Source organism: Quercus lobata, chromosome 9 (assembly GCF_001633185.2).
Source record: "Quercus lobata isolate SW786 chromosome 9, ValleyOak3.0 Primary Assembly, whole genome shotgun sequence".
NCBI lineage: Eukaryota > Viridiplantae > Streptophyta > Magnoliopsida > Fagales > Fagaceae > Quercus > Quercus lobata.
The window spans coordinates 28,089,951-28,162,039 of record NC_044912.1 but is presented as its reverse complement, the minus strand read 5'-3'; the positions used below and the strand labels follow the sequence as shown (position 1 = coordinate 28,162,039).

The window sequence follows — 72,089 nt, the reverse complement described above, 5'->3', positions numbered from 1 at the left end:
ATTTATGCTTGTACCTATCTGGAAATATCTGTCAGTATCTGGAAGAATTCTAACCTTCAATACCTCCTCGGCCACGTCCGCCCCTGTTTCCCCTCGGGGTTTCTGTAATTGCTATGAAGTTTCTTTCTCGGCCTGCTCGGCTTGTCCGAACTGTTCATTTTTCCATCTGACCGCGGTGACAAGGCACTGCCTCGCCACTTGTTGGTTCCCCCTCACCTCGGTAACTCCATACTCAGTAGGAAATTTTACTTTCACGTGGAGGGTGGACGGAACAGCCTTCATGGCGTGAATCCACGGCCTCCCCAGGATTGCGGTGTACGGTGAGAATGATCGGACTACTATGAAGGTAACTATAACTCCCTTGCCTTCCAAGTCCACCGGGAGAGAGATTTGTCCCTCGGGAATTACAACTCTCCCATCAAATGAGACCAGCGGTGTGTCATACTTCGCCAAATCCTAGGTCTTTAATCCGAGCCCTTCGAAGAGGTCCAGGTACATGACGTCAACCCCGCTCCCTTGATCAATCATCACCCTCTTCACCAGGAACCCACCTATCCGGGCCGTCACCACCAAAGCATCGTCGTGAGGTTGGACCGTTCCTTCCAAATCGTCTTCTCCGAACGAGATGGTCAGCCGTCCACCTTTCTTCTTCTTCTCGGCCGATTCTCCTCCCGTGCAAGCCACTGTCAATACCCTTTTTGCTGCTGCTGTTCCTCTTGGTGCAGCATGGATGACTTCGATTACCCCCAGTGGAGGCGGGAGGGGGTTCCTTTTCTGTTGGATGCCCTATCCGGCTTCTCGGTCAGTGGAGTCTACTACAAACTCTTTCAGGTACCCTGCCTTTACTAGCTGCCCGAGATGATCTTTTAATACCCGACACTGCTCGGTGGTGTGTCTTTTGTCTCTGTGATAGGTGCAGTATAGGTTTTGGTTCCTCCGAGACGGGTCCCCCCCCCATTTTGTTTGGCCACCTGAAGAATGACTCGTTCTTGATCCGTTCCAAGATCTTGTGCACAGGATCTTTAAACGCCACATTAACCCCTTCGATTTGCACATCTGGTTCCTGCATTCTGAAGTCTTTTTTTGGTTTTGTCGGCAAAACGCCTTGCCGAGATCTCCCAATTAATGGAGCTTTCCCCCTGCTCTGCAGCCAGTCGTCCTCCAGGCATTTGTACTCCTCTATGCGTCTCATCAGTTGCCTCATATCCTCGGGGGGTCTTTTCGTCAACGACTCCCGTAATTCAGAGTCTTCGGGGAGTCCCATCCTGAAGGTGCTTGCCGCAATTTTCTCGTTGCCTCCACCAATCTTGTTGTAGAATTCCCAGTATCGGCTGGCATAACTTCGAAGGGTTTCCCCGACCCTCATCTTCATGGAAAGTAACGCGTCAACCGACTGTTGCACTCGACTGCATGTTACGAATCTACTGCCGAACTCTTGAATCAGCTCGGCAAAGCTATGTATGGAGCCTTTCCGTAACCCATTGAACTATCTCAGGGCCGTTGAGCTGAGACTAGAGGGGAATACTTTACACATCAATGCATCATTGTGTGCATGCAAAGACATCATATAGATGTAATGACTGACATACTCTACGGGGTCTGTCCTCCCCTCATAGGAATTGAATGGCGTTCACGTGAATCTGCTCGGCATAGGGGCCCGTTCAATCTCATCGGAGAATGGAGACCGGGCTGCCATCCGCAAGGCTCGGCTCATGGCGTCCATGGCGGCATTGTGGTGCTGCCATTCCTCCGGCGATTCTGATCCTCGGTCATCGTATCCATGCGACCGTGAACGGTCCCGTTGATGACGTGGTTCCCGGGAGTGTCGGTGCGACTCTTGAGAGCGTGATCGGTCTCGGAATCATTGCGTACCAGATCGGCTGGAGCCCTCCTCGCCCCTATTTCTCCTTTGCTGAGGGTTGCGATTCCTTTCTTGGTGCCGACCCCTTGCTTCCAGCTCCAAATCCATTACCAATCTGCGCAACCACTCTAGCTCTCGGTCTCTATCATCATACTGCTGATGCGCCGAGACGCCTGAAACCGTTCGGTGTGTCTGGGCCGACCCTTCTCCTAATCCGGACCTTTCCTCTCCTCTTAGGTGCTCCTTATCCTCCCGCCATTTCTGCCTTCTCTCCCTCAACGTCGATCCCCGAGAAGATCCTATGGAACTGCTCGGCGCACGCCCTCCTGAACGCTCCTCAGACATTTCCCTTGTTTGAGCCTCAGTCGAACCACAGTTTCGTAGGAGAGCCCCACGGTGGGCACCAATTGTAGGAACCAAGTATGACGCTGTTGGGCCTTAAATCACTTGGGCTCACAATTTATTTGTAGTGGGCTTGAGGATTTCCTACTCTGGGTCGTTCTCGGTAGAGAGACTTAAAGCAACACTCAGTTTATACTTTCTCACTTGATTGTTTTCTCTCCGTTTTTCTGAACCCCTTATTCCTTCCAAACTTCTGCTATTTATAGCCAAGGTTAGTGGTGAGATTACGTTTTCAGTCTCTGTTAGTGCTATTGAAGGTCCAGTATTATCTGATTTAAGTGGACTTTTAAGTGAGAGTGGAGTGCAACAATTATGGCCTTGGAACTTGGTTCCAGCTTAGTTGATAGTGCTCGGTAATGCAGTTTACCGAGCATCTTATGATTTACCTGGACACGGTTAATAAGCTTGCTCGGGAAAGCATATGCCGAGCATACCTCAGAATTCAAGGCCCAAAATTTGGTTTTTGCGCTAAGGCAGATCCAAGAAGGGCTTAAGGCAATAGGGCTGTTCCCGTTGGGCCTGGGCCCAAGGGCCTATATGGGTCTTGGGATCTCGGTGCCATACAACCTCTTATCTGCAAAAGTAACCGAGAAGAAAAACATGGTTAGAAAGTTAAAATCCATCATCAAAAGAAAGCAAGATGAAAGGAAAATAATGACATGGTCAAGGATAAAGAATCTAAATCTCTTGCTAAGGAACCTAACTCTAAGGTATCCCACCTCGCTCCCCCTCTCGGATGGGGTAGTGAAGGCCATCATGCCATGCTCCCGAAGCTATCAGATAGTCATCTTTCATACCCTTGTTAGATTTAGGTAGACATGATACTAGTCTGAGAACGTCAGATCGGGACTTGAGATAATATCCTGCACTTTTAAGGGAGTGGCAATCGTACATGTGGACCATATCATGCCAAGTGAGCCCCAAGCAGATGCTTGTTGAGAGCATCAACACTACCTAAGACCCTAAATAGGTTGGGCGCACATTTGTGGGGGCATATCCTATGGTTGATGAGGTAATCCCATGTTATCCTACCCATAGGGAGAGTCATTCCCCCTTCTATGAAAGCTATCATAGGGATGATGACTTCCCCCTCTTCTCTGTGTGTCACTATTTGTTCTAGGGAATAGTATCGCAGGACGACTCCTTGTGGTATGTGGTATTTATCCTTAAAGGTCTCTATTTTGGCACGGGAGTCTACTAGGTGCTTAAATCTACCCATCTAGACAAACTAAAGGGAAACAACTGAAATTGGTAAATGAAGAAATAAGAACTGGAAGGCCGAGGAGAAAAAGAAAAGTTTAAAGAAATAGAAACTGACAAGAACTAAGATGTGTATTAGTCCCTGAAACCTTTAGAAAGATTTTCAAGGATCTCTTAAAGAAAAGGTGTAGGAAGTTTAGTAACTTTGAGTGCTTGGGATCTCTGGAGAGCTTGAAGATTTTTGAAATAAGGGAAATGATTTCTCTGAATGCTTTATATAGAAGGCAAGATTGAGTGGGAGTTATCACGCTTAAAACCCAAGGAGAAATATCAGCCATTGGATTAGCGCCTCATTGTTGGATGTAGATAACATAATGCCGCTTGGAGCAATTAATGATGCCTCGAGAGCTTTAGTGGCAATTATGGGGCACATAAAACGGCACTCCCACGTGTAGGAATGGCAACGGGTCGGGTTCGGGCCAGGTTTCTTTATACTTGGGCCCGACCCGCAGGTCAGGACCCACAACTCAGACTCGGCCCGATTATTAATCGGATTTTTTTCGGAGACCTAGACCCGCCCCACCGGGCCCCACAGGCCCCATTGGGCCATGCCACTTTAGGGCCTATTCCGTTGCCCAATCAAAAAAAAAAAAAAATTTATTTGTTTGCTTGATACTAATTTTCTCAACAACCAAACAGTAGGGGAAACTCAAGAAAATCCAAATCTGTACAGATCCGAAACCCTTTGTCCAATCAAGAAAATCCCTAGGTCTAAACAGATTCCTTTGTTCAACTAAGAAAATCAAAAAAATCCAGATCTGAACAGATCCGTTGCCCAATCAAAAAAAAAAGAAAAAGAAAATTGTTTACCTGATATTGATTTTCTTAGCAACCAAACAGTAGGGGAAACTGATTTTCATTACAAATTTTTCCCACATCAAAAGTAAAAACAAGAATTAACATATAATCCCTAGGTCCTAACAAGAAGACCCTACAAAATCAAATCAAACAAGCCGATCCTATTCAACAAAAATAGCACTTAAACTAGAAAATACAAATTTGATTCTTTGAACGAAAAAAAAAAAAAAAAAAAAAAAAAAAAAAAAAAAAAAAAAAAAAAAAAAAACGATTTTCAGTGCAGCAGCTTGAGTTCACAACGAGGTGAGAAAGATGAGGGTCCGATGAGGTGAGGAGAGGTGCTTGATCGCTTGGGGTGCTTATCGGTGAGGTCGCTTGAGGGAGAGCGGTGACAGAGCATGGACCGGCAGTGAGATCTTGGGCCGGTGGTGAGATTGAGAGTGAGAGTGGGAGAGGAGAAAGGTGGCTGGTCAGTTGTTGTGAAATGAGAGAGGATTAGATTAGGGTTTATAAACATATATATATAGGAGGGTTTTTTTTGTAATTGTATTATCTTGTAATTGGGTCGGGTCGGGTCCGGGTCTGGGCCGAGTTTTACCAAAAACCTGGACCCGACCCTATTCTTTATCAGACCGAGTAAAATCCAACCCATTAGGGTCGGGCCGGGCTAGGTATCTGCGGGTCGGGCTATAATTGCCATCCCTACCCACGTGTGCAAATCAAAGGGCAAAATAATATTAGCACATGAAAAATCAAAACCCCACTTTTCTCCTCGGATAAGAGGGAAAAAATCGGAGTTTTGAGGGGCTATTGTAGGGTTAAGAGCCCAAATGGTATATTAGGCCTTGGGCCTTGATCGAGAGCATAGTAATTCGAGAACAAATGAATGGGGTTGGATGGGTCAAGCTTAGAATCTAACGAGCAAGATACGAATGGGAGGATGGTTCGGGGAGGAATATGTCCTCGGATAGGCTAAGCACGACTCAAATGTGTATCCTAAGGTTCAAGGTAACCTTCTAAGAAGTTCCAGTGATAGAGGTGTGTATCTCAAGTGTACCAGAAGGCTGGGAGCTCAGAAATATCTAAGGAAAAGCTGCTGCCACCGCATTGAATGCTCTGCAGCTAACTTTTTGGCCGCATTTGTATGGAGAAGACCCCTGAACAGTGTTGCCTTGGCCTTCCCAACTCATAAAGAGCCAGAGAGAGTGTCTGATGGGACAAACACTCAAGTAATAGCTTAGATGACCAACAAGTGTAGGACCAAGATCGTTTAAGGAGACTATATAATGTGAGAAACCCTCCATGAAGAAGGGATCAAAAAAAAGGAGGGAAGCACTGTAGCAATTAGGAATCAAACTTGTAATAGAACTTCAAGAGCAATTTATAGGAACCAATCTCCTCGAACGTTGCCGATGATATTTTTCCTTATTGTAAATTTGTTATCTTTCTTTCTTTGTCATCAAGATTTGTTTACTTGCCACTTAATTCATTGAAGCCCTGTTTTCCAATCCATTCTTTACAAATTTATTGTTTTGGACTTTTTGGGCTTAGGTCCATATACTTTTTGGGCTAAGAGTTCAAACCAGGTCCTTACATTTGGTATTTTTGGACTTCTTCAAACTTTGACAATAGTCTTTTTTAGAACTACACAACGTTGATAAATATAATGAAAAAGAAGAAAAGAAGATTAAAAAAAAATGACAAAGCATCCACTTAGGTGTAAGACAACTTTTATTATACAATATATCTTTTCTTTTTTTTTGGTTAGTTTAAAGGTTGGATTACTCCATCATGACAATAATCCTCTCTTGTAACCCTTCATCTAGGAGAAGACAGTATATGATATAAGAAATTGTATCGATTGAATTAGTTTGGTACTTTCTACAAAATGTTTCTAATCAGCGAAGAAAATTCCATTTAAATACTTGAAATTTTGTGTTGAAAAGATGGAGATGAAGAAGGAGAGATGTACACCCTTTTGGAAGTTTGAATAACCTTTTTCTATCTTCTGTCTTTTGCTTCTTTTTTTTGTATAAATTTTTTCTTTAAACTATTTTTTTATAGAAAATATTTACCTTACTGTACCATTTTGTTTCTACGGTCTATGTTTTAATATATACATTTTAATTTATGATTTTTTTAATTTAATGTATTCCTTCTTCCTTTTTTAACCCTAAAAAAAATTAAGGTTGGATATCTAACACATCCTAAATACATATAGGTGCAAAATATCCACTCGACCCAGCTGGCTCATGCTATTTTATCATGTGAGGAGTTGCGGATTGGGTACTTATGACCATCACATTTGTGGGTCAGTTTGAATTGCAAGTCGAGATATTTTTAATCTGCCAAGAGCCAATTTGCTTGACCATAAATTTATTTATTTAGGGATAAAAAAAATTTGTTCTTTTTTTTATTTTTAATATGAGAGAATGAATTTGTTTTTGAAATAATACCTATTAAAAGGAAAAAAAAAAGTTCTATTATATGGCCTAATTAGAAAATACCTAATATATAAATTTGACAACTTACACAATTGTTGAATTGAAATAACATAAATGTTCAATCGATTTGCTGATTTTTAAAGGTTGGTAGGTCGATGGTAGATCAAAAATTTCTAAACTCGCTAATGGTGATTTGGTTAAGAATATTGGCCTCAATCCACCCAACTTGACGTGTGCACAATCTTACTTAAGGTGTGGTATTATATGATTATTATTTGCCGAGACCTTTGTAAGTTAATTGACATCTTTCTCTATGCAAGAAGTGCTTGAAAGTTTAGAATAAAAATAGTTTAAACTATAGAGTTAGCAGTATATTGTAACTACTTAAAAAGAAAGAAAAAAAAAAATCATATAACGTGTGGATTTAATTTTAATATTAGCTCTTGAGTGTGTGTTTACATGGAAAAGTTCGCCATTTATACTTTTTTCTTTTATGTGTTGGGCGGCAATCTATTAATGGAGTTTTTGGAAAATATATGGTCAAAGAAATCTTTAGTCGCTCCTAGATAAGTGATTTTATAAAACCTACGTTTATTTTGTTAAAAGTTTTTAGTAAAATCAATTTTTGTGAAAGCATACAGAAAATAAGGGAATTGTTTTTCAGCATGCAGGAAATTTGTGACACAAATCTTGTTTAGTCATGATAAGGAAACAATTAAAGAGGCAGAATAAACGCTTTCGTATGGCACAAGAAGCTGACGATATATGGTCGGAAGAAAAAAAAGGATTAAGCAAATCCGATAATTTAAAGCAATAAAAAAGTAATTGTATTTGGAATAAATTAAATAACATATAATGGGTTCTTACATTTAGATATATTTTCGGCGAGACTTGTCAAGATATATCAATGGGAAATATAATAATATATACGAAGCACATGGACCAATGGATCATACAATCTAATTACATTCTGTCTCCAAATATTTTATGTAGACAATTAGGAATAATCCAAACACCTTTTGTTGGCTAATTGCTTTGTCTAAGATTATGTAATCATGTACGAGAAGCATATATCAAAGAATCGTATCACATGAGCTAGCCCACAAAAGAGGAAAAAAACAGGGACAAAGAAAGACTTAGTTATACCTTTTGTTTTGTTTTTTTGTTTTATGTTTTTGAGTGAAGGCTTAGTTATACTTTTGTTATTATATTTGAAGTACTCTTCGTCCTAAGTTTTAGTCATAATAGATCTCCAACACCTCGGTAATTTTTATTTATTTATTTATTTTTTTTGTTTTTCCCTTGTTTATTACCAAAAAAAAGAAAGAAAAAAAAATGTTTAATACCTTAAAATATCATACAAAGGAACAAAAGCAAGAAGAATGCGAATCCTATAGCTTATTATACCACCTTAACACCATTAGTGTCACTCTAATTTTTAACACCCTTTAAAGAAAATGTTGTTTAGAATCCTAACTTTTTCTATGGTCCCAAGGTAAGAAGCTAAAAGAAAAGCTATTCTCAACCATATCAAAGTAGATAAGAAGCAAAAGAAAAAGTTATTCTTAACTAATTATCAAAAGGAAAAAAAGAAAAAAGAAAATTCTCAACTTATATCCAGTCAAGTTTATACAGCATTTGTATCACTAGGAAACCTTTAGTAGTTGAAAATGACTCTTCAAGAATGAAAGCAATAAGTCACTCTATTTTGTTCCGGTTCACGAACAAGTTAGGTTGTGCAGATAATAGTAACACAACCCATCAGACAAGTACTAAGACTTAGTGCAAAATAACCATGGTAGCACTAACATAGTGTGGTACTGTGGTAGTCTTTATATGAGATAGAAAACACAAGTGCTAAGGCTTCTAGTGCAGAATGACCATGGTAGCACTAGCATAGTGTGGCACTTTGGTCCCCTAGAAGAATTCCCAAAGGACTTGATTCTAAATGGTTTATTAAAACTACTAAAAATAGCAATGAGAGATGGGGTGCGAAAGAAAAGATAGCATAGGAGATGGAAAAAACTTCTATTCTGTCAACTGGTTCAGAGTGAACAAACTGTAACCATGAAATTTTTTTGCTATGTTTGTGGCCAGGAGTGAATCCAGAAAATATTTCCAAGGAGTATGGTTTTAAACGATTATTATTGAGAATGACAATATTTTTCTCTTTATCAAAAAGAAAAATAAGTTTTTTATTTATTTGTTTGTCACTTAGTTTCTTTATGAGAAAAGTCAAGTTGGCGTAGATAAAATAATTGTATGATTTTTCCATGTGCATCAGTACTTTGCTGTAGAAATAATTGTTAAGACAATATAATTGCACATCATTCCTTTTCTTCCTAGCAATGAGGAATCTATCATTTGATCTTTTGCACAAAGAAAACAGTGGAAAGAAGTTTACAATCACGTACTATGTGGTCCTGTTATTCCTTCCTGAAACCATACAATTTTGCTCTGATTGCGTGCCAAAGAGTGAATGTGTTTTGACTAAGAGACAGCAATTTCGACGTAGCTCTACTTTTACCCACATATACTCATAAAGAATGTTTCATAGTCCAACACTGTCGTCTGCTCCAGAAAAAAAATTGCTGGAAAATCTTAACAATAATCTTATTTGATTACGGAAAAGAAATGACCCGACCAATGTGTATTGAATAGTAAAAAAGATGTTTTTTCAGTATCTTATTTCTAATCCATATATTTCAGGAGCCAATAGTTCAAACTAAATCAGTTGCAATTCAAGCAATGTACATGGCTAACTGCATATTCAGTATGTGTGTGCATAGAAACAAGTTTGAAGCAATGATATACTATGAACTTAAATGGGGGTGCATAATGAAAAATCTCTGTATATTGTAAGATTGATTGGGGCATCATAAGTTAATCAGTACACTTGAATGCATGTAACAGTGAAAAGAATAAGATCCCCTTAATACAAATATACACTTTCTTTTTTTGAGAAAGAAAAAAAAAATACAGGAAGGTATATCATTCCCCATTAGGGAAGATAATACATGGGATTTGGAACCTTGAAAGAGCGTATGGATTGTGAGGAACCCAATAAATCACTCCACTGGTCCCCCGAGTTACCGAGAATCCTATATCCCTCATTTACCATTTCGTTCCTTTTCTCTGACTTGTATATAGTGGCTAATTTCCCATGGTCATCAGAGGTCCTGGACAATATGAGAAGCATGGGATTCAGTAAAACATTATGAAGCCAAAGAAAAACACTGTCATGAAATAGAAGTTTCAATGTATTTAATCATATGGCTTGGTCACAGGATAAAGGTAAAGTGAAATTAATAATAAGAAAATGTTAGATAGTTTTTTCCCATTTGCTATTTATCACTCAACCATGAATGCTATATGCAGACACCATCATTAGTTTGGGTCCCTAGCAGAATGCACTAATTAGGATCTTACATGGAAAACATAACTTATAAAGAGACAAATAAGAAGTCTACGAGAGAGAAGGCCAAAATTATTAAGAGAATACAATGACATTCTTATGAAAGGGTTCTGGGTCCTTCTATCCCAGCACTCAGGAGCTACATGATATTTATCTACAATATGCTCTATAACACATTCCATCTTCAAAATGAAAAGAAAGAAAAAAAGCTAGGATCTCTTTTATAGACCAAACTATGAACAATTGAACGCAATTTGATCAAATAGGAGATATGATGGATTTGGCAAACATCTGGCCTTCAAATCTAAGACCAATAACAACAACTGACTTACACGTTTGGATTCAGATTCTCATATATTGGGGCCCTGTTTGAAGACCAAGGGGGAGGTGGGCCCCTAGACTAGGTATGCATATCTGTGTATCAGCAGGGATGCACATGCATCACATACATAAATGACTACATATCAGATTAATGGTTTAAATATTACTTTGTTTCTGCAACAATGGGGGCAGTATCAGTATCGTCCCTGATATTTAATTGTATCAATTTAGTCACTCTTGACTCTAATTGGTTTCAATGCTACCGTACTACTAAAAATGGGAAAAAATTGCTGAAGTGACAAATGGAAAGTTCCCAACTCATATATTTTGCTGAAAAGGGCTTTCATGATTTAACTTTTGCTGAAGTGGCTAATTTTGCTGACTTTTTTTCTCCATTCTTTTCTCATCTTCTCTCTCATTCTCTAAGGTCTCTCAGGGAGAAATTTGAACAGAAATGGAAGGGGAAGAAAGCCCTTTAATCAAATTTTGGAAAAAAATTATTCAATTATTATTCAGATGCATGTTAAACTGAATCCCATTTTAAGGTCAGAAAATCTTTACATTCTTGGATTCCAACCACAACACCTCTTCACAAAATCACCACCCACAGCCACTCATTAGGGAAAGGGGAATTTCTATTTGAGTGCCACATGTACTAATTGGTGTACTAAGTCTTAATCCAAGTAGGCAACAAAATTGAATTGGGATCTTTCCGTTAGTGATGTCAGCAATTTCTGTACGATTTTTAACAGTAAGGATAACATTTGAAACAATCAGAAACAAGGGACTTATTAACAAAATTAAATGTACAGGAACTCCTCCAAAAGTAATATTTAAACCTAGATTCATTTAAGATTCTATGCAATTTTAATCATTAGTAACTAGATATTTCAGAATATATATATATATATATATATATACATACAATGTAGATAAAACCAAATGCAAAAAAAAAAGGGGGTAAAGGTAGTAACCATTGTCAAAATATTGATAATATTGGCAGAATGGGTCTAGATGATGATGATGTATCAAGACTTCTAAATTATCCATGTTTTACAGTAAAAATATTTAGCATAAACCCAAAATTGAGGTTCATATTATTAGTTTACATGCAAGATGAATGAGAGGGAAAACAGTTTTTTTTTTTTTTTTGGGGGGGGGGGGGGGGTGGGGATATAGTATTTGTATTTTGTCACAATAGGCCTTGGAAAACATATTTGTATTGGTTCAAATGCTCTGAGTTCAATTATTACCCCATCCGGGAACTAATAGGCTTAAAACATGCAGATGAAAGCAATGAATCACATAATGATGTTATGAACTGTGACACCATTTGACACTTATAGTCACTTATGCCCCTAAATTTCACAAACATAATATTGATAAAAGAAAAGAAAAGGAAAAGGCAATAAGAAAACAATAACCTTGCTATAAAACATTTAATAGGATGGTAACTTAATTTCCATAATAGCATCATCTTGCAGAAGGCATAAGAAGAAGAAAGCATATATGTTAAGTTGAAAGTGTTGCACTAAACTTTTGAATTCTAGGTTTGGCAACTAGGATCCTTGAACATAAGATTTACTTCAAGATCTTGCATAAAATACATTTAGGAACTAATAAGTATACTTGCACAGATGCACAGAAGGGACAGAAGAGGAAATAGGTCCCACCCCCGCTGTTCAAAATACAGTCTAATGGCTGAAGCACTGCCCAGTAGGATTCTGCACAAGTGAATGGAGACTCACACACAAACTAAGGGTATATTTGGTAGACTGTAATAGGCACTGTAATGTAATAGTTATTCCTATGGTTTAGATATAAAGTGTGTGTTTGTATTCAACTTATTCACGTCCACGTTTTCTACTCTGTGTTTTTGTTCTTTTTTTTTTTTTGGTTTTCACGCATTTTTGGAGTATTGCGGTTACTGTTCATTGAACAGTAACCGCAAATGTTGACTTTCTGCAGTGAACAGTGCACATGTGCACTGTTCACGGACCCCCAAATTTCATTTTTTATCAATTTTTTCATTAAAAATGGATCCCACAGCACTATTCACACATTTAAAAATTATTTTGCTACAGTGTTTTCAGTTTTCAGTTTTCAGTTTCAACAAAATAAGTTCTATCCAAACACACCCTAAGTAGTTTGGTTATATTTTTATTACAGGAAATAGTCATTCCTTATGAATAGCTATTCTTTATGATAAGGAATTACTATTTATCTCTAAAAGGGATGTAATTGTTATTCTTTAGTAGGTGTATTAATTTCTACAATTAATATATTTCTAAATAAACAAACTTTCCACATGCACATAACAATTATGAAAATAAAAAATCACAAAAAATAACTAATATCTCTTTCAAATTTTAATTTTTTTTTTTTTTTTTGAAATATAATTATATGAGTAAGATATTTCCTAAAATATATCTTAAGTTTGATTTAAAATACTTTCATTCTATTATCTTTTAAGGTTCTATTATTGTGTTGTCACCAAACAAATTAATAGTAATAAGCATTACATTACAGCATTTTGTATTTCTTGTAATATATATTCCTATTCCTATGTAATTACCGTTAAAGTCTACCGAATGTGCCCTAAATTTGAACTCTACAGTTTAACAGTGGAAATCTTGTGTGCAGGCTAGATTCCACTTCTGGTTCTTAGGGGGGGGGGGGGTGGGGGAAGAAATTTGAGAATCTATATCTCTTTTATAAACATCCAGCCTGAAAGAGGCCACTACACTACAAGAAAGATGGAGACAAGAGGAGGGCTCACTAGTTTGTATCAATTATATGTGTGTTTAGATACCGCTTATTTTGCCAAAAACTGAACTTATTACTGAAAATAATAAAAAAATAATTTCTGGATTACTGTTCACTGCTGAAAACACTGTTCAGCACTGTAGCTTTGCCTTAATGCACTGTTCATGGGACATGAACAGTGCAAGAGGCGCTGGTCAAAAAAAAAAAGGCCAAAACGCAGAAACGCGAACACCAAAACGTGATCCAAACGGAGCTTATATCAAAATAGGGAGAAAATAATAAATTTTTACCAACTCCAGAAACAGACTACCACTCTCTGCTATCAATTCATATCTCTTTTATAAACATCCAGCTTGAAACCTTAAAGAGAGCAGCAAAGCGACTATAATCTACAGACAACTGAGAGCAGAAAGAGGCCACTACACTACAAGAAAGATGGAGACAAGAGGAGGGCTTACTAGTTTGTATCAATTATATCAAAAGAGTTAGAAAATAATAACCTCAGCGTTAGCCTTGGTTTTCGGGTGACAAGTTTAATTCCTAAACTCAAGAGCATAGGGGAGAGAAGATTCTCATATATTCAATGAATTATGGACCTCATCAGGGAGAAGGTTCTGAGATATTCTATGTATAATAAACCCAGAAAATGCTACAGAAGATGTCAAGCATTTGCTTCCGATCAATTGCTAGCCTAGATTCCAGTTTAACAACATGTACATCCTTTTGAGCTTGGATCTCTGATCAAATCTATAGCTAGAAAATACGGAAAGGTTTTAAACAAATTAAAATATTAAATAGCACAGTTTCATAATCTTAACAGGCAAGAATAATACATAGATAGCAGTAGCTGTTGCAGTCAGAGCAGTTCTCAATACTCACCTCATTATGAGCTTGTCCCAATTCTTAAATCCTGCATCATTCAAATTCTTGACAGTAACCCCTTCGTGCTTCTCATAACGCCCGGTCATCAAGAAAACCTTGAATCCCAAATCCAAAACCTCTTTATAGAGTTTCAAACTGGCCTCTAGGGCAGGTGCCATTGCCTTCTCGATCCACTTATTATACTCCACAGAATCAAAAATCTCCAAGCTGTAAATTTCCCCATCAACCCAAATCAGATATAAAGTACTTCTCACAAAACCGCCATCAACAACAATTAAGAATAAAATTCATTTTTACACAAATCTATACCCCCGCCACAAAAAAAGATAAGAATCCAGATTGATATATATATTTTTTTTGGGAGGAAATCCAGCTTGATTTCTAATTATACAGTAAAAGCTCCACCTTTATAGGGTATAGTCTTCACAAAGTCCTCAAACAATCTCTTTTTTAAGTACTAAAATATTCACTTTGCTTATTCTTTTTGAATAGACGAATACATTCTCACCAATCAAACAAGTACAACATCAAACAAATTTCATTATATAATAACCAAAAGGCAGGGAAAAACTAAAAACCCATTTCATTCAGGTCCCAAATAAAGTAAAAAAAAAAAAAAGAAATCCAGATCCCTAAATTTTCGAGTTTTCTTTCCTATATTTTCAAAACAACCAAACAGTATTTTGAAAAAGTAAACAAAAAAACCAAGCTTTAAGAATTAGAATCATACCCATAACCATGCTCCACGTAATATGGAAGATTCGAAAGCAAGGTCTCGTCCACGTCGAAGACCCAAACGTCTTTTCCATCCCCACCCAATTCCACACTTTTCGCATAAATCCCAGCCTCCTTAGATACTCTCTCCACGTCGATCTTATAAGCTCGACCCATCATGTAATCCTTCACATAGTTCGCACATTCCACTGGAATAGTTTTCCAGGGGCTGAGATTGTTGCTCTCAACCGCGAATCTCCAACTCGTACAGTGTAATCTGACCTCCTCATCGAACTCCTTGAACTGGGTCTCAATGTTTTCCGGGTATTCGATTATCAAAGGCCTCGGGAATATGTGGGGATTGGAATTCTCGTGAGAAAAAGCAAAGGAAAGTAAAGTGAATAGAAAGAGTATTCTCAGGAAAGCCATACTGTGGGGACGAAAAACTAACGTTTGAGGGAATTGAAGTTCTGGGTATCAGAGAAATCGATGGAATTCAATGTGAAATGAGAAAACAAATTCAGGGAAAGTGAGAAATCCGATGGGATTTAGAAAGGAATTTAAAATGATTGTGGAATAAGGAAATACGTTTCCTTGTTTGGCAATCTTAATTGTTTGGATTGGAACAATGAATGAATAAACCTCTTCTCTTCTCTTCTCTTTCCTGGGTTTGGAAAGAGAAGAGGATTACTGTACTCGGTTGCGTACGAGCGAAGAAAATAAGGTGTTTTAAAAGGTTTTTGGCCATGGAGTTGACGTGTATATCGGTAATTATGGTTTTGAGATTAGTTTTTTCTTTAAAATAGAAAGACGAAGTTACTCTTAGGACAATTGATAAAATATTATTTTAAAATAGTTTTGATACCATTAATATAGAAAGTTAATAAAAAAAATTAATTATAATTTTTCTTTTTTAATAAAGAGTTTTTAAAAATATTTCATAAATTAATGAGACCCATTAACTTTTTGAAAAAAAGAAGATCCCATTTTTTAGAGAAATTAAAAAAAATAACAAGGCATTATAAATAAATTTTTTTTTAGCAAATCAGTAAATTCCAATTTCTTTTTTGAGTAAATCCAATTTCTTTTTTTTTTTTAATAATTTATCTTACACGACAATTACTCTTATGTGTTTTATATTCAATAATTTTAAATGAATTTCAATCCACTAATATTAGACAATTTTTTTTTAAAAGTATTAATTAAGGGTTTTAATTAATATTTTGAATTAAAATTTTGTTATGTATTGACAAATCTTATTATTTCCCTTATTATTGTATCATGTGCAATTGATAGTTGCTGCATTACACGCAATTCATGTTAGATGTTACATCATTAATCACAACTTGTATGAAACCTAATATGTATGCTAAATTTTGCTCTAATAAATCCTAAAAAATGTTAAAACCATAAACTATTTTCCAAACAGTTGATGTGATGGATGATTACTAGTAAGTAAAAAATGATATTTGCGGTGGATTCAGTTAAGAACTAGTTAACAGTTTGTAAAAATATTGTAAAATAATTTGTGGTTGTAAATTCTTAATCAATTAGACTATGCTAGTTCCTTGCCATTTGGAGGTAGGGTTGGTTTTGGATGACATCCAAAAAATTGTTGCTCATTTTAGATGCCTTTCATTCAATTTTATTCTTTAAAATACATACTTGTGTTGCTCTAGCTCTAGTTAGAGCTGCAAAAAAGATAGAGAAGGCATCCGGTTCAACTGAGGAATGCCCATTTTTTCTCTTTTCTATTGTACAAATAGAGTTTGAAGGAATAAACTTCTATCCTTTTTACTAAAAAAAAAAACAAAACTTGGTTAAGCAAGCTATTATAGAATGGAAAAATAACTCTTGCTTTCTCTTTCCCATTGTGGAAATGGATTTTGAAGGAATAAACTTCTATCCTTTTTACATTATAATATATATATTGTTTAAGCAAGTTACTATAGGATGGAAAAGACCTCATCTTTACTCTTTCCCATTGTAAAAATGGAGTTTGAAAGAATAAAACTTCTATTCTTTTTACTTAAAAAAAGAAAAAGAAAAAAAAGAAAACCTTGATTAAGCAAAGCTATTATAGGATGGACAATAAATCATCTTTTTTCTTTCCCATTGTAAAAATGGAATTTGAAGGAATAAACTTTTATCCCCCCAACCCCCCCCCCCTTTTTTTTTTTTAAAAAAAATCTTGGTTAAGCAAGCTATTATAGGATGGAAAATAAAATGCCAACCGCATCACAAAGTAAGTACTTTTTTGTGGCATACTCCATATGCAACTAAAAGGACTTGAAAATGCCAATCACATCTTTCTTTCTCTCCCTTTTTTTTTTCCTCCATAAACCATAATAATAATGAAAAATGTTTTAGCACTGGCGCATATGGATTAGCAGACATTTTAGAACACGAAATCCCTCGATGTCATAATGTATTTTAAACGTGGTTTACTTTTTACTTGGTAACACCAATTTTGAGTTTGATTAGGTTGGATGGCAAGAAGGAGTCGTATGACAAAGTCACAAATGTATCCGAATCGTTCAAACATAGCAGTTTTTGTTGGCAATAGTCCTTGTATACGCACGCAACAAAAGGAACAAATACACTTCGATAAATTATCTTTAACAGCCGTATTTGAACAAGAAAGCTAGTAAATTCACCATTACATAAACTAAAGACTATGCATTTACGTCAGAACATAGTTTCTAATATTCATTGAACATAAAAATTCAAACAGGGAAGCAAGAAAGAACATACCCTACAATATACTTGAAATTGATCATGATCATTGCACATAACACGCTATTAAATAGATAGGTTCGCTTGTTTCCTCACAAGACACTGGTTTTCACTAATGGACCAATAATCTTTAACATATTCAGAGTTCTGCCACACTGAACGCCAACATAAACAAGAAAAGCCCTTTTTCTTTTTTTACAGATTTAGACCAGCGCCAGCTTTCTTCCACTTCAACTTGGCGGCCATTCTCAAGCAATCCTTGATTAAGCTAGACCTTTTCCCAGATTTTTCAGATGTTATACGCTTATGCTTGTCTTTTATACGCTCCAATTTTGTAGTCATTTCCTTGACTTCTGCATCATACTTTGTGATATCTGTTTCAAGTTCCTGAAGGGTGTCATCTTCTAGTTTTCTAACCGGAGTCCAAAATAAGCTTTTCTAACTCCCCTCCACTGATCATGAACAAACTGAATTTTTAACCCAGCATATTCCAGGGCTCTCAAATACAGCCTCCAATTCAATAGTTTATCTTCTGTGATATCCAAAATTCTGGTGCAGCACACGCTATCTATAGTCCCACATAATATGACAATTAGATACATCTTTACCCTAGAAGATAAATAGGTCTCAGCACCCACATCCCCATTGTTAGAAATACTGAATTCAATAGTATTGTATTTCATAGTAAAAGAATATACATGAATGCTTTTATATAAGAGGCAGATGTGTGTAGTACAAATAAGAGTGTAGTGCAAGTATATGTGTTATACAAATAAACAAGGTGGGTCTAAAGCCCACAACACATTACACGTTAACTGCCCCTCTCAAACTTAAGGTGGATGTGAGACTAACTTGAGGTTGTCAATCAAAGCACGAAGGCGTCCCTTAGGATGTGACTTAGTGAAGATATTTACAAGTTGATCTTTGGAGGAGATTGAGAAAAAGTTGAGAGTACCATGGATAAGATGATAACAGATAAAATGACAATCAATTTCGATATGTTTAGTCCATTCATGGAATACATCATTGTGAGTAATATGAATAACACTTTGGTTATCACAATAAAAAGGAGTAACAGAGGATGTGGACACACCTAAGTCCTTAAGAAGCCATTGTAGCCAAAAGAGCTCAGATGTGGTATCAGCAAGGGCACGATATTCTGTTTCAGTACTGGAACAGGTCATAAGGGTTTGTTTCTTGCTTCGCCAAGAAATCAAAGAAGAACCAAGGAGAAAGCAATAACTAGTGGTAGACCTACGATTAATGGGATCTCCTGCCCAATTAGTATTAGAGAATGTAAGGAAAACAAGAAGAGACTGAGCTAAGTAGAAAAGGTCACGGAAAAGAGTGCCCTACAAGTATCGAAGAATGCACAGAACAACAGCATGGTGAGCTGATCGTGGAGCAAACAGATACTGCCTCACTTGATTAATAGCATAGGAAATGTTTGGATGAATAACAATGAGATAAACTAGGCTGTTAACCAATCATCTGTAAAGATAGGGATTAGACAATGGTTCCCCCCCCCCCCCCACCCTCGAGGGAGTTAGATGCGCATTAAGTTCTACTGGAGTGTCAACAGTCTTACTATCAATGAGTCCAACTTGAGACAAAAGTTCAGAAGCATACTTGGCTTGAGTAATATAAAGATCATCTATGGAATGAGTGATTGCAAGACCCAAGAAATAGTTGAGATGTCCAAGATCTTTCATCTCAAATTGCTGACTAAGAAAATCCTTGAATGCCACTAAGGTCATCACTAGTTATGATCATATTATCCACATATAGGAGAAGTAAAATGGTGCATTTGTCAGTACGGCGAAGAAATAAGACAAAATCATAAAGACTGGCAGTGTAACCCATGAGAAAGATGGTGGAACTGAACTTAGCAAACCAAGCTCATGGAGCTTGTTTAAGGCCATAAAATGCACGTCAAGGTGACAAACCTTATTTGATTCAACAGAGAGACCAGGAGGAGGTTGCATATAAATTTCTTCACTTAAATCCCCATTAATGAAGGCATTTTTAACATTCATCTAAAAAATGTCCCATTTACTAGCAGCAGTAATAGCTAAGAAGGCACGAACAAATGAGATACGAGCAACTGGAGCAAAGGTCTCTTCAAAATCAATCTCATACTCTTATGTAAAACCCTTTGCAATAAGACAAGCCTTATAGCGTTCAATGGACCCATCAAAGTAAGTCTTGATATTGTAGATCCACTTACAACCAACCACAGATTGTCTAGAAGGGAGAGTAACCAAATCCCGAGTATGGTTTTTGGATAATGCATCAAGTTCCTCTTTCATTACAATTTGCCATAAAAGGTCAGTGGAGGCCTCACAATAGGTGTGAGGCTTATGGAGTGTAGCAAGAGTAGTGTAACAATGATAGTTAAGTAAATGTGCATGAATGAATTTTACTCGAGTTGAGTGACGAGGTGGAATGTCTTGTAGAGGATCTTTAAATAGAGCAAGAGCAGGAGACCTAGGCTCAAAGTAGGGTAGCTAGGGGTGTGCATATGTCAGGTTGGGTGGGGTTGAGGAGAATTTTTGACCCAACCCACTATGGTGGGTTAAAAAAAATTCAACCCAACCCAACCCAACCCATCACATAAGTCCAACCCATGAGTTGGACAATTTTTTTTATTACTATTATTACTAAATTGAATAGAAAATATATATATATATATATATATATATATTTATATATATAACACTTGCCACTTGAGTTGATAAACAAAATATACATTCATATATAAACTAATATTCTAACTTAGTTGTAAACAAAATATGTTTAAGTATCCAACTGAGTTGATAAACAAAATATAAATGAACTAGTATCCTAATTCATGTATAAACAAAATATACATGAGTTCCTAACTCAGTAATAAAAAAATATATATCTAAATTTTTTTTTTTTTATTAATTATATAATATATTTAAATATATATTAAAAGAACTAATAGGATTTTATATTATATATGATAGTAGGAACTGAAAAAGTGCTCTATAGCTGGTTTTTTTTAAAAAAAAATTATTAAATATATAATATTTTAAACATATATTAAAATATGAGTGGGTTGGGTCGGGTTTGGTGGATTTGTAATTTGATGACCTAAACCCAACCCAACCCATTATAAAAAAAAAAATTTGTAACCCAACCCAACCCACTAAGCCCTAAAAACCGACCTAACTGGGCGGATTGGGTTGGGTCGGGTCGGGTTGGGTTTGGCAGGTTGGCAGGTTTTCTGCACACCCTTAAGGGTAGCTCGTCATCAACTAGTTCATCTTTCACCTGTCTAAGAGAAGCATAAAAATATCTGAAGGTTGGATAGAGAAGTCCAAAGGAGGATCAAGAGTATTTGTAGAAGGAACATGTGACTCTTCTGGAAAGATTTCTAAAATAGATGAGGTAGTCAAGGAAGAACGAAAGTGAGAGAGTTCAACAAATGAGCGATGTCCCCAGAAGATAACATTACAGGAAATACGAAGACGATGAAAGACAAGATCATAACACCGATACCCCTTTTGAGTTTCACTATATCCAAGGAAACAACAAAGTCTAAATCGAGGCTCAAGTTTGTTGTGCTCATGAGGCTGAAGAAGAATAAAACAAGCAGAACCGAAGGAGCGAAGGTGATGATATTCAAGGGTGACCCAAAAAGGTGCTCATATGGAGTTTGATTATGGATGACAGTGCTTGGAATGCGATTAATAGCATGAATAGCATGAAAAGCAGCTTCACCCTAAAATGGGGCAGAAACTTCGGCAGAAAGAAGAAGAGCACGAACAATGTCAAGAAAATGACGAAGTTTACGTTCAGCTCAACCATTTTGCTGAGAGGTACCGAGACAAATTAGATGATGTATAGTGCCATAGGAATGCAACAAAGCTTGAGTAGCATATTGAGTATGTTCAAGAGTATTATCAAATCAAAAAAATTTGATACGTTTAGAGAATTGTGTTTTAACCGTTTTGCAAAGTTACTATAGATTGGTAATATTTCAGAACGAGATTTCATAGGAAAAATCCAACTATAACGAGGATAATCATCAATAAAAATAACAAAATATCGAGATCCATCAATACTAGCAATAAGAGAAGGTCCCCAAACATCAGAATGAATGAACTCAAAAATACTATTAGAGATAGATTCACTATTATTGAAAGGCAAAACTGGCTGTTTTTCTAACTAGCATAAAGTATAATCAAAATTGTCTTTGGACACAGAACCTAACAGATCCTTAGAAGCTAACTATTATACCCGAGAAGAGGGTGCATGACCAAGACGAGAATGCCAAAATGCAAGAGAAGGTAAGGAAGAAATTGCAGCAACTACAGTAGCAACAGAAACAGGAGCAACTGGTGAAAGATGAAGATTGTTTATGAGAAACATACGCCCAACTCTAGGACCGGTCCCAAGCTCCTGCCCCATTCTCAAATCTTGCACAATACATCTAGAATAGTAAAAAATAAAGCGATATCCTAGTTCAGCTAATTGTCCCATAGAGCATAAATTATAGGATAGGTCAAGTACATGGAAGACCCTAGGAACTGAGAGGTTGGAGGTAGAAACAAAACCTAGACTATTTTCATGCATGGTGGAACCATTGGCTATATGAATTTTAAGAAGATGTGGTATAGGGTCAAGTTTGGAGAATAAGGATGAGTAAGGGTGTCATGTGATTGCAACAGGCAAAATAAAAAAGCCAAGAGTGAGACTTACCTAGTAAAACTGAGTGAGCAGTGGAAAGAGATGCATTACTAGCCATACGAACAACCTGAGCTATGATGTCCTGTAGTTCAGTGGAAGAGAGGTTGATAGTGGATCTAAAAGACTAGGACTCAGCTGAAATGGAAGGCATTGGTGAAGTAGACTCATTATTAGCAACAGCAGTAGTAGATTTGTTGCGACGACAACAAGTCTCAATAGTATGGCCAGGATGCTTGCAATAGTTGCAGAACTTTTTGTTGGTTTGCTTGTGACGATTGCCAAAGCCAGAGGAATCAAATTCTAATTGCAGAGGTTGTTCTATGGGTGGAGCAGAAGGAGAAATATATAGAACATTAAGCTTATTTTGGTCTTGGATGGTTGCAAGACAAGCTTCTTTTCCAACCAACTCATTTACAGCAGTATCAAGAGACGAAGGAGGACTGCGATTAAGAAGCTGGCCTCAGATAGGCTTATAGTCCTTGTGAAGTGACATCAGGAATTCATAGAGGTGAAATTCATCTCTAACAGTAGCATATTGCTGAGCATCCTTTGAGCATGCCCATGTTGGATCAGAAAGGTTAATTTGGTCCCTAGTGAAGCAAAGCTTATCATAGTAGTCATTGATAGATTGCCCTGGTTCTTGCCTAAATTAATGCAATTCAACCAATAACTGATATTTCATGGATCCATGAGTAGTGAATTATCTTTTAGCCAACATATTCCATGCCGATTTTGCATCATCAAAGCTGCCTAATAGATTGGAGATGGAGGAAATGGAAGTGTTCCGAAACCAAGTGAGGCTCATGTGGTTGTGACTATCCCATTCAATCATGTGACTAATGAAGGCAACATCTTCTTCACTTGCCCCCTTGATAGGAATAGTGATTGTATCAGCACAATATTGCCAGAGTATGCGACCATTAAGAAAACTACGCATAACTTGAGACCAAGATAAGTAATTCTTATTTCCCTCCAATATAGCATTGATGGGGCGAGAAAGAAAAATATCATTTTTATCCATTTAGAGACACAATATGCAAAAACAGACCACAAAAATGAAATCTTCGTGAAAAACTGGGTAAGAAGAACCTGGACTACAAAAGTCAACTCTGGGAGAAAAGTCAATGATCAAGTCCATGCGGTCAATGGTGAAAGCCAACTCGGTCAACTGTTAGCAAAGATGACATAGCGCTGACGTTAGCAGATGACTGGATGTTGATGTAAGCTAGGGCTGACGTGGCATTGCTAACATCACGAGTGACATTAGCCTGGAGTTGTTGATGGCACGTGAGCTTTGGCGCATAATCTTTGAGCAGCGCATGGAGGCGCGTGTGATCTTTGATGGCTGCGAGGCTTCCACGAGTGTGTAGATTAGTGCAAGACGATCTTAGTGGTACCTGTAGAAAATTAATCGAAGCAATATTCGTGATGGTGATGAAAAGAGCAGTGGTCTTTGTAATGTGGGACTCCTCAATGGTAGCGGCTATAGGTCCGGAACCCAAGGACAATGGCTGGGAGACGTCGGAGGTTCATAGGCAAGAGGCTACAACGGTTGCTATGACGGAGGAAGCGATATTGAGAATGGAGTAACACCAATAGAGACAAGACTGCTAAGAAAAGGTTAGAGCAATGGCTCTGATACCATGTTAGAAATACTGAATTCAATAGTATTGTATTTCATAGTAAAAAAAAAAAAATATATATATATATATATATATATAAGTTCCTTTATATAAGAGACAGATGTGTATAGTGCAAGTAAGAGTGTAGTGCAAGTATGTGTGCTATACAAGTAAACAAGGTGGGCCTAAAGCCCACAACACATTACACATTAATGCCCATATTTCTCTAACAAGCTTTCTAGGATAGGGGCCAAGCTCTAAGGCACTAAGTAATCCCTCACATTAACAACCTACTCCTCTCTGTTCCATAAGTCCATTAATTCCGTTGGCCTGGATCCAAGCTTTTGCTTTAAATCTGTAAATGCTTTGTCCAAAAACAAGGAATTATTCGGCTCATCCTCCGATGAGTTGTCTTCATCGATACTTTCTTCTTGTACATCTTCTGTCATTAGAACTTCCTTCAATTCCCTATGCTCATCTTCATAGAAAGAAGATAATATATGATTCCAGGTCAAAACACCCATTCCCCCTATTTGTGGCTTAATTTGTCTTCTAATTCCTTGTGCTACTTCCATTTGACGTAACACATTTTCATATTTTAATAATCAATCCAAAGTTAGTTGATTATGCAGAGCATGCATTTCCTTTACTCTTGGATCATTAAATATTTTGGTTGCTTGTTCTGCTTCCTTTTTGCACATCTCCATTGCCTCTGTTCTTTCACTGATCACCTTTCCAGCAAATTTTCATTTAGGTGACATCAAACCCTAAATCTAAAGCTAGCTACCTCAAATAGAACTTACTAACACGACCACATGCAGCTCCGACTCCACGAACTCTTCTATCTTAGATTTGTTGAACACAAATTCTCTGTTTGTGACTCTGAGATCCCACTCAAAGGTTTAGCAACACAAACTCTCTACTTTGTGACTCCAAGACCACCCTTGAAGATTTAAATTATTAGCTATGTATGATCTTGTTGCAGCAACTTTAGATCTACTGGTTCTAATAGTATGAGAATGATTTCCAATAGTAACTTTGAAAAGAGAAGGCACATCACCGTTTAGATCTCACAAGAGCACCTCCAAAATCTTTACAAAACGTGTCTTAGGTTTCTTTAAAATACTATGTGAAATAAATCTGAAACCCTAATCACTTAATGGGCTTATGGACTATTGGGTCGAAATTAAAATCTACAGAATCTGTGTCTCAATCGGTCAAACACTCCAAAGAGCATATCACCACATGGGTGGAAATAAAGACAGATAAACAACAAGTAACAAATATGCAATAACATCAAATAACAAATACGCAAACTAACTTTCCCCCTAAGTTAGATACATAAAAATAAAAAAATAAAAATTTCGAAAACAATTTCATCTCCCCCTAAATAAAAACAGCATGATTCCCAAGTTTCATATATTTCTCCCCCTTTTTGTCATGTATTGACAAAGACAACTCAAACAAAAAGTAGATAATAAACATACACAACAGAGGATAAGAGAAAATAGAGAACCAATGAACCACAAAAAAATCTAACTTTATAGAAAATAGAGGCAACTTCCCCTATGAAGAGCAACAACTCCTTCTATGAACAACATAGCTTTTTCCCCCCTATAAAAATAGGAAAAACATAACAAGTTTTGGGGAAAATTTAGGAAGTGGGGAAAAATTAAGACACACATAAGTTAAGGATACACATGAATACAAATATTCTCTCTTTCAATACATGCAAACAAGACACCCAACATCCACTCCATCCAAGTTTGTAAACTTGAAAAAATTTGCAACCTTGCTATAGTAAGAGCATTAGCATTCGAGGATGTAAAATAGTGTCTATTTATATTCTCAAAATCTACTTTATCTATTTTACCATCTCATTTTACAACTTATCTTACATCTCTCGGTTTCTATTTTTAGATACAACTCATTAAAATAATATAAACTACACAAATATTAAAAAAAAAATTCTATTTCTCTCTTTTCTCTCCCATTTCTTTGTTCTATCCAACAAATCTTCTCCACTGCTACTCGCCAACATCACCCACAACCCATACATCCGAACCACCACTACAAACCCAACAAAACACCAAGACCCACCACCATTCACACAGCAAACCACCAAGAACTAGCCAAAAAGCCCATACCAAACCCACTGAACCACCACCACAGCACCACCAAACATCACAACAAACCACCAGACCCACAAAATCAACCAAAACTTGCCAAACCGAAACCAACCAGCAACATCGCCAATTCAAATCCAACCATAGCAACTGAAACTTAAAAGCATCGTCGAACCCAACCCCAGCACCATTGATTCAAACCTAACCCCTAGCATTGGTACTATAATCAACCATGAATTATCGAACTTGAAACCAACCCACACCACCACCTAGCACCACCAAAATGATTCAACCCACAACCACTATGACCCACTCCTCAACTACAACCATGAACCACACCATGAGCCACACCTTGACCATAACCATGAACCACATCGTGACCCATTGTGACCCACACCATGAACAATTGAACTTGAAACCAACCCACACCACATACCCAACAACCACCATGAACACAAACCTTGACCACCGCCCCCTGCCTCCACGACTTTACCCCAGACGCCGATGTCCACCACAAACACTGATCCCGACAAACCCACACCCTCCACACCGAACAAAATAGAGAGTGGGGAGAGAGGAAGAGATAAGAAAAGAGAGAGAGAGGAAGGCTGAGATATGAGAGAAGAGGGTCTGAGGAAAGTGAGATGTGGGTTCAGGAGGAATATTATATATTAAAAAAATTAGCAACCTAGCTACAGTGTGGTTGTAAATGTACCAACTTATTATAGTTGGGTTGCAAATTTTTTTAGGTATAGCAACCTGGCTAGAGCATGTTTTTATAGGTTTGGTGGCTAAAGTAGCAATTGGGGGGGTTTTACAGCCTCTAATGCTAGTGCTCTGCACTAGCATCCGAGGATGCAAGAAAATGTCAATTTTACATCCTCAAAACCTACTTTATCTATTTTACCATCTTATTTTACAATTCACCCAACATCACGATTTCTATTTTTACATACAACTCATTAAAACAATATAAACTATACCAATAAATAATATAAAAAATTCGATTTCTCTCTCTTCTCTCTTTCCTCTCTACCTTTTTGTCTCTCTTTCCTCATTAATATATATATATATATATATATATATTTTACATCCTTGTGAACAGTTGGTAAAAAAAGTAAAAGCCCACCCTCGGATGTGGGTGGGTTTTGGCTTATTGGTTGCTAAAATAGCAATGGGGGGGGGGGGGGGTGTTTACACCCCTAATGCTAGTGCTTATATGCAACCTTACTATTCATTGGTTGTTAAAAAAATAATAATAATAATAATAATAATAATAATAATAATAATCTTGTTGTTGTGCGTAAAGAGAAAAAAGAGAGTGGGAGGAGAGTACTTTTATTATTTTATTGAGTTGTATGTAAAAATAAAAACTGGGATGTAGTGTGAGTTATAAAATGGATTGATAAAATAGATAAAGCGGTGTTTAAGGATGCAATTTTTTTTTGGTGTGTGTGGGTGTGTGTGTGCGCGCACATGCATCCCATGCTAATGCCTTAAGCAATTAAAGGGACTTGAAAATTCATGTAAAGATGCCCCCTTGAGCTTTTCTCTTTTTCCCCTCCATAATAATGTTGAAAAGTGTTTTAGCATTGGCACATATGGATTAGGAAACATTTTAGAACATGAAACCCCTCAATGTCAATATGTCATAATGTATTTTAAACATGGTTTACTTTAAACTTGGTAACACCCATCTTCATATTTTGAGTTTGATTGGGGGTTGAATTTTAGATGGCGAGTTAGTTCCGCTGAATCATTCACTACAATACATTCAACCTAAACCTACAAAATCTTAAAAGTAAATATTGCCAGATGATGCAAAAAAAACACCCCACAAGGGACAAAACTTGAAGGAGGAGTATGACAAAAGTATCAGAATCGTTCAAACATAGCAGTTTTTTGTTGGCAATAGTCCTTTTTATACACGCGTTAAAAAGAACAAATACACTTCGATAAATTATCTTTAACAGCCGTATTTGAACAAGAAAGCTAGTAAATTCACCATCACATAAACTAAAGACTATGCATTTACGTCAGAACATAGTTTCTAATATTCATTGAACACAAAAATTAAAACAGAGAGAAGAAAGAAAGAACATACCCTGCAACATACTGGAAAGTGATCATAAACAATGCACATAACACACGCTAGTACATAGATTGTTTCGCTTTTTTCCTCACAAGATACAGGTTTTCACTGTCATAAACAAATTATCTTTGAAATATTCAGTGTTCTGCCTCACTGATCAACACTAACATAATGACCTTCATAAATGCGTTGATTACATGTTCTTAAAATTTAACATCCTTTCAATAAAAACACTAAAAACATTCTTATACAGATTTTCTAGCCCAGCTTAATTAGACCCGCGCCAGCTTTCTTCCACTTCAACTTGGCAGCCGCTCTCAAGCAATCCTCGATTAAGCTCGACCTTTTCCCAGATTTTTCAGATGTTATACGCTTATGTTTGTCTTTCATTAGCTCCAATTTTGTAGTCAGTTCCTTGACTTCTGCATCATACTTTGTGATATCTGTTTCAAGTTCCTGAAGGGTGTCATCTTCTAGTTTTCTAAGCTGGAGTCCAAAGTAAGCTTTTGTAACTCTCATCCACTGATCATGAACAAACTGAATTTTGAACCCTGCATATTCCAAAGCCCTCAAGTACTGCATCCAATTCAATAGTTTATCTTCTGTGATATCCAAAATTCTGGTGCAGCACACACTATCTATGGTCCCACATAATATGACAATTAGATACATCTTTACCCTAGAAGATAAACTGGTCTCAGCACCCACATCCCCATCTTTCTCAAACAAGCTTTCTAGGATAGGGGCCAAGCTCTGAGGCACTAAGTAATCCCTTACATTAACAACCTTCTCCTCTCTGTTCCATAAGTCCATTAATTGCTTAGGCCCGGATCCAAGCTTTTGCTTTAAATCTGTGAATGCTTTGTCCAAAAACAAGGAATTATCTAGGCTATCCGATGAGTTCTCTTCATCGATACTTTCTTCCTGTACATCTTCTGTCATTAGAACTTCCTTCAATTCCTTTTTCTCATCTTCACTGAAAGAAGATAGTATATCATTCCAGGTTAAAACACCCGTTCCCCCTATTTGTGGCTTAATTTGTCTTCTGATTCCATATCCTACTTCCAGATGACGCGACACATTTTCATATTTTAATAATCGATCCAAAGTTAGTAGATCATGCAGAGCCTGCATTTCCTCTGCTTCTGGATCATTAAGTATTTTGGTTGCTTCTTCTGCTTCTTTTTTGCACATCTCCATTGCCTCTGTTCTTTCGATGATCACCTTTCCAGCAAATTTTCCTTCGGGTGACCTCAACTCCACATCCCCATATTCTCCTTTGAGCCATAGCATAACCTGACATGGCCAAACGAATGTCTCAGCAATGGTAAAAATTAGACTCGTACTATGTCGAAATGGAATTATGGAAACACAGCCCTGACAATGCGGTTTTCGTTGAACTTATATATAAGCTTTTGAAACTCCAAAATTTTGCACATAATAATTCTAATTTATCTCTTTCAATTAATTTTAAATTCTATTATATATTTAAACATTATATTAGAATCTTCTCATATTTTATTTTCTTTAAATGGTATAAATATAGTTCTATAGATAAACACAAATATGATAAATATCTATTAATAATCTATATATATATATATATATATATACACTAAAATCGAATCTTTGATTTTTTGTTGATTTCTTTAGAGCTACGTAGGATTTACTGCTTCCACAATTTTACACCTCATTTTAATTTATTAAAATTTTAAACTAAACACACGCAAAGTTTTGAGAACCCAAACCCGACTATGAACTTTCATATATGAATTCATAAACTGAAAACCTACATACGCATAGCCATCCAAAACTAAAGATTCTCTTTCACTGGATTAGTCTCCTTGCTTGCCTAAGATTCTTCTAATCAGAGCAACCGTTAATGTTACAGAATCCTTCTTGCCGGTGCACACAAGTTTTGAAAACCTGACTACATCTATGAAAAACACGCAGAAAAGAGAAAACCAATTTGCTTTGAACACATTCATGAGAACTTTTAGCAAAACAGATGAGAGGTGTGGCAACATATGCGTACTGTATTGAATCAGAAAAGATGTGGGAAATACTTTGTAAGACATTTTATTATCAATAAACCATTTTCTACCGTTTTCCTTAAGCCGTTGCTTCTGCTAAGCATTGTTGTTATTTAACTTTTTTGTTTTATATATATTATATTAGTTACAATTGCACTATTATTCTGATTTTTAGCTCATATTAAAAGAAAAGACCTGTGAAAGGTTTTGTGAAAGGGGCAAAGGGTTTTAGTGATCACAGGTAAGGGAAGATTTAAGTGATTGGGAGGGCAAAGAGTATTTGGTAGAACTTTTGTATAGCAATAGCTGTTTGATGAAAATTGATTTTGCTAGAGGCATAAAATTCTTCTCTACAGGGGATTCACTTTGATCTTGTGATATAGCTGGTATGTTTTAGATTTTAGCTTATCCTTGGATCACTTTCAAAGTGTTTAAGAAAATGTCTAAGACAAATTGAAAAGGGGCTAGGACTAAATTTTATTTTCCAATCTGCTTCTTTTCCTTTGGAACTAAATCAGAACTAGGTAGTATCTATGCCCTATAAATACATATACTCCAGTTTAAGCTGTCAAAGAAAATTAAGACATGTGAGATTAACCGTAGAATTTATGATACGATTTACTAAGATGGATTCTTTTGTTTTATATTTGCTAGATAGTCTTTAATCTATGGACTATGTGAATATAGGTTTGATTTGTATTAAAATTGGTAGAATTTTTTGTGCTGTGTTTGGTAGAATTTTACTGAAGGAAATTGTAGAATTATTGATTTTTTCTTTGGCTGCTCATAATTTGTGTAATGCTCACAATTATAAAATTAATATGATCTTCATTCAAACAGCTACAACTTTTTTAGAAATAACATTAGTTAGAAATTGAAGGAAAATGAATATTTGAGTTGGAGGTTATGAATTACATTTTGTTTTTTGGCTTTGCTTTTAGAATTACAAGAGCTTTATTTAAAACACAATAGGTGTGAGTGTTTCAGGGTTTAGGAAACTCTCTAATTGTTGCATATTTAATGCATGTTCTTGAAAAGAGTTTGTAAGTTCTTCAATTGGTGAGTCTTGAAAAAACTGTCTCAATTATACTAGACTTGCATATAGAGAGGCCATGACATTAGTTATAGGCTTTGGATATTGCCCTTTTTTTTATGTCAAATTTGGAGAATAAGTATAGCAGGTGAGTACAAATGAGGAGTTTGAGTGATTGATAATTTGATTCAATTTTCATCAGATTCAGTTGTGGTGACCGAAACTTCTTTAACTATATTTTGTGTTTCAATTGATCACAATTTTTTTTTTAAAAATATTCATATTTGAATGGTATCTTGCATAATTGCTACGTATAATATATCATTAATGTCATCTCCTATTTATAAATATTTCATGCATTTATGAAAAATATCTTAGCTAACTATAATGAAATGAATATTTGAAATAACTTTTCAAACTACCACAATTAAAACAAAAAAAAAAAAAAAAATTGTCAATGGCAAAAAAAATTAACAAAAGTATTTTAAAAATTATATTTAATAGCTTTTCCGTGTATCGCACGGGTTAACGACTAGTTAACATAATTATTGAAGTTTATATTTAGACAAAAATAGAATAGGGACAAAATCATATTTTATTATTATTATTATTTTTTATTTTGGTATATTGCAAGAGTTAGTAACTAATTATAAAATAAGAGGCAAAACTTAAGTATAATTATTTAAATACTTTACTTTAGATTACCCAATTTAATTCAAACACGTGAATGCAAAATGTTGCATACTTGCATTCACTTGTTTGAATTTAATTATATTTGGAATATAAAGAGCATTTCGAGCTTCTTTAAATTTTTATTCGCTTTGGAATTTAATTATATTTGCATTCACCTGTTTGAGACGGAGAAGATACTCTTGACCTTTGAAAAAATAAATAGTTTAGTGTATTTTGATTCAACACCAAAAGGTTAGAGACTAAACTACTCATTTGAAACATTAGAACTAAATTGACACTAGTTTACCTCCAAATTAGTTTAAGGCAATTTCCTCAAATCCATTATGTTACGATTTATAAGACTATTTTATATGTATTTCTTTTTGGGTTTTGATTCTAGAAGGTATTTGTTTCTCTTTGTTTCTTTGATTTATACATCTTTAAGATACATTTTCGATGTTTTGGATATTAGGGAGAAAAAAAAATTAGAATGTGTGATGATTTTTCTTTTGCAGCTTTGAATCGTGATTTTGTTGGATGTTATAAACTAAAAATGCTTATTTAAAAAAAAAAAAATTCTTTAATTCACCATGAAATCGCTAAAAAATGCTAGTTCTTACGTTGCTCTGCTAAGGCCTAAGAGAGACTTGCTTCAATACCATCTACTTCTATAGTGATAGCTGAGTGCTGACCTGCTAAGGCAACTCTATTCTTCCTATTCCAATCTCCAAGTTTGCAAACTCTGTTAAATTACTGTGGTCCTACTCAAGTTCAGGTTATTTTGACTATTAAATATTGAGTGGCGTTAGGATGAGGGTAATTAGAGATATGTTTTGAATGAAAAGGGCTGGAGGAATCTATGAAAGTTAAAACTTATAAATTAGTTGTATTCATATGGACACTTCATAATAATATGGTTCCTTTAAGAACAGAGTTGGCTGAAATCAACATAATGTGTTGCACTGACTCAGTGTCCTTAATCTCAAGAAGCTGAGGAGATTCAGTGCCATCTTTTGCACTCAGTACCATCTTTTCTATTTCCGTAATTTACTACAGGGCCATTTGGTTTTAATCTGAATTGGGACTCAGAACAGAAGATTTAGTTCCAAAGTCGGTCAAGAGGATGGAATCCTTATGGCTTCTTCATGATCAGTTTGAGCAACAAGAGTTGAGAGATTTCTCTGTGACTTTAGGTCCTAAGGGGCTATTTGGCTATGCAGAAATAAAACTGGCATCAAGGGGATAAAGAATAATGCTCAGTCTTGCATCTAAGTATGAATCTAAAAAAACAAGTTCAGTACAATGTAGCTTTTGAAGCGAAAATTAATTGTTCAGAGAAAGCTTTAGTGATGCAGGACAATCAAGAGGAAAAAAATAATAATAAAAGATAACCCTAAGAATTGGCACCTAGGGGTTAATTGGAATCAGTACCAAGCAAGAAAACTTAATCTTATTCATCAACACGTAAGGTGGTAGGAATCAACTTCCAACAATTTGGAAAATTTCCAATCTGAAATTTCATTAACTAGTTGTCTTCCCAAAATACAACCATCTAGAATCCTTATATAGAGATTTAAGAAATAACAGAAAATCCTATCTAAAATTGAAGCTAATCTAAAAACTTAAATCTAATTCCTATTTGAATTCAAAAATAAAACTCTACAATAAACCAATCTCCAATGAGATAAATATAAAAAAAAAATGAAAATATAAGCTCTAAAGTAATTTGTGCTCCTGCATTAAGTAACTTAGCCAGCTACTTGGGTGTTTGATCAGGAACGGCATGCTGGGGAAAGGAAAGGTAGCAGAACTTTCTTTTGAGGGAAAAAAAGGGATAAGAATCGAGAGGAGCTTTTTATTTTTACTTTTGTAGTATGTGTAAGTTTTAATTGGCTGATCTTGATTAGTCTGTTAAGGATCCACACCAACTCCAAAATTTTCGAACTGTATCTTCTTTGTTATTGCTATTTCTAAATTTCAATTACAACAATTAATTACTAACTGTGTAACAATTAGGGAGGCTGCGTTAGCAGCTGCCAGCAAAATGTTTAGTAGGAAATTAGTCCTTATCTGCAGCAAAGAAGTAGTGGCACTATGAAGGAGACAAAAGTCATCTCCAAGGCAGGTGCAGACCATTCTGGAAGATGCCAAGTACTACAGATGGGAGAGTAAAGTTTTCCTTTGAAAGTGTGGACAGAGGAATAATGGCAGAATCGGCTTCTTTTGCTCTACTGGTATCCAAGGCTTACATGAAATTCACTTTGTTACTTGTAAAATAAATAAATAAAAGAATGAAATTCACTATATAATTCCTCCGAAGTAGCTGTCCGTTATTTGCTTTATTTTTGTATGTTTTCTTACATTTCAAACCCCCCTGATTGTAACCCAAAAGAAAATCTGAGTAAAGGGGCAAAAGATGAGCATACCTCAGAGATCACACAAGAGACCTCAGCTACAAATAGACAACCTGCACAATAGTAAATTGGAAATCGTGGACGTCTTTTTTCCTCGCAAGCATCGCAGTAGAATTCATCATCTGAATCGTCTTCAACAGGGGAATCTGTAAGGGTGAGAGAATCTACATGACATTTATGTTTGATGGTATTCGGTAATGGACCACATTGAACATGAAGATTGAAATCGCACCGAGGACAACGGAGTATTAAAGAATCACAGGTGTTTTCACAGACATTGCACTTAGCTTCAGCCCCCATCTTCGGCACCAATAAGAGAAGGTGTCTATGATTTTCATATTTTATGGTGGGAACTTGTCCAGTGCATTCCACATGCAAGTTATTGAAGCACAACAATCTGATAAGGACTCAACCACTACAGCAGATCAGATTAACTCAAATTCAAATATTGCAAGAGATAAGAACAGTTCAAGATAAGCCAGAACAGTTTCATATCTCATCTAAATGTCTATCTCATCTGCAATTTGTATTTCAAATTTATCTCTTTGTATTCAAACATCTTATCCCATGTAACAAATCTGATTATATATATGAAAGCCACTCCCAACGTTGAGTGTGTGGGAGCATAAGATTTACCTCATATATTATCATTGTTCTTTTATGGTATCAGAGCTATTTACGACTAACGTCATGAGTTCCTCTAATTCCAGTTCCTCCGCAAATCAAACTAACTCCTCCACTGTCACCACTCTCTCTCTCCCTGTTCAAACACTATCAAATCATCCAATTCGCCTTACCCTCACCAAAGACAACTATCTTCTTTGGAAATACCAAGTTGTTACTCATCTCAATGCTCAAAACTTATTTGGCTATATTGATGGATCCAAAACAGCACCTTCTTCCACTATTTCTAATCCTACCACCGGATCAAATCAGCCTATTCTTATTCCAAATCCTGAATATGTTGCTTGGCAACAACAAGATCAACTTATTCTCAGCACATTGATTGCATCCCTCTCAGAGTCAATTTTATCTCAGGTTCTTGGCTGCAATACTTCTCGCACTCTATGGGTGGCTCTTGAACGTATGTTTATCTCCCAATCTCGGGCTCGTGTGATGCAAATCCAATACCAATTAGCTACCTCAAAGAAAGGTAACTCAAATGTGACTGATTATTTTCAGAAAATGCGTAGTCTTGGAGACACACTCGCTGCAGTTGGACAAGCTCTCTCAGATACTGAAATGAGCTCCTATATTCTTGCTGGCTTAGGAACTGAATACGACCCATTTGTCACTTCTGTCACCACTCGGGTGGACCCTCTTTCTCTTGATGAACTATATGGGCATCTCCTTGCTCATGAGCAACGCTTGGAACAACAGCAATCAGCTGCTGAGTTAGCATTCTCAACAGCCAATATGGCAACTCGAAATACCACAAATCGTGGTCGTGGTGGTCGTGGTTCCTATGGACGTGGATCCTTTTCAAATCAAAATGGTCGAGGCACAAGAGGACGTGGTCGTGGTTCCTCAAAGTCATCCAGCAATCCTTTTTCCCTTGGGACTCCACGTGTTGTTTGCCAAGTTTGCAATAAACCTGGTCATGCTGCTATAAGTTGCTACCACAGATTTGATCATTCTTATCAAGCTGATCCACCTGCAACAGCCCAAGCTTTTTACTCCTCACCATCTGCCATTCAGGATGACAACTGGTATCCTGATACTGGTGCCTCACATCATCTTACACCAGACTTCTCTAATCTCAATGTGAGCTCTGAAGCATATTCTGGCACTGATCAGATCACGATCGACAATGGTCAAGGTTTGCCTATTTCACACATTGGAAATGCATCTCTCTCTACACCTAATCACTCATTTTCTTTAAAACATGTGTTATATGTTCCCAATGCTTGCAAAAATCTTCTCTCTGTTAGTCAATTTGCTAAAGACAATTCTGTATTTTTTGAGTTCTATGCTAACTTCTTTTTGATTAAGGATCTCACAACCGGGAGAATCCTCCACCGCGGACCTCTTAGGCAAGGACTATATCCTCTCTTTTCACGTTCATCTCCAACCACTCCATCACATGCTCTGCTTGGAGAAAGAACATCTGCTGCAAATTGGCATCTTCGTTTAGGACATCCCAACTTTCGTATTGTTCGTCAAGTGTTATCCAATTTTCAACTTCCAGTTTCTACAAATAAAACTTTGGCAATGTGTCCAGCATGCTCTCAAGCCAAAAGTCATCAGTTACCTTTTAATTCTTCTACCTTTGTTGCATCTAGGCCTTTAGAATTGCTATTTTCAGATGTATGGGGTCCATCCCCAACTGTTTCCTTTTCCGGCAATAAATATTATGTTTCTTTTGTTGATGCCTATAGTCGGTTCACTTGGTTGTATCCCATTCAAGCAAAATCTGATGTTTTTCATGTTTTTAGGCAATTTCAAAGTCAAGTTGAACGTCGCTTTAATGCTAAAATTCTCAGTGTTCAAACTGATTGGGGAGGTGAATTTAGATCTTTAAACACTTTGTTTAAACAAATCGGCATCACTCACCGTATTTCATGCCCACATACTCATCAACAAAATGGTTGTGTTGAAAGAAAACATCGTCATATTATTGAATCTGCCCTTGCTTTACTTGCACATAGTTCTCTTCCTACCTCATTTTGGGATGATGCTTGTCTTACAGCTTGTTATCTCATTAATCGCATGCCCACTCCTAATCTGGGCCATCAATCACCCTTTCAAAAATTGTTTCATCAAGAACCTGACTATAAATTTTTAAAGGTTTTTGGGTGTGCATGTTACCCTCATCTTCGTCCCTACAACAATAACAAGCTTCAATTTCGCTCTCTTCAATGCATTTTTCTTGGCTATAGTTCACATCATAAAGGTTATAAATGTCTACATATACCCACTGGTCGCATTTATATATCACGTGATGTGGTCTTTGATGAATTTACTTTTCCCTTTGCCAATAAAACACTTTCACCTGCTTCTTTACAGCCCAACACTTCTAATATTGTTCCACTTTCTATTACTGTCCCACTAACATCCTTGCAGGTTGCTAATACATCTTCTACTTCATATCTCACCTCTCAAACAAACAATACCAATCGGTCATGTTCTGATCATGCCAGAATCAGTGATGCTTCTCCAACCAGCAGCTCATCAAATCACACTGCACCTCCATCAGTTCAATCCTCTGTTTCAGCTCCACTTCGTACTCATCCAATGGTGACTCGGTCACAGAATTTGATCACCAAACCGAAACAATTTCATGATGGGATTGTCCAGTACCCGGTTCCTCGAGCTCTAATGTCTTTGATGTCTCCATCCGAGCCCACCTGTTATTCTACAGCAGCGAAATTTCCTGAGTGGCGCACTGCTATGGAAGCAGAGTTTAATGCCTTGTTAAAAAATAACACTTGGAGTCTTGTTCCTCCTTCAAGAGCTCATAATATAGTGGGTTGTAAATGGGTTTTCCGAATCAAAAGGAGAGCTGATGGCACAATTGAGCGTTATAAGGCTCGCCTTGTCGCCAAAGGATTTCACCAACAAGCCGGCATTGATTTTAGTGAAACTTTCAGTCCCGTTGTCAAACCCACAACTATTCGGGTTGTTCTCTCACTTGCTATCTCAGCTGGTTGGTCTATGCGCCAAATTGACATACAAAATGCCTTTCTTCATGGCAACTTATCTGAAGAAGTATACATGCTCCAACCTCCAGGTTTTCATCATCCATCCCTGCCTAACCACATATGCAAATTGAACAAGGCCATCTATGGTCTCAAACAAGCGCCTCGTGCATGGTTTTCGCGCTTGAGTGGCAAGTTGTTGGAGCTTGGCTTTACTGCCTCTAGAGCTGACTCATCTCTCTTCACTTTCCTCTCAAATTCCCTCACAATGTATGTGCTCATATACGTGGATGATATCATTATCACCAGCTCAAATCCTTTGGCAGTTGATGATCTTCTCAATCTACTTCGGCGAGATTTTGCTGTTAAAGATCTTGGTGAGTTAAATTTTTTTCTCGGCATTGAAGTTCTTAAGCATCCAGATGGTGTTTTATTATCTCAACGCCGATATATCATTGATCTTCTTAACCGGACAAATATGTTGCATGCCAAGCCAATTTCCTCTCCGATGTCAAATGCTAAGCCACTTTCTGCGTTTGATGGTGCTATCTTTCCTGATCTTACTCTGTTTCGCAGCACTATTGGCTCTCTACAATATCTTTCAATCACTCGACCTGATTTGTCATTTGCTGTTAATCGTGTCTGTCAATTTATGCACAGACCGACTACCACTCACTGGCAAGCAGTAAAGAGAATTTTGAGATATCTTAAGCATACTATCTCTTATGGTCTCTTACTAAAACGCTCTTCATCCACTCGCCTTGGTGCCTTTTCTGATGCCGATTGGGCTGGATGTCCAGATGATAGGAAGTCCACTAGTGGCTTTTGTATTTATCTTGGTGACAACTTGATTTCTTGGAGCTCTAAGAAGCAGCCTACTGTGGCTCGATCAAGTACAGAGGCTGAATACAAGGCTATTGCTAATACCACTGCTGAATTGCTCTGGCTCCAGTTTCTGTTACGTGATCTTGGTCTCCATCAATCCCATCCTCCTCGGCTGTGGTGTGACAATATTGGTGCAACGTATCTCGCTGCTAATCCAATCTTTCATGCAAGAACCAAGCATGTGGAAATTGATTTCCATTTTGTTCGCGATAAAGTTGCTGCTAAGGCCTTGGATGTTCGGTTCATTTCTGGCACGGATCAATTAGCGGATGTCTTCACCAAACCACTTGTTTCGTCCCGTTTCCACTGGCTTGTTTCCAAGCTCCACGTGTGTCCTTCCCCGTTGAGCTTGCGGGGGGATATTGAAGCACAACAATCTGATAAGGACTCAACCACTACAGCAGATCAGATTAACTCAAATTCAAATATTGCAAGAGATAAGAACAGTTCAAGATAAGCCAGAACAGTTTCATATCTCATCTAAATGTCTATCTCATCTGCAATTTGTATTTCAAATTTATCTCTTTGTATTCAAACATCTTATCCCATGTAACAAATCTGATTATATATATGAAAGCCACTCCCAACGTTGAGTGTGTGGGAGCATAAGATTTACCTCATATATTATCATTGTTCTTTTACAAGTTAAAATCACAGAGCTCACATCGGTAGGTCAAGTCACAGCAATCACCACAGCACGCATTGCATCGAAATCTGACTGGGGTTGGATTGGTTGGCCTATGAAGCAGGGATAGAGGGTGGTCTGGGTGGAGTTAGTCATAGATCCTTGGAGCAGAACTAGCACAGGATTCATGGAGAGAAAACTCCCTTTTATATTTGTTGCATACGTAGTAGGTTATTCCTAAGCAGCCTTGCCCACACGCAAAGCAATGAACTTGGTCACCATCCCCTAATTTCTCATTAAGAGTCATGGGATGCCTGTGGCTGAAATTTTTAATTTGCTTTCCGTCATCAGATCTTATGCTCCTTAATAAGGCGCATTCAACATCAATATCAAACCTGCACTGCTCACAGTGGTAAGAAATGCCCATCATACAAGTGCCACAGGCTTGGCAGCGAAAGGGCTGGACTCGAGTTTGGAGGGTGAGAGGGCATGAGTGAGTGAAGTTTTGGATTTTTTGTGGGTACTGGAATTCAGCACATGGTTTGTGAAGAAAGATACCACAAGGGTCACAGCCATAGCAAGCACCGAAGCAATGTCCCCCACATACAAGGCACTTAACACGATTGGCTACCTCATCCTTCTTTTCAACCAGTACCATTGGATGCAAGTGGGTGAAGTGTAGCAGTTGCTTACAGCCTTCTTCTACAGTAGGAATTAGAAAAGCACATTCAACATGCAGGTCAAAATTGCATACCTCACAGTGGAAGTAGAAGCCGTTGCAACTTCTAAAACAAGCCCTGCAGGGAAATGATATATGAGCATCAAAAAGTAGGACGAGAGGTCCGTGTGGGTGAAAGGGATTTTTGAACTCTTTTGGCAACTCGGCGCATGATTTATGCAGATAAAACAAGCACTGGGTGCAAGCATAAAGTGGAACGGTGCAGAATTTCAGGCAACCTTTGCATATAATGTTCTTCCTGTACTTTGATGAAATTTTTTTCTCAGTTCCAATTAGGATCAACGGGTGCTCATGACTGAAATGATCAATCTCCATAGCTCTCTAAAAGTTTTTATTTGTCAGATCTTGAGCGAGTGATCTATATTCTAGAGAAACTAAGAATTTGGTGATGGAGAAGAAGATGTTGACAATCGAAGTTCAAGAGACACCTCGAGATATGATGAGAAAGATGGGAGTCTTATTGGGAGGAGCAGGTAGGAAAATGATTTTTTTTTTCAAAAAATTCCAAGTGGTGATTATTAAAAAGAGAAGACTTACATTGAAACCGCGTGAATCTTTTTAATTAATTCTTCACTTTAGTTGAGAAGCCATATTGTATTGCACAATTCATAATATTATACTGTCCGCACATTTTATTTTCCAGCCTTTTTCTAGGCGACCAAACACAGCATTTGAAGGTATACACTACAGAGGCCTGATTTTCAATTCTCGAACGTTTCTGAAGACGCTGTGACAAACAGTAAGTCAAGTTTTTCTCCCTTTTCATTACATTTCCGGTTCTAAAATCTAATTTTTGAAGCTTTAGACTTTTTCATGTTTCGTTTTTTCTTTTTTAATTAGCGGCCTTCAATCATTAGTATTGATACTATGCTTCAATTATTAGTATTTGAGTTTATGGAATATGTAACTAAATCCTTAGTTTAGTATTCGGTATGAGCTAATTGATCCAGCTGCTTAAGGTTTCCGGGAAGCTTTGAGAGGGAATGGTCACACTTCAAGATCAACTGCAGAGGACGGAGAGGTCTGTACTACCAGAAGACTTTTTGTTGAAGGAGATTCAAGAATTGGGAACGTAAGGATTCGTCTTTCCACTCTTGAAACTAACCGGGTTTACACACACTTGTAGTTCTACAGCCCAGTGGGGTGAAAAAGATGGGTGAAATTCATTTGGCTGTGAGATTCACTCGCTCCTCGTTGCCTAATTTGATGCACATGTACTCACAGCCGCTTTTGCCAAATATGCACTATCTTCATCCATTAACTATTATGCGGCCTTATTGGCTGAGGCACCAAGCAACTCAAATTGTATCAATGAGATTGGGCCAGGCTGAGCCACGGCTGAGGAAAGAGGTGGTGCAATATATGTTGGATGTGGACTCCAACACGTGGAGTTTGAGGAAGTACAAACTAAACCTTTCCAGGGTTATGAGCGTTTGGGATTGGTTAATCGCCTTAAAAAAATGGTATGATGGGGTTTGCAACTGGGAAAACTACAGCACAAATATATTACTTCACATATTTTATTCAATACTGGTCCTCTGTCCAGAGTTCGTCTTACCCGCCATTTTCCTCTGCCCTTTCTTGATTGGGTTTTGGTATTATAGACACAGGCCAAAGCATCCTCCTCACATAGACGTTCGCCTTTCTTATGCTGATTCTGTAAATCCTGATGAACTTGATGAAGAATTTGATACATTCCCAACTTCCCGGCCTTCTGACCTTTTAAGGGTAAGATATGATCAGTTGAGAATTATTGGTGGGAAGCTTCTAAAGGTTGCTAGTGATGTAGCTGCTAATGCGGAGAGGCTGCAATATTTGGTGCTCTGGCGAGACCCAAGAGCGACATCGCTATGTATGATATTCCATCTGGTTGCTGCCATTGTTGTCTATTTTACACCAGTCCAAGTTGTGTTCCTTCTCACGGGATTCTACGTGTTGAGGCATCCTAGGTTACGTCGTAGTGGCCCTAATGGGTTTCCTTCAATACTATCGAATTTTTTCAGGAGATTGCCTGCGAAAACGGACTGCATTTTGTGAGCAATGCCAGTTTTGTCTGCAATTACTTTTGAACAGACTGGTCCATGATTGAGTTCCCCTCTTTCATTCATGTTAAGCAAGTGAAGAGAAGATGCGAATATAAAAAATGGCGCTCGTCTTCTTTCGATGTTTGCAGCTGATATTGCATTATGCTTTCAATGTTTAGTCTTTCTTGGAAGCGTGGCTTATGGTAATTAGCTAAAAAAAAAAAAAGCTTACGGTAATTAATTATTAGTGTGACAGTGTGGCTTGAACAAGGTGAACCAGCATATAGTGTATAATAGAGTTAGGGCCTCCTATCAAAAAAAAAAAAAAAAAGTTAAGCCCAGTTGGGAGATTTCTGCAATGCAAGTGGGCCTTATAATGTACTCTTTTAGAGTAACTTTAATGCATTGAGCTTTTTCTCTTGCACTGTTTGTTGTATAAAACTTCTCTCACAGCAACGAGCAACGGAGCGGCGGTGATAAGGCTCACCTCGGGCCTCTCACAGCAACTTCTCGGACAACAAAACAAACCGAGATCTAATGGTGGTGCTACCAAAATGGAGGTGAAGGGCGGCGAAGGGTGCTGGCGGAGTGGAGGCAAAGAGTGGTGTGCTGGTGGGTGTTGTTGCTGGTTTGTGCAAGTGTAAGAGAGGATGAGTAAAGTATGAGAAAGGGGGAGAGAGTCGGGTGTGAGGCTGTGAGATTTTTGTAAAATGTTTTACACTTGCTTTTATGGTAAAATATTTTATAAGTTTTTACGCACAAAGTTTTAGTCAAAGGAAAATATTTTACAACTTTGACTATATTTTACATGCAATCAAACACTTGAAAATATTTTACGAAAAATATTTTACATTGAAACAAATAGAGTGTAAATAACACAACCAAACAGGCCCTAATCTTTTGTGGGGTTTTTTTTTAAAAAAAATAATTCAATAGTTGGAACTTGGGAGAGTGGGCTATTAGAACCATTGATATCTTAGTTAGAAATATAAGAAAATATTAGTTGAGTTATAAAATTCTAGACAATTTATTATCAAAAAAAATTGACAATCTTTGGTAATTTTAATATTAAGATTTATTTGATTTAACCAAACAAAAAAAAAGTCCACCAAAAGCAAATTTGGTGTTATGTAGGATTCCAACCTCTTACCCCAATATGTGATCCAAATTTACATCCATAATTATGTGATCCAAAATATTTAATAATTAACCATAAATTAACAACTCACCAAATCATCTAATTTATAAATGAGAAGCTCATCTAATCTTTATGAGTGTTTCTGTTTTAATGTTTCTAGGTATTGTCTGGTTAGAGTGAAAGTGGGGATAAAAAAAGCAAGTTTTGATGAACCGTGTTCTGATTTCATAGGTGAAAATGAGGGATGAGAGTCAGGTTCGGTGGAGAAATGAGAGAGTGTGATAGAGATCAAGTAGTTAGGAAGAGCTTTGGTTGCGACAGAGGGATTAGTGTGGCCAACGGTGAAGGAGGGAAAGGAAAAAGAATTTAAGTATTTTACATTTTATATTTTACTAAAAAAAAACTAGTAATAGCATTTTTAATATTAAAAATGAGGAGAAAAAAGAGCAAGCCTAGGTGCTTCTTTAGGGAATATTCCTAATACTAACAACCATTTTAAAATTGAAAGATGAAATTAACAACTGTTGCAAACTTAACATTGTGTTTGGATCAGTGGAAGGGAGAGAGAAAAGGAAAGATAAGGAGAAAAAAAAATTAGGTTTCTCTTGTTCGGTTGAGGAAGGAAAGAAAGAGGGAGATGCATGGAGTGAGTTTCTTTTGGGGTCCACAAATGCATCTTATTATGCTATAAAATTAGAACAATTACTAATTTACTATAATACCCTTATACTAATAAATTATCAAATCTATATCTATATCTCACTACAACAAAATGTATTTTTAGTGACGAAAATTAGTGAGGAAATATTTTTCGTCACTAAAAATACAGCTTTAGTGACGAAATATGAATTTCGTCACTAATAATGAAAAAAATTATAACATTTAGTGACGAAAAATAAATTTCGTCACTATTGTGTTCTGAAAAATGGGCGCCAATAGAAGGAAATTTTGGCGCAAATTTAATTAATCTATAGTGACGAAATATTTCGTCACTAAAAGTTGAAATTTTTAGTGACGAAATATTTCGTCACTGTAGGTATTACTATGGATAGTATTAGTGACGAAAATCCTATCGTCACTATAAGGAAGAATTAGTGACGAAAAATATTCGTCACTAAAAATAATAATAGTTGTGCACTTATATATTTTTAGTGACGAAATCATAATTCGTCACTAAAAGTATAATTTAGTGACAAAATATGAATTTCGTCTCTAAATATCTTAACAAAGCCCGGTCTTTAGTGACGAAACTGGAATTCGTCACTAAAGACTTCAAGCCTAATTTCAATACCCAGCACATGCACCAAAAGCTTTTAGAGTTTTTTTTTTTTTTTCAACAGAGCACTATATCTAAATAGTTGAAACTCTCTTCAAAGCCATATTTCAGTCAAAAAAAAAAAAAAAAACAAAGAGCCAAACAACCTCACCGTCGCGATTAAGCTCAACGGCACCGTTGAGCTCCCACCGTCGCGATTAAGCTCAAACCGTCGCCGATGAAGCTCAAACCGTCGCCGATGAAGCTCCGTTAAGAGCCAACCGTCGCCGATTATGCTCAACGGCGACCATTCGCCTTCCTTCGAACCGGCGACCATTCGACTTCCCGGCGACCCTTGGCATTCCTTTGAACCGGCGACCCTTCACCTTCCTTCGAATCGGTGACCATTTGACTTCTCGGCGACCCTTCGCATTCCTTTGAACCGGCGACCCTTCGCATTCCCGGTGACCGTTCGCCTTCCCGGCTTTGATTTTTTGGCGTCCTAATGCGCATGGTGGCGTTCACTCTCGCCTCAATACGTCGACGCTTCAGCCTCTCTCGAATCGGAACTAGAAGTTTGCCCATCACATTCGAGCTTCGCCTTTGGAGGTATTCAAAGTTTTTTTGGTGCAAATTTTGAGCTATTGTGAATGAATTTCAGGAAAAGATGGTGAATTTTTATGATTTATTTATTGAATTTTAGAATGTGTGAGTTTCTTATGTTAAATTTTACCTTTTTTGGGTTTTAGATATAGAATTAGTAATTTGAGAAGATATGCATAGTGTTAGTTTTGAAAGTTTTGATGAATTCAGTTAAAATTGAATGATTCTTTAAATTTAATGGGGATTCTAATAGTTGATGGGAACATTGTAACTGCGCTATTGTTTAAGACTTAAGGGGAGGAACTTGTAATCAACTTTAATTGTACATGGCTTTCTTATCTATTCAAGAAGCTCACAATGTGGGATTTGTTTTAGACAAGTAAAACTATGAATATTAATTTGCTTCCACTTTACATGCAGAACTTTCTGTTTTGATTAAAATGTCTTTTTTTTTTTTTTTTTTTCAAATTTTGAAAAATTGTCTTCCATTTTCTTCCCTTTCGTATGTGGGATTGCACAATTTGGCACAAAGTTTTGATCTTCAATTTAGGAAGTTCGTCTTTGCATAACTGATTTGGAGATAGATTTAACTTCCAACAATTTTGGTGGGCTCAGTGTATCTTCGCCGTTTCCTACTTCTTAGCTCGTAAGTGCTTAGTTTTGGCTTTTTCTATTATGCCCATGAGCTGTTTGATTATATTTCACTGACTAAATCATGTAATTATACTATAATTTTTGGAATGGTTTTTGTTTGGGCTTGCTTTGATTTGTATCTAATATTGGAAGCTTTTAATAGGAACTTTGAATCATTGTGGGAAAATGGTTTGTTGCGTTTAAATCACTTTCTTGTATCAACTGCTGGTTGTTTATCTGTATGCAGTAGATGGAAAATGGTTACTAAGGAAAGAAATTTAGAAACTTCCACCATTATGTGACATAGAGAGAAGATGGAAAAGTCTGCCAGCAATAGATTATCAAAATTTTGAATAGGCGAAATCAGCTAGCAGCTAATACTTTTTAAGGGCAGTGTTCTTTATTGGAATTTAGTGAGCTTTTTACCCTTTAATCTTTTATGATAATAATTTTTTTCCTAGCTTCTTGCACCTCCTTGATTTTTGTTAAAGTATGCTTCACACCATAATTTCTTGTTATTGTCAAAGCATCTTGAAGGTGAAGGACATTAATAAAGTAGCCCTTTACATGGGTGGCGGTTATTGAAAAGATTCTTAATATGGACAATTTGAGGAAGAGAAGTATTTGTATTGCAGAATGGTGTTCTAGATGCAAAAACAGTGGGGAAATCTATGGATCACTTTCTTCTCCTTTGTGCTTATGTATAAAGTTTATGGTCCTTGGTGTTTTGTTTGTTCGGCATCACGTGGTGGTGCCTAAGCGAGTGGTGGACTTGCTGGCATGTTGGAAGGGGTTTTTGGTGGTCATAATTCTGCAGAAGTGCAGATATATGGGGTGCTATCCCACTATGTATTATGTTGACTATTGTGCAGGGAACTAAGGCCATATGCTATATCTAGTAGACGTGCTGTACCTGCTCATATTGAGCTTCCTGACTGGGCAGCTGATGTGAGTTTTTTAACTCATTTCTTTTTAAATGTTGAGTATCATTTTTTACACTCATATGTGTGTCTTTTTCTTCTCACTAGAGGATTTTTTGTCCACAAATATGGATTCACTCAATATTTTAGATGGACTTTGTCCTTGCTGATTTGATTGTAGTTCGGCAATTGCTGAAGCTGGATTTTGTCTTTTCTAGCTAGAGTGCTGTGGGCACTGTCCACACCCACGCTCTTTATATTGAGTCAAATGTGGTTTTCATGCAGCTTTTCTTGCCGTTTAACTTGTAGGGTATCCCAAAAACTGAGCCCAATAGTGATCTGCAGCATGTTGTTGAGGTACACTTGTACTTAACACTTTTTAGTGGAATTTAATGTGTAATAAAATTGGAGTGGTTCATGATGCAACTATTGCAGCTGGTATGAGCTTTTTCATTCTTTAGAATATGTTAGTACTTTTATTTTTTCCATTTTTTAACCCTTGAATCAAAATTTCCTTTTAAGCATGCAATATATGATCGATTAGATTATTTTAGCAATGATATGTCTCTCGAGGGGTACTTTCAGATATGATCTTTTAAGGGTTGCCATTATTTTTGTTTAATTTACCTTTGTTTGTGTTGTATTTTAAATTTGTTTTTTGATGAGTGAAACTGAGTGGGGATTGATTTGTAAAGTCCTCCATCCTATATGACAAGGGTGTGGTGTTTCTATCTTTATCTTTTTGTTTAATTAGAGATTTTTTTTGGTGGGGAGGGGGGGCGTTGGGGGATAAATAAGAAATGCTTTATTAGAAAAATAAAAATGAAAAGAAATTATGTAGCGTTCACTGCTTGAATTTACGAGGAGTCATGGATTCTAGGCCAGCAAGCCAACTATTCCACAGGCCACTGGGCCAGAAGTCCAATTCTCCCAACTATTTCAAGCTCACTGCTTGAATTTTTAATTTATAAAACCAAGCCTATTGCCCAAAATTGACAATTTGTATTATGAATTTTTAATTTATCCTCACTGTTTGCTTATTGGATCAGTAAAGCCCAAATTGCTTTTTTCTTTTTCTTTTTTTTAAGTAGAGCCCAAATTACTCAATGATACAAATTGATGGACACTTATTGCACTCATTAGTCCGGACCGTACCTAGTCAGTAATATTTCTAACCAAGCTAAAAAAAAAAAGAAAAAGAAAAAAAAAAAGAAGGTCAAGGTCAAGGTGTTTGATACAATGAAATGAATTCCATGCTTTCTGGTAGCTGGCATATTTAAAGCTCCCAATCTAAAATAAATAATACATACAAATTGTAGTCATTCTACCTTGAGAAGGGATGGGTTCACGCATATTGATGATTGCCAACAGAATATTATTATTATTATTATTATTATTATTATTTGCTAAACCAGTACAATTACCATGCAAAATTTCTATTCTATTGTTGGAGAGAAACTTTTGAGTTATATATAGAGGTATGCATCAAACTCTTTGAGCCAGAGATCATTCGTGAAATTTTTGCTTTTTTTATTTTATTTTATTTTTTTAATTTGGAACCTATGCCTTTGTAATTTATGAAAGGATCATTTGCAAGACTGAAGTACTTATAAATTTAACTTTCCTTTTGCAAGGTAAATACACATTGTTTGCAATAACTTTGGATTTTTTTTCTGAAAGTTGTAAGCTTAACTTGAGCAAAGTAATAAAATTTTAGTTAAAAACTTATAAAACTCTATACTTGTAATATTAGAAATTGGATTTGTGGTGGTATGTTGTGTTGAAGCAAGTGGGTGGCTTACATGGTGTTATAAGGTGATTTAAATACATATTCGGAGTGTTTTTCAATTCTTGCAAATGTGAATGAGTATTGTTGATTAGATGTGATGAATAATATTTTATTTGGTTTAAATACTTGTAAGCATTATAGTTGTGATGTTGAAAATTGGTTTTGTGGTGGGTTGTTGCATTGAAGCAAGCGAGTGGCTTGCATGGTGTTATAAGGTGGCTTAAATTCATATTGGTAGTGTTTTTAGTTTCTTGCAAATGTGAATGGACCTTGTTGATTAGATGTGATGAATAGTACTTTAATTGATTTCAATACTTGTAAAAACTCTATACTTGATGTTTGTGATTGGTTTTGTGGTGGATTTATAAGGTGATTTAAATTCATATTGGGAGTGTATATTTGTGTGTGCAATGTATATTTGTTTAAGTATTAATATAGACTTGTGCATTCATGAATGGGATAGAACTTTATCTAAGTAACTTATAGACTTAGATGTTAAAATACATTATGCATGAATTGTCTTTATTTTATTAAAGTAGCATTCGCCTTGCAATTGTAGTCAAACATGGATAAAGCTATAACATATGTAGTATTAATATTGTGATTGTTTATTTCTTTCTCTCTTTCAAATGATAGGAAAATATTCTCAAAGTGCAAGAAGATCATTGTCAAGATCCTAATGCAATTCCCCTTATACAAGAGGAGATCTTAAACTTGGTTTTAAGAAAAAGTCCGGTATTGTAAAAGGACTTGGCCTGAGACCTTCCTCTTCTCTAGTAACCACCGCCTCATCTAATTCCTCGGTGGATTATATCTAACGGCTAGAAAATGAGATAATTGAGCTCAAAGAGGCAAGAGTTAGGGATCAAGAGGAGCGAGCTAGGGACCAAGAGGCACGAGCTAAGTAAGAAGAGGTCCAAAAGAATTTTCTTAACTTTTTGAGGAGTAAGGGTTATGATGAAGCTCTTACCAATAGGGGTGGTTCAACTTCAAGTTAAAACACTTATTGTATGTGTTGCAAACAATTATTGTATAGAAGAAGTTTGAATTGCATACTTGTTTTATTTTTTACTTGTAGAATGTATGGATCTTTTTTTATAAATGTGTTGTTGAAATAAATGTGTTATTCAAATGTAAGGTTTTAATAATGTAATGACAGGTTACAGGTTAATATCAAAGCCATGAAAAAAAAAAATTAGAAAATAAGTTTTAGTGACGAATTTTTTCGTCACAAATATAACAACAAAAAATTGTTTTAGTGACGAAATATTTCGTCGCTAAATGTAGCAAAATTTTGTAAGAAATGATTTTAGTGATGAAAATTTTTGTCATTATATGTGCCTAAATTTTCTTAAAAATAGTTTTAGTGACGAACTTTTTCGTCACTATATGTACCCAAACATAGTTTTAGTGACGAAATTATTCGTCACTAAATATGATTTAATAAATTAAAGTGTTTTTAGTGACGAAATATTTTCGTCACTAAATAGTTCTTTTAGTAAGGAAAACATTTAGTGATGAAAACGTTTCGTCTCTAAAAGTTTTTTTTTAAAAAAATCAAATCGGACTTTTAGTGACGAAATTTTTCGTCGCCAGGACTTTTAGTGACGGGGCTACAGTGACGAAATGATTTTCGTCACTAAAAGTCCAATTTCGTCACTAAAGGTCCTTAGTGACGAAAAACTGGACTTTTAGTGACGAATTTTTTCGTCACTGAAAATACATTTTGTTGTAGTGTCTATATATTACTAAAAGCTGAAGCATAACATTTATTGTTGCTACACTCCTATTAAGCCGCATCAGCAACCACGTCATTCATTTATTTTTATATTTTCCTTTCTCTATTTAAACTTTACTTCCCCCTATTTTCTTAAAAAAAAAAAAAAAAAAAAAAAAAAAAAAAAAAACCTCTTCTTCTCCCTATACACACCTATTGTTATACTTCTTCCAACCTTTCTCTTTCCTTTTTGCATTTTTATCTCCCCACTACTTTACCGTTATACTTCCTTACTCTTTTTTATAATTTGTCTCTTCTTCTACCTTTACACCTACTGTTACACTTCTTCCAACCTTTCCCTTTCCTTTTTACCTCTTTATCTTCCCACTACTTTACTGTTATACTTCCTTCCTCTTTTTTATAATTTGCCTCTTCTTCTACCCATTTTATTTTGTATAAATTTGATATCGTTTTCTCATTTAATCCATATTTTTCCCACACAAAACTGTGAGTACTCTCTCTCTTTCTCTCTCTCTCTCTCTCTCTCTCTCTCTCTCACTCTCTCTCTCTCTCTCTCTCTTTTGGTGAATTTTTATTCTTTCTTATAACTCTTGTGGGGCCCAATAATTTGTGGCCCTGGCCCATTCATTCGTTGAGGCCCAAGGCCCAAGCCGAGGAAGGTTATAGCCCAGGCTCGGTAGAACAAGGACAAAATAGTCTTGGGACACAGCCGAGGACGATTCAGTCCTCGGCATGTCTAAGATCTCGCTGGAAGGAAGGGCAAAAACGGTATAAGAGCAGCTTGGAAAAAATCTAAAATATCTAGGTCAATAAAGAAGGATACGCTGGAAAGTGTAACGACCATGGAAAGCTGCCCTTACTGCCATTTAATACTTTGCACCTGACAGAGCCATACTCCTCAGCTTTTACAACCACCCCCAACCACTCTAGGTATGGGCTGATGGGACAAATATCTGTCCTGGAAGGATGAACCTACACGTGGACGAAGGATAAGGAATACATGCTAGTATAAAAGGAAAAGTAAGCGATCCAGAAAGAAAGCTGGGAAAAATGGCCAAAATCCAGAGCCTCCCAGCCCGCCTCCAAGAGAAAGACTCCTAGGGCGAAAACGATTTAATCATGTACGAACACCACGAAAAACCCACTATCTGGTGACTGGGGCCTAGCCTTTCAAACTCACACTCTATAAGTGATATTGTTTGGGCCTTTTTACGTGCGAACCCAACACTGTTACGGGTCGTTACAAATCGTGTCCATACAATTGGCACGGTCTGTGGGAAAGGCTTGTGTGTTGGCACAGGCCGTAGGTCAAGACAGTTCCCTTGTCATTTCTAACAGCCGGTTATAGTGTTCTAGCGTAAAGTTCCACTAGGGGCTATGGTTCTTGACTAGGGGCTATGCTTGGTAGCGTCAATCGCATGGATGGTTCTAGGGGCTTGGCCGAGGAGCTAATCCCCCTAAAGCCAAGGCCCCATGCCAAAAACTGAGTTTTGGACAGAACCAAGATATTGCATGGTCCTCGGACTCAAACCTATGGGGAAACCAACTACTTGGAAGAAAAACTGAGTTTTGGACAGAACTAAGGTATTGCATGGTCCTTGGACTCAAACCTATGGGGAAACCAACTACTTGGAAGAAAAACTGAGTTTTGGACAGAACCAAGGTATTGCATGGTTCTCGGACTCAAACCTATGGAGAAACCAACTACTTGGAAGAAAAACTGAGTTTTGGACAGAACCAAGGTATTGCATGGTCCTCGGACTCAAACCTATGGGGAAACCAACTACTTAAATATCTATCAAGTTTTGGACAGAACCAAGGTATTGCATGGTCCTCGGACTCAAGCCTATGGAAAGATCAGCTGCTTAAAAAGAATTCTAAGTTGCTCAATCCTCGGGTTTAGTACCAGAAGGGGTTAAAGCTACGAAGGTTATTAGGAAGATGGTGAAACGCCTTATTACTCGGCAACCTGTAGGGCTGTTCATTTTTGGGTTATATGTCCTCGGATGATTACCTCCTATACCTCACCAAGCATTCAACTGTCATCTCGGCTATTTTGGGGTAAGTATTGTTTTCTTAGGTCGGCATTATTGTGCCAAACAACTCTATTAAGTTCATAATAATATGTTTTCCTTAGCAAGGGTTTCGACCCTAAGTGTCATTTGTTCAAATTGGCATTATTGTGCCGAACGGCTCTCATAAGTTCATAATAGTATCTTTTATCTTGGTAGGGGATTTTGGCCCTAAGTATCGCTTTCTCAGGTTGGCATTATTATGCCAAACAATGTTATTAAGTTCATTATAAACATTATTGTCTCAGTAAAGGTTTCTGCCCCAAGTGCCATTTATTTAAGTCGGCCTTATTATGCCAGATAGTTCTAATAAGCACAGAGCAAAATCTCTTTATTAAATGGGATTTCGGCCCCAAGCATCGTTCATAGTATAAAAATAAAAAATAAGAGAAATTACAGGATAGTATGTCTATTCACGGTATAACTATTTCGAAAGAAGAGATAGAATGTATGAAATCAAGAAATGACGACCTTTATTAATGTAAAGAGGTGTTACAGCGTACAATGAAGGGCTTAAACAAAGCCTGTATAGAAAATGAGTTACAAGAACAATAAAAAAAAAATAATAAAAAAAACAACAAACAGAAATCTTGTTAAACTCGGCTCCCAAGTCTTTCCAAACTCTGCCCCGGTGGCACCCATATTGAGAGGAGGACCTTCCTTGGTGGGAGAGGAGAAGAAGAGGAAGAAGGAAAAGCACCAGGATGGATCTGGTGGTGGAAAGAAGAAGAAAGAGAGTCAAAAGGAGGCACCAGTGAAGGAAGAGAGGAAGAAGCAGGAATACTTTGTCCCTGCATCAGTCCTAACTCCTAACACGCTGGTGCCATGTTAGCTATGCTCATAAGAGAGCGGCTGGTACTGATAATGGGCGATCCCAGCTTAGCCGCACCAAAAGTTTGACGCAACGAGCCCCTGCTTCGGATTTTGACTGAAAGGAGGATGAGAGGTATCTTGAGTCTCTCCCATCCTTGCCCTGACTGAGCCATTTTGAGTTTCGCAAGAACGTAGCATTTCTGGGAAGGGTATGATCTCTTCATTCCTACCCCTATCTTGGACTTATCACAATTCAAGGTGTAAACAAGCGGATAAGGGAAACTCTGAGGGAGACTAAGGATTTTCAGACTTCAAAAGGATTGAAAGGGTTCTGTGTAAGAGGGGTAACCTCTTGCTTTCCTTCTTATATGAGGGGCAAAACAGGAGGAATTTAATTTACCCATATTTCCAAGAAAATCGGTAAGCGAGAATATACCCATTCCGCTTCCCTACACCGTCAATAACCGTCGAATTTAAATGGTCTCGTAAAGGGAAATCATTAAAGACGCGTTTCGGATAAATCAAACGGCAGGAAACGCATATTGAATGAGCTCAGAGGAATATCTCGTAGCCCGGTATGTTTCCTGGGTAGATGAAGAGACCAACATTAATGAAGGACAGAGTTAAATGAGCTGTAATAAAGGCTTGGCATTGCCAAAACCCTCCTCTCCGCCCAGAAGGTTGGATAGCAGGGTTTTGAGGGGCTATTGTGGGGCCCAATAATTTGTGGTCCTGGCCCATTCATTCGTTGGGGCCCAAGGCCCGAGCCGAGGAAGGTTATAGCCCAAGCTCGGTAGAACAAGTACAAAATAGTCTTGGGACACAGCCGAGGACGATTCAGTCATCGGCATGTCCGAGGTCTCGTTGGAAGGAAGGGCAAAAACGGTATAAGAGCAGCTTGGAAAAAATCTAAAATATCTAGGTCAATAAAGAAGGATACGCTGGAAAGTGTAACGACCATGGAAAGCTGCCCTTACTGCCATTCAATACTCTGCACCTGATAGAGCCATACTCCTCAGCTTTTACAACCACCCCCAACCACTCTGGGTATGGGCTGATGAGACAAATATCTGTCCTGGAAGGACGAACCTACACGTGGACGAAGGATAAGGAATACATGCTAGTATAAAAGGAAAAGTAAGCGATCCAGAAAGAAGGCTGGGAAAAATGGCCAAAAACCAGAGCCTCCCAACCCGCCTCCAGGAGAAAGACTCCAAGGGCGAAAACGACTTAATCATGTACGAACACCACGAAAAACCCACCGTCTAGTGACTGGGGCCTAGCCTTTCAAACCCACGCTCTATAAGTGATATTATTTGGGCCTTTTTACGTGCAAACCCAACACTGTTACGGGTTGTTACAAATCATGTCCATACAACTCTAATTGAGGTTGATGGTTTTTTTTTAATATGTGTTTTGGTATTGTGTTTTTTTTTTTAAAAATCTCATCAAAAAGTCTTTTTTTCCCCTTTTATAGCTTTGGTTAAATTTTAGTTTGGGTTAATACTTAGTTTTTTGGGAGACATGAATTTGAACATGTCTACCAATTGTTTGAGTAATAAATTATTATAAAAACCATTATTTATTCCTTTAGTTTCATTTTAATTTTTTTTAAGATAACATTGTAATTTTGTAATGAGTTTTGATTATTATGATAATTTCCTTATTCCTCAAGAGATGAGAAATTTGAATAATAAATTTGAAACTTATAATGTTTAGTTGTATATTAAGGAAATATAATACATTACAATAGAAGTTAGAAGAATATGGTTCACCATAAAAAAATATTAATCAAACATAAAATAATAAGAAGAAGAAAATGATATATTTGTCGAAATAAAAAGACAAAAAAATACTTGTAAAAATCTTTTTTTTTTTTAAATAGACAATACGTGAAGTAATGGTTTTATTTTTTATTTTTTATTTATTTATATATATTACAACTCATTACATAATATTTATATTCCCATGCATTGCGTGGGTTTGCAACTAGTATAATATCTAAATGCTAAAACATAGCATTTATTGTTACTATTCTCCTATTGAAGCACATTAGAGTAGCATTTCAATTTACAACGGTCATTCCAATTCAGTCCAATTCGGTTTATTTTTTTAATCATTTTGGTCCAATTTAGTTCATTCAATCCCGTTCAGTATAGTTGGGGCCATTCATTCTATTTTTGTCCAATTTGGTCCATTCGATCCATGTTGTTCACTTTGGTCCGCTCGATCCATTTCAGTCTATTCATCCACTTCAGTGATGCATTGTGAGCATAAGTTTGTGTAGAAAGAGAAATTGCTTCATTGACAAATATGTCACATTCTCAGCATAATGTTGGTAGGTTCTTGATTTGATCAACTTTGGTGATGCATTGTGAGGAGAGATTTGCGTAGAAAGAGGATCTGCTTCATTGACAATTATATCACATTTTTAGCATAATGTTGGTGGCTTCTTGACGAAATTACATTACCTTATGTTATTAAAGTCTTTGTATTTTTTTTTTCTAATATATATGATGTTATTACAGTCTTTTTTTTTTTTCATATATATATGATGGTCTTACGTATATCTGCTTTCTCTTTAGGTCATTCAAGACATACAGAGGATGAATCATTTCATTATTTACACAATAAAATAAACTTACAAAATTTAAAACACTTTCAAATAACAAATATAGATAGCATAATTTAGAAAATCTAGTATATTGTATCAACTATACTTTGTTAGAAAATAATCACATTATTTTAAGAATGTTTAGGAAAATAATCACGTTCAAGGGCTTTGTCTGTAAAATGTATTGCAACTATTTTCTCTAGTGGGTCATTTGGTAGTGATACACCAAAGAGAGATTTTTCAACCCAACACTCTGATTTTCCTCTTCGTAAACACTTCGGTGTGTTATGGGTGTTTTGAATATTTGTTCTATTTTGTGTATGCTAATGTTAAGTGGCTAATCACTTAAACAATTGGGCTTTAAATTGCTCAATTAGCTTATATCAACATTAGCTATTTAAAATTGGGGTCAAAATTACTTGAGTTTGTGCAATCAAACTCTTTCATATTATTTGTCAATTACCACGAAATTTTATTTTCTTGCGAGGATTGTGCATCCCTGATAACTTCATTATTAGTGTTATTATTATATTTTTTTCAAAGAAATGAGGGAATTCTTCAAGTCTTTGACTATTCTCTTGAGTGTGTGCTTTGAGAAATCCAGTGACAATCGAGAATTTTTTCTAAGGAGGCCAAGCTTTGAGAAATGTTTGTCTCACAATTCTCAAACCATTGACAAATTGCTCAGAGGATCTTGATCGATCAATTAGCTGTCAAGAATGCATAAATTTATTTTCTCGAGTTGTTATTGTTAGGTTCTAAGACTTTAGGAACTAATATATTAGAACTTCAATTTGTATTATGTTAGCAAACCATGATCAAAACATAGAGTATAGGTTTAGGCTTGCTCAAAGTATGTTTATTCGTAAAATTGGAATTGAGTGATTGTAGAATTTATTGGACTAAATCTGCAAGGCTCGATCAATCAAAAATTAAACTCGAAAGATCGAAACCACATGCAAATTTATTTTTCTGCAGAATTCCAATTCAGTCCAAACTCTACTTAAACGTATTGGGTTTCATGTAAAACACTCCTAGTATATAAAGGAAACCCTAAGGACGTTTTTATAAGTTTTTTTAGAGAGATTAGAGTGCATCGTGTGCCTCTTTTATAGATTTAGGGTTTTGTACTCAAAAGCTTTCTAATGTTGTTGTTTTGCTCTGTGTTGAATCTCTTGTGAGATTTAGAGGTGTTTACCTTTAAACACACTTAGGGTTATCAAGATTCATGTCAAGAACTTGGTGATCGTTTCAGTTGCTACTTAAAGAACTTAAAGAATATCACAAGTGGGAGAACTTGTGGCTGCAAAAGATCAAGAAAGAAGTAATCTGTGGACTCGGAGTTGTCACGTGGTCGTGGTAGTAAGTTTTCTACTCGATGTAGCAATAGGATGTTAGTGGTCTAAGTCGCTATTGTAAAACTTCAAATCGTTCATAGTGGACCTGTTTTACCTTGTGGATAGCTAGGCTAAATCCTCCCCAGATTTTTTATCGATTTGGTTTTCCTGGGTTATCATATCGTTGTGTTCTTTATTTTCCGCACTATTTCAATGATATGATTTATCTATGTTAACCTATATCTGTATAATTTACCTAAGTTAATCACTTGGATAAATAACTAGGTTAATCTGTTTGTGTTTAAGGGGTCTAAAAACGTACAAGTGGTATCAGAGTGGGTTAGCTCTTATGTTAGATCTTTTGATCTAAGAGTTGATCCTTGATCCCTATTATCATGAATAATTTTAAGCGTCTTACTATTTTTTATTGTGATGATTTGAATAAAAAGGACACTGTTGTTTCTGTTGATCTTATTGATGCCTCTGAAACTCTTCGTAAGGAATTATTGAAATCATTGAAAATTGCTAAGAAATTCAAGGAAGAGTTAAAATTGGCTAATCTTGAAAAAGAGGAATTGCTTGTTAGATTAGATGAATCTAATTAAAAAAATGAATTTTTGAGAAATCAAATTTTCTCTCAATATGGGAAGATGAAAAGCTTGGAACAAAAGTTAGTTGAATCTAAAGCTAAAATTGAAATTTTGACTAGTACCAAGCCTGCTGTTGATAACAGAAGTGTTGTTTCTCTTAAGCTTAAAACTTAGAAAGTTTATATCCCTCCTTTCAAGAGGAATAATAAAGAAAATGCTTATTTTGCTAGGTTAGACAAAGGTAAAAGTTCTGATGTAGATGCTGAAGTTTCTAAACCTATGTCTAAACCTACTGTTAGAGAGCATAATAAATTTGTTTTTGTGCCTACTTGTCACATTTGTGGTGTTGTTGGTCATATTAGACCAAATTGTTCTTTGTTGAGGCAAAAACCAAAATCTGAGACTAGATTTGCTGTTAGGAATACTGATGTTCCTAAATTTGTTCCTGTTTGTCACTTTTTTTATGTCTCTGGTCACATTTGTCCTAATTGTCATAAATTGAAATTTAAAAATTTTGTATTTCAATCTAAGATATGTGATGATATTTCTCCTACCATAAGTCCATACAAATTGTTTCATACTCTTTTGAAAAATTTAAACTTGTTGGCTTGTGAAAGGAATTTGCAGGATTTCAGTCTTTCTCAGAAGATTGGTGTAATCCCTCAAATACACTCTACTTCTCATGGATTTTCACCTACAAAGCCAAAGACTCGTGCTATATGGGTGAGAAAAGACATCCTAAGGTGAGTTTTGTTTACTTTTCTGTGATTTAATTTTTCAATTGTTTATGGACATGTTTTGTTTCTGTTTTTGGTTGTTTGTTTTTTTTAGGTTGTTTTTGTAAGGTTGAACTTATTCAATCATTAGTTGGCTTTATTCCGTGCCAAATTTGCTTGTAATTCAGTATTTAGAAACTCTGTATTTAGATGAGAATCATGTAAGAGTAATGTGTGTGAGAGTGTGAAGAAAAACTCAAGAGTGTGCACTCAAGAAGGGCCTCACGACTAGATCTCGCGATTGGCTCGTGACTAGCAAGTCGCTAAAGGTGGCACACGTGTGAAGCATGCAGGGGAGCTGAAGGGTGACGCCAATGTTGCACTACAGGACAAAACTCTCAATCTAGCCAGGCAGTTAGCTCACGACTCAAACTCGTAACTCATTCCAATCACGAGGTTAAGTCGCCAAAACACCCTGTTTGTTACAAACCTAACTCTTCGCATTTCATACACACCCTACTATAAATACCCTTATACCCAAGAAATTTTGAGAGTTTCCAGAAAGAATTTTGAGAGAGAAACCCTAAAGAAAAACAAAATTGACTCATCCACAATCTTCATCCTTTGATTCTCCAAATTCCTCTACTCTCACCCTCTCCGTTGTTAAATCCTTGAGAGGTACATTAACCAAATCATTATCTCACCATACCCATATCTGCAAGAAGATTATTTGGTGCTTGGGAAGCAGTTTAGAAGGGACCAATTCATTTTGGTTAATGCAATGAGCTATTGCAGGATCCAATAAGTTAGAGAAGACAAGGTTCGGCATAACCTTATTGGAGCAAGAAGCTTGGAGGGCTTAAGTGCACTAGGTAGATTAGGCTTGGAAGGTCTTCCGCTATTCATGTATCCCAACTTTATTCTCTAGTGGATTATTGACTGCTTGAAGGGCGGCGGAGAGGTTTTTCGCTGAGAACTTCAGTTTCCTCTTTGATAACACATCGCTGCGTTATCTTTATGTTTGCATCTCTCTTCCCTTAATCTTTACCTTTTAATTATTGTTGTGGTTGTGATTAATTCGGTTTAGATTGTTTTACCAATTATGTTTTAGATTATATTCATATTCCACACGTATATTGTTTGTTTATAAGCTTGTGTTGGTAATTTGTAAATTGGGGGTCTAAACGTTATTTGAACATTCTTTGCTAAACTTGGTACATGATATTGTGTGTGATTTTTTTTTTTTTTTGGCTATCCAAGATTATATGTTCCTTGATTTTAATGCAAAATGTGTTTAATGTTTGAGTTTTTGAGGACAAATTGATTCAAAAATGTGTTTTAGGAAGATCTGGGTAGAATTCATGTGTTTTTGGAAAACTTTTAAACTAATACTAATGCATTTCATTCATGAAATATTGTGTTTTGAGTTGTTTCTGCTTTAACTTGTTCTGCTTTTCAAAAAATTCACTTTTCCAGATTTTTGATCGATCGAAGCTGTTTCTTGACAGATCGAAATCGCGATAAAAATTTTTGGTTTGAATCTGCCTGACTCGATTGGTATTCGATCGATTCTCGACTGATCAAAACTGAAAAATTTTCAGTTTTTAAGTGTTTGACCAAATTTTTTTTCATGCATCATTTATATTTAGGATTCACATGCGTTGCATTGTTTTCTGTATCCATCTTGTAGTTTTGCAATCATATCTCTCATTGTTTCCACACATAACATGCGTACACTTTACTAAATCGGGTACTCGACTTTATTTAAAAATTGATTGATTAATTTTTGAGTTATGTACTTTTTAGTATATGATATTTTTATGTGTGAACTGCAAAAAATATTTTTCTTAAGAGATACGATGGATAATCAATGTGCAAATACTTTTTCTACTCATGCAACTATTTATGGGTCACATAGTGTCATGTTTGCATTTATTGAAAGAGAAAATATTTTTCTTCATGTGTATCCTCAACTTAATTTTTTGAGTTTGGTTTGTGTCTTTTTATTTATCCCCACCTCCTAAATTTTCCCGTACACTCTTTTTCCCAAAAAAAAATTTTACCTTTGTTGTTCATAGGGGGAGTTGTTGCTCTTCATTTGTTTCCTTGATTCTCTATTTTCTCTTGAACTTTGCTACGTATGTTTTCTGTTTACTCTTTGTTTAAGTTGTCTTTGTCAATACGTGACAAAAAAGGGAAGATTTAGATGAAATATGGGAATATGTGGGAATCTTATTTGTTTTGTTTAGGGGGAGTTGAAATTGTTGTTGAAAGGGGGAGAAATAAATTTTTTTTTTTTGTATCTAACTTAGGGGGAGAGTTAGTTTGCATATTTGTTTTTTGCTTTAGTTTGTTTATTTTGGTTTGCTTGTATTTTCCACACATGCGTTTATATGTTTGTTGAGTGTTTCAGGAATATCCAAGTTAATTCAGTCGTGGCTGTTGTCTATACTAGCAACTGATAGATAGTAGTTAGGTTGAATTGTAATTGGACTATTTGTAACTTTGAGCATTTCATGTTTGTGATGTGTTTTGTCATGGATTGCTAAATGGGAAGTTTGTTAGGTTCCAAGACTTTAGGAACTAATGTATTAAAACTTCAATTTATATTATGTTGGCAAACCATGATCAAAACATAAAGTCTAGGTTTAGGCTTGCTCAAAGTATGTTTATTTGTAAAATTGTGTTCGAGTAATTGCAAAATTTATTGGACTAAATCTGCAAGGCTCGATCAATCGAAAATTAGAGTCGATCGATCGAACCACGTGCAGATTTATTTTTCTACAAAATTCCAATCCAACCCAAACTCTACTTAAACATATTGGGTTTCAAGTAAGATACTCCTAGTATATAAAGGAAACCCTAAGGACAAGTTTTTTTAGAAAAATTAGAGTGCATCGTGTGCCTCTTTTATAGATCTAGAGTTTTGTACCCAAAAGCTTTCTAATGTCGTTGTTTTGCTGTGTGTTGAATCTCTTGTGAGATCTAGAGGTATTTACCTTCATATACACTTAGGGTTACCAAGATTCATGTTACGAACTTGGTGATCATTTTAGTTGCTACTTAAAGAACTTAAAGAATATCACAAGTGGGAGAACTTGTGGCTGCAGAAGATCAAGAAAGAAGTAATTCGTGGACGCAGAGCTGTCACGTGGTCATGGTAGTAAATTTTCTACTCGAGGTAACAATAGGATGTTAGTGGTCTAAGTCGCTATTGTAAAACTTCAATTCTTTCATAGTAGATCTGTTTTACCTTGAGGATAGCTAGATTAAATCCTCCCCAGGTTTTTTACCGATTTGGTTTTCCTAGATTATCATATCATTGTGTTCTTTATTTTCCGCACTGTTTTAATTGTATGATTTATCTGTGTTAACCTAAATCTGTATTATTACCTAAGTTAATCACTTAGCTAAATAACTAGGTTAATCTGTTTGTGTTTAAGGGGTCTAAAAACATACAGTTATGAAACTAAGTATTGAATTTGAAAGAAACACAAGACATACATTTTTGTTCACGGTTTGTCAATCAAAACATTATGAACCTTGTAGTGTTGATTCACTAAAAAATTTAGTTTGTTAAAAAATTTATTTCATTTACTATATTTTAAAATGAAGTGTGCGTTTGGGATGAGCTGAATTTTTCAGCTTATCTCCACTTTCAGCTTATTTTTGCTATTATTCATGGATTTCACTGCACTTTTTGATACTATTTATAGATCTCATTGCACTTTTTGATACTATTTATGAGTCCCACTGTACTATACAACTTATTTTTTAATATTTTTTCTACACTTTCAGCAAAAAATTTTCAAGTTCAGCTAAATAAGTTGTTCCAAACGGACACAAAGCCCCTTCAAATCTAACTTATTGTTTAAGGTTTTACTTCTACTAACACAAAGCATTGGTACATGATGACTATGACACCATTGTGCAGTGCCATGGGCGAACAACATTGATTAGAAATCCTCCGTATCAAAAGAGCTGGCAACAGAAAAAATATTACACATTAATTCACTACTAATAAAGATTAAGTGGGAGTCGAGGCTCCACTACTGCTATCAGTGGAAATTTCCGAGGTGTTGCTAATCCATAAACTTCATCCATGCCTAAATCTTCAACTTTCATATTGTCTGGTAATTTCCAGTCAAATCCATGTAACAAATTAGCCAAACTAGAGCTAATCATCTTTAGACCAAGGCTGTAGCCAGGGCACATTCTCCTCCCAGAACCAAATGGCAATAGCTCAAAATTTTGTCCCTTCACATCAATATCCTTACCTAAGAATCTCTCTGGGCAAAACTCTTCAGGTGCATACCATATTGAAGGATTTCTCCCTACACTCCATGTGTTTATGAAAATTCTAGTACCTTTGCGGATTTCATAACCAGCTATATTGCAATCTTCAAGAGCTAAATGTGGTGCAAGTAATACAGCCACAGGGTGCTTTCTCATTGTCTCTTTCATAATTGCATTAATATAAGGAAGTTGTGGAATGTCTCTCTCTTCCACCCATCTGTCTCTCCTAATTACTCTATCAAGCTCCTCAGTGGCCTTTTTGATGAGGTGTGGTTGCTTTAAGAGTTCAGACATTGCCCATTCCACAGTTGTTGCAGAGGTATCTGTGCCTCCAGCTATTAGGTCCTGAATTTGATGCACAAAATTAAAAGACTGTGAATTGATGGTAATGGCTAGGGGCAACTAAAACTTGAAACTTGAAAGCTAAGGCCAAACTGTTTTGAATCTCTTTTGAGTGTAAGCTATACACGCAAACATGAGAGAGACAGGTTGTAGAAAATTAGATGTAGACATCTTATGACTTAATTAAAACCAAGTATCTTAGGTAAGATCTGTTTCACTGGAACCTTGTTGTGGATTGCCTGAATTGCGCCAATTATATAATATTTGTGTGCTTGCATGGTCAAAACATAGATAGAAGACATATTTAGAAAGCTTTTTCACATGCCTTTCCAAAAAGAAAAAAGAAAAGTTCAATCAAGACAAAATTAAGAAGACCCCCCCACAACAAACCCCCCTAAAAAAAAGACAAAAATAAGAATATTAAACTAGAAAGGTGGTTGTATTACCTGAGTAAACCCTTTTACGCTCTCATAGGTGAGCTTAACATCAAGATTAGGATCATCAGCCATCTGCAACAGTAAATCCACCATGTCCTTGGGCACAAAATCTTTCTCTCCTTCCCTCCTTGCCTTGTGTTCATCAAACACATGGTCATGGAATCGATCGAGCTTTTTCCTTAAAGCCTTCATTCGCTTAACGTACCCTTGCAAGTCCAAGAAATCGATCCATGGTATCCAATCTCCTATATTTAACACCCCATTCAGCAAGAACAACTCATCTAATATTTCTTGGAACTCTTCTAGTGTAACTATTGAAGTCTCATCTTTGGACTCACTAAAATACTTCTTGCCTAATACAATTCTGCTTATAATACTTAGAGTAAGACGCGAAAGATGGTCTTTTAGCATAATTGGCTTCCCTGACATGCTGCAAAGGCGTGACATAAAAACACGTCTTTCTTCAACACGAATATACTCATAGGACTCAAGTCGTTTTGAGCTAAAGAGCTCGGAGAGGTATATCTTACGCCCTTGACGCCAATATGGTCCATAAGGTGCCCATGTGATATTGAGATAGTTATAAGTAGTATGCTTGCCAGCAGCAGTTTGGGGTCTAGAGGCAAAGACATGATCATGTGTCTTTAGGAATTGTTTTGCCACTTCTGCTGATGAGGCAACCACAACAGGAAAGGATCCAAACTTGAGTTGCATAATAGGTCCATATTTTTGAGACAATTTGTGAAGGGATTGGTGAGGAAGTGGACCAATAAGGTCTAGATTTCCTATGATAGGCCAAGGTGTAGGACCTGGTGGAGATTTTCGCTTGTGATATTGAAAATCGGATTTTTTAGAGAATAATAAGAGTAGAGAAGCTAGCAATGCCATTGCTAAAACAACCAACCAAGAAGAAAACTCCATTGCTGGGATTTTTGTGGCTGCACTGATATGTGAGTTTGGTTCGGTTGGAGGGTTTATATTTTAGCATAATTTAATACTCACTAGTTAAACGACACACTGCTGCAGATGGACTACATCACCATGCTCACTATATTTTTATATAAGCATGTAACATGTGAATGTTGGGTGACAAAATGTGTAGGGCTCGCCCTATGTTTGACCAATTAAAAGGAACAAGTTGGGCCTCAATTGTACTAAACTCCACGTGTGCTTAAACGTGATACTACTTTATTAAATATCCACTTTAAAAATGTTCGAAATCTATGGTAGTTAGAGATTTCATGATGATACACGATTTTAGATATATATCCACTTTAAAAATGCTCGAATCTAGATTGAGATTCACCACATGAAATGTGCCGAGTTAAAAATAAAAATTGAGAGATGCTACGTTCACAATATTTTTATAATATTTTTACAATAAATCACAGGTAGTTAGTTGTTATTGGTTCAAATTTGAAATTAACACTATGATTACTCTTTTGCCCCAACAATAACAATCAGTAATAACTTGCCATTTAGGATTTCTTATAAAAATGTTGTGAAAATGTTGTGAATATATCATTTCTCATGACTTTAACATGTTAATATAAATATTTTATTCACATAGTAGCTGTTAATTTTTATGAGAAATGATATGTCCATAACATTTTCACAACATTTTTACAACAAATCCTAAGTGGCATGTTGTTACTGGTTGTTATTGTTGGGGCAAAAAAGTAATCTTAGTTTTAGTTTCAAATTTGAACTAATAACAACTAACCATCTGTGATTTGTTGTAAAAATATTGTGAATGTAGCATCTCTCTAAAGTCATAGATAGAGTTGATCCTTATCCAATAACATGATTTTGTAACAAAGCACTCTTTGAATCTAGCGGATACCATTGGTGCAGAGTCTGTAGACCAAGCTGGCAATTAGTTATGCTGCATAAGTTTATAATTGTGCCTTATCTATTGAATTGACTCGCAGAGTAGCCTATTAGTACAAAGAAGAGGCCTAACCCTTTTGGTTGGGTGGATTTTAGGAAGGATAAAAAAAAAATAATAATAATAAGAGAAAATGGGAGAGAACAAATTTTGTGGGTATTCGGTTGAAAGGAGGAAAGGAAAAAAAAATGTGGAGCCTAGGTGTTTTATCTCCAAGCCCACCAAAATGCTATCTCCCCAATTTAGGGAGAAAATAAAGAGAAAAAGAGTAATTGCAGTCAAATTACTGAACTACTCATTTTATGTTTTGGTTGTTTCTTACCTTTTTTTCTTCTTCTTGGGGATGATACGCATACCGCTTCCCTTTCTTTTGAATTGGGCATGTTTTTTATACTATTACAAACTTGGGTGATTGCCTTTTTTTTTTTTGTGGTGGTTTTCCTTTTTATTAGTAAAAATGGGCATTATTTTTTAATAAGGGTAAATGAGCAAATTTATACAAATTCTATTTTCTATCCACCCATTTTTCTTCACAACCAAACAATTTTTTTTTTTCATCCCTCCACTTTTCCACCCTCCCAAAAAAACACTAATTAGAGAAACAAAAATCTTTTTTATCCTCCCACTTTTCCATCCCATCCCAATTTTCTATCCTCCTACTTTTTCATCCTCCCAACCAAATAGACCCTTAGCCCTTGGCGCCCGCGCTATGTTCAATGATGGGGCCGACTCATCAGTGTTTTAGCAATAATTATTTCATATATTGAATATGTACATTTTTTCTCTCATATAATTTGTAGATCTCACCATTTGTCATGATAGTTTTTAAGTCTTCTATAGTAAAATTGATAGGTGTGGCCAAGTTACCATTTTTTTAGCAAATAACTATATCACGAATCAAATATATACATCCTTCCTCTCATAATGTGTAAATCTCATCATTTGTCATGATAGTTTGTAAGTCTTCTGTAAAGTTGTGATTTATAACTATGTTTTATGTTGGCTTTATTCCATGACAAAAAGTGTTGTAATTTTTCTAATTTTATTTCCTTGTATTTTTGTGGGATTTATTTGTAATGGGTTTAGTATTAAGTGGTGGAGATCTGATCAAAACAGCTAAAAGTCACATGAGGAGCACATGACTGGAAGCTGAAAAGTCATGTCAGGCTGTCAGTTTCGCAAGTATTTCGCGAGTAAGGTCTTCCCGCGAGATACCTGCGAAACATTCTGCTTAGAGATTTTAAGCATGACTTTCTTACCTTTCACCTATATTATATATATACCCACATTACCCACAAAAGTATGAGAGGCCATTCAGAGAGAAAAAAATCCTAGATAGGTTTTCTACAACACACACACCCATCCTTTAGAGAGAGAGCTATTCATTCTTAGTGAAAAATCATTCTAGCCTCTTCTCCTTCCCTCTCCCATTATCATACCATTGAGAGGAGATTTGTACTTAAATACAACCCACACCTATTTAGAGTGTAGAGAATGTTTTGGAGATTGGGAAGTTTTAGGGATTTGCCAAAAGAAGCCGGTAAGGCTTGGTGGATGCAATCAGGCGTATTACGGGATCCGAAAAACTAGAGAAGACATGACTCTGAGAAGTCCGTTGGTAGCAAGAGCTTGGAGGGTTTAAGTACATTGGGTAGACTAGGCTTGAAGGGTCTTTTGTTATTCGTGTACTCCAACTTTATTCTCTAGTGGATCGATTTACCACTTGGAGGATGACGAAGAGGTTTTTCGCCGAGTTCTTCGGTTTTCTCTTCGATAACACATCTTGATGTTATCTTGTGGTTGCATCTCTCTTTCCTTACTCTTGTACTTTACTTTTATTGTTTGTTCTTCATGTTTATGCACTAGGGTAGTTATCGGTTTATTACGCTTCATTTACTCTTATTCCGCACTTAGATAAGTTAGAGTAAAAGCAATCTAGCCATAATTTTTAATTGGGGGTCTAAACAAGCTCTTGTGTTTTCACACAAATTCGAGCTTTCATTACCTAAGTGTGATCCTTAACCCCTTGTGTTTATTGCCATGGATAGTGATTTGTATGCTTCTTTGGTTGTTGATGATTGTAGCATGTCACGTGTCTGTGAAAATACCTCTATGAGTGTTTATCCTCATGACTGTGATACCATGTTACATGAATCTTTGGGTGTTGTTGATATTCCTAACATCAAACTCTTGAAGAAAGAGGTTAAGAAGTTTCATATGAATTTGAGCAAGTTTCATTGTGAAAATGATGATTTGATTGCTAAGCTCAATAAATCCAATAAATTGGTTGAAAAGTATAAGAAACTTGCTGAAAATTCTTGTGAAAAGTTGAAAGAGTTTGAATGTTTGTATATGGACTTGGATGCTAAACTTGTTTTGTCTAACAAACTTGTTGATGATCTTAAATGTGAAAATGAATCTCTTAAGATGCATGTCAAGTGTTTGATTGCTGAACCTATTGCTAAAAAGGATGAAAATATTTGTTGCAATCATGTTGTGATACCCGATTTTATGCCTATGGTGTGTTCTACCTCAAAGGACAAATCGGTATACATTCCTTCGCACAAAATAAATCAAAAGGTGGAGAGAAAGGCTCTTAAGTCAAAACCTCAGTTTAGGTCTCAATTTAAGATTTTTAATGGATCTGAGTTTATTCCGACTTGCCACCATTGTGGTGTGATTGGTCATATAAGACCTCAATGTCCAAAGTTGAAGAGAGAACAAAACCTTGTTGCTAGATCCCTTCCCAAAAAGTCTAGTGGACCTAAACACACTGTTTGTCACCATTGTGGTGCCTTTGGTCATCTAAGACCTCATTACTCTAAGTTTCAAGCTCTTAAAAGAATCAAAAGAAAAGAGAAACTTGAGTTTCTTAGAAGTTGTGCTTTGTAAACTATACCGGATTTTGGGGAAAATAGTAAGTTGTTGAAGAAAGTTTTTGATGTTCTTACCTCCTTGTCTATATGCATCTCCAGTTCTCATTCTTCCTACCCTCATCTCACTTTTTATGAGACACTCATTCCAAAAACTCACTATGTTGGATGAGGAAGGGTTCCTATGGTTGAGCTTTTACTCTTTTGGTCCTTGATCTAATTCTTTCGATCTTTGTAAGACCCTTCATGCATTAGATGCTTCATTGTCATGCATTTGTGCATCATACATCTCTTTATATGCATTGTTTTTAGAAAGAAATCACATTTTCGTCCCTACATTTTCAGGCGATTCCCACTTTGGTCCCTAGATTTTATTTTTACCGCTTTTAATCCCTATTTAGAAAAATGTCATCCATTTTAGTCCTTTCCATCAATGCCCTAACGGCAAAATCCTAGGTGGTAAACGAAAGTATTAAAATAATAATAATAATTTTTTATTTTGGCATTAAAAAATGCCACATCATGCATCTAAATTAAAAAATTAATTTATTAATTCTAACTAAATAAAAAAAAATTAAACACAAAATTAACTACTTGATAGGAACTATCACCTTCGAGGTACATCCTATAACTCCAACATCTCCTAGAAGACACGCTTGCAATCATATATAAAGCATTTTGATTCTTTTTGCTTTTTATTTTTCTTTGTATATTTTATTTTTAAGCATATCATGCATGGGCATATAAGAGATAGAAAAGAAACACCAAATTATGTTAAACATTTTGACATTGCACTTTTGCTATGCCGAAGCATATAGATGTCATCTCATGATTGGCGGGCAACAGTGGTAAGATGGTTATTTATGTCTTTCTCTTAAGATTTTTTAGTCCTACCGGTCAAAAATAGTGATACGAGTGTTAAGTACAAGAGATTATTTAATCTTACTCATCACAAACACAAGCCACAAAGCTCACTTGCTTAGTTGTGCATAGAGATACTCATATAAGTTACAAAAGATACAAAGTTTAGAAAATTTTGTTTCAATGGCCATCCAAGGTACACAAGTACCAATGTACACAAAACACACACTATTTTTGTATTTTTCTAATTTTTTCAATTTTTTTATATGAAAAACAAAATAAAGTAAAATTGAACATGAACAAACAAAAACATGTTGAACAAGGCAGTGCATACAACTAGACTGACTCAGAAACAAGAAAGCAAATCACACAAGTAATGCAAAATTAAAAACAAGAAGGGGAAGAGAGAGAAAAAGTGACTAAATCACTTGGAGCTTTTTTCCTTTCACACCTTGGAGGAACCTTTTCTTTGTGCAAACCCTTGAACCGGCGGTGAAGGGGAAGAATTGAAACCGTTCAAGTTCGAAAGGAACATGAGGACTTTGAGAAGATCTCCAAGAGGAGCAAAAGAGGATGGGAATTGATTTTGGTTCCTCGACGAGATCATATTGTTACTCTGTTAAGTGGCTAACCACTTATATCAATTAGGTCGAGTATATCCAACTGCTCCACAATGATGACAGAAATGCTGCTTTTTTTGTTTAGGCTTTTAAGTGTTTTCCTTCTTAGCCCTAGGGTTTTTAGTCTCTTTCTTATCCAGCTTAGGGGATGCTCCTAAGATAGATTTACCCTTGTCTATATTCTCACTAGTTAAAATAGTTTTGACATCAGTGTTCTCAGATTCAACATTATTAGCAAGAGAAACAAAAACAATAGTGCTAGAAGAAGCAATATTAGGAGAAAAGAAATCGTACCCTAAACCAGTTCGATCAGAAGCAAATTTCTGAATATTGAGCATCTCATCAAGCTTTGCACTTAAAGTCCTCTCCAGCTGAGCTCTGACTTGAAATAGCTCTGCTTCAAGCTTCTTAATCCTCTCAGCCAATAAATTATTCTTAAATCTCAATGCTCCAATGGTTTGATTGGCTTCATCAAACTTTGTGGAGATTTCTTCTCGTTCAAGCTCCACATCACTGAGCTTCTTAGTGGCCAACCTATACAACTTCTCATGCTTTTTCAAGACCTTGTATAACTTTGCATAGGCTGTGTGGATGTCATCTTGCTCATCCATCTTTTCAAATTTAGACTCTACCAAGTCCTCTTCTTCATCCACATCTTCAAAAATCCCCTCAATAGGATTTACAATGGCAGTGAAGGCATTTAGGATTCCATCATCCTCATTATCTGAGTCATCCTTAGGCTCGGTGTCGCTCAAAGTAGTAGCAAGTGCCTTGCTCTTCCCAATGGTCTTGAGATATGTAGGACACTCTTATTTCATGTGATCGAAGCCTTGACACCCAAAGCACTTTGGTCCTGAGGGAACAATGTACTGACCGCCATCCCTAGCATCCTTCTTCCCTTTGTTTTGACTCTTAAACTGAGAAGAACTAGATTGCCTACGGTCCTTGTCGAAGCCCTTCCCATTGGCATTCTTCATGAACTTCTTGAATTGCCTCGTGATGTAGGACTTCATTTTAGAATCTTCATCGTCTGAAAACTCATCCTTGTCACTACTATTGGCCTTCAATGCCATGCTCTTGCTCTTGCTCGATTTCCCGATCCTAGACAAACCCAACACATAGGTCTGTAAATTGCCAACCAGCTTTGTCAAAGGAATTTTGTCAATGTCATTTGATTCCTCAATCATGGAGATCTTGGCATGAAATCTCTCGGGTAGAGATCTAAGCACAATTCTAACAATCTTGGGTTTGGGAATGGTTTCCCAAAGATTAAGGCTGAGTTTACTATGTCCTTGAGCTTGGCATAGAACTCATCAAATGACTCATCCCCCTCCATCTTGATCTCTTCGAAGCTTGTAGTGAGCCTCTGAAACTTCGAGTTCTAGACAACCTTGGTTCCTTCATAGGTTGTCTAGAGGATGGTCCATGCTTTCTTCGCAATTTCAGTGGAGGATATCCTCTTGAACTCCTCATTTGTGACCGCACTGAATAAAGCATTCAATGCCCTACTATTGAAATTTGTCGCCTTGATCTGAGCATCATCCTAATCGACCAACGCTTCCTTTGGCTTAGTCCAGCCAATCTCTACAGCTTGTCACACCTTCACATCTAAAGACTGCAAAAAAGATCTCATGCATACTTTCCAGTATGCATAGTTAATGCCATCAAATAAAGGAGGTATAATAAGAAATTGTCCTCTATCCATGACAAACAAGGGTCAATGGATCACACAGCAAATATTAAAACATAATCTGAGTGTGCTTACTCTGATACCACTTGATAAGCCAAAAAGGTATTGACCCCTTGCGATGAATTAACTAATTAATTAATCAGATTAACGTACAATATGCATGGCAGCACAAACAAATTACCAAATAACTAGATATGCAGCAAAAAATAAATTGACATGGTGATTTGTTTACGAATGAGGAAAGCCTTCCCCATTGGGTGATTTTAAGGTCACCACTCCCGAGAATCCACTATTACCACAACAAGCGGTTACAAGTAAAGGAATCTCAATACCTTATACCAACCTATAGTTGAACCCTTACCCCAATATCCAATTGGACTTGTTCTGTAATGGCAATCTCTTCTTTTAATGCACGGCTCCTAGTACGTGACTAACCAATAGATGTGCGAATTCCATTACGCGACTTCATCACCAACTTGAGAAGGATGTTGGCTGCAAAGTTCTTCAGTTCATCACACGATGAAGATCACGAAACTCCTTGGTCACAAAACCCAACGGTGTACAAACATAGCAGCTTCTTCAAAAGAAAGATAAACTATGGCAAATTCTGTCTCCGGTCACATTTTGCATGAACAAAACTTTGCTT

At 36.4% G+C, this 72,089-nt stretch overlaps 4 protein-coding genes, 1 long non-coding RNA gene and 1 other non-coding gene across 11 annotated transcripts; 3 read left to right on the top strand and 3 right to left on the bottom strand.

The window, feature by feature from the left end:
• Positions 1–9,601: 9,601 nt before the first annotated feature.
• Positions 9,602–15,598, bottom strand: LOC115962049 (acid phosphatase 1-like). Its single transcript, XM_031080912.1, has 3 exons — positions 14,880–15,598; positions 14,147–14,356; positions 9,602–9,944 (listed from the first exon to the last, which is right to left on the bottom strand). The coding sequence occupies exons 1-3, from the start codon at positions 15,290–15,292 to the stop codon at positions 9,767–9,769; spliced, it is 801 nt and encodes a 266-aa protein (XP_030936772.1). The 5' UTR covers positions 15,293–15,598; the 3' UTR covers positions 9,602–9,766.
• Positions 15,599–28,403: 12,805 nt separating this feature from the next.
• On the bottom strand, positions 28,404–39,602 carry LOC115961025. The gene is made up of 3 exons (XM_031080077.1): positions 39,476–39,602; positions 34,320–34,686; positions 28,404–29,451 (listed from the first exon to the last, which is right to left on the bottom strand). Exons 2-3 carry the CDS (start codon positions 34,605–34,607, stop codon positions 28,414–28,416), a joined length of 1,326 nt encoding a protein of 441 aa, XP_030935937.1. The 5' UTR covers positions 34,608–34,686; positions 39,476–39,602; the 3' UTR covers positions 28,404–28,413.
• Positions 35,532–35,670, top strand: LOC115962360. Its single transcript, XR_004085405.1, has one exon. It is a non-coding gene; the product is annotated as a small nucleolar RNA Z247 (small nucleolar RNA).
• Positions 39,603–39,802: 200 nt separating the features above from the next.
• On the top strand, positions 39,803–42,444 carry LOC115958911 (FT-interacting protein 3-like). Its single transcript, XM_031077177.1, has 3 exons — positions 39,803–40,667; positions 40,838–40,933; positions 41,154–42,444. Exon 3 carries the CDS (start codon positions 41,347–41,349, stop codon positions 42,229–42,231), a length of 885 nt encoding a protein of 294 aa, XP_030933037.1. The 5' UTR covers positions 39,803–40,667; positions 40,838–40,933; positions 41,154–41,346; the 3' UTR covers positions 42,232–42,444.
• A 2,263-nt stretch (positions 42,445–44,707) lies between these two features.
• LOC115960660 lies at positions 44,708–49,615 on the top strand. 6 transcript variants are annotated; one of them, XR_004085222.1, is made up of 5 exons: positions 44,708–45,220; positions 46,095–46,260; positions 46,375–46,795; positions 47,077–47,124; positions 49,193–49,615. It is a non-coding gene; the product is annotated as an uncharacterized LOC115960660 (long non-coding RNA). The 6 variants fall into 6 exon arrangements; XR_004085221.1 differs by adding an exon at positions 45,747–45,860 and having other exon boundaries at positions 46,095–46,795; XR_004085223.1 differs by having other exon boundaries at positions 46,098–46,795.
• Positions 49,616–62,453: 12,838 nt separating this feature from the next.
• LOC115958913 (trimethyltridecatetraene synthase-like) lies at positions 62,454–64,432 on the bottom strand. Its single transcript, XM_031077178.1, has 2 exons — positions 63,521–64,432; positions 62,454–63,077 (listed from the first exon to the last, which is right to left on the bottom strand). The coding sequence occupies exons 1-2, from the start codon at positions 64,430–64,432 to the stop codon at positions 62,454–62,456; spliced, it is 1,536 nt and encodes a 511-aa protein (XP_030933038.1).
• Positions 64,433–72,089: the final 7,657 nt, after the last annotated feature.

What these genes read in the sequence shown, in the direction of transcription:
- LOC115958913 (XM_031077178.1), bottom strand. Translation starts at nt 64,432, where the DNA reads ATGGAGTTTTCTTCTTGGTTGGTTGTTTTAGCAATGGCATTGCTAGCT. An exon ending in GCGTAAAAGGGTTTACTCAG is followed by an intron (nt 63,078 to 63,520) that starts GTAATACAACCA and finishes CATCAAATTCAG; the next exon opens with GACCTAATAGCTGGAGGCAC.
- LOC115962049 (XM_031080912.1), bottom strand. Translation starts at nt 15,292, where the DNA reads ATGGCTTTCCTGAGAATACTCTTTCTATTCACTTTACTTTCCTTTGCT. An exon ending in TACGTGGAGCATGGTTATGG is followed by an intron (nt 14,357 to 14,879) that starts GTATGATTCTAA and finishes GGAAATTTACAG; the next exon opens with CTTGGAGATTTTTGATTCTG. An exon ending in TGGGACAAGCTCATAATGAG is followed by an intron (nt 9,945 to 14,146) that starts GTGAGTATTGAG and finishes CATATTGTCCAG; the next exon opens with GACCTCTGATGACCATGGGA.
- LOC115958911 (XM_031077177.1), top strand. Translation starts at nt 41,347, where the DNA reads ATGGGTGAAATTCATTTGGCTGTGAGATTCACTCGCTCCTCGTTGCCT.
- LOC115961025 (XM_031080077.1), bottom strand. Translation starts at nt 34,607, where the DNA reads ATGGGGGCTGAAGCTAAGTGCAATGTCTGTGAAAACACCTGTGATTCT. An exon ending in TCTCTTGTGTGATCTCTGAG is followed by an intron (nt 29,452 to 34,319) that starts GTATGCTCATCT and finishes TGGCCATGTCAG; the next exon opens with GTTATGCTATGGCTCAAAGG.